At 39.2% G+C, this 72,089-nt stretch overlaps 1 protein-coding gene across 1 annotated transcript; it reads left to right on the top strand.

The window, feature by feature from the left end:
• The first annotated feature begins 30,338 nt into the window (after positions 1-30,338).
• Positions 30,339-70,937, top strand: LOC119660604 (bumetanide-sensitive sodium-(potassium)-chloride cotransporter). The gene is made up of 13 exons (XM_038069290.1): positions 30,339-30,967; positions 44,013-44,112; positions 59,707-60,091; positions 62,908-63,141; positions 63,206-63,519; positions 64,869-65,255; positions 65,315-65,450; positions 65,512-65,723; positions 65,801-66,042; positions 66,093-66,595; positions 66,654-66,768; positions 69,886-70,159; positions 70,224-70,937. Exons 1-13 carry the CDS (start codon positions 30,795-30,797, stop codon positions 70,338-70,340), a joined length of 3,192 nt encoding a protein of 1,063 aa, XP_037925218.1. The 5' UTR covers positions 30,339-30,794; the 3' UTR covers positions 70,341-70,937.
• Positions 70,938-72,089: the final 1,152 nt, after the last annotated feature.

Below are 72,089 nucleotides of genomic sequence, written 5' to 3'. Positions count from 1 at the left end.
GTACAGAGATGGAGCTGCCAAGCAGCTAGCCGATACCTTGTCCCAATATAGGGCTGATGTAACGGAATTGCAGGAGATGCATTGGGCAGGGATCGGTTTCCTGGATAAGAGTCGCTACACTAGATATTATAGTAGCCCTCCAGTAAACCATGTGCTTGGAGTAGATTTCTTAGTCAGCTGCTGTTATCGCCTTTGAAAACATAAGCGGACGGCTATGCACCCTGCTCTTGCAAGGCAAATTCAGAAACGTAAGCCTCATTAACGTTTACGCCCCTACAGAGGAGACTGCAAAGTCGGAGAAGGATACCTTCTACGAGGAAATAGAACGAACCCTCGGAGCCTGTCCCAGATATGATATCAAAATCATACTTGGGGATTTTAACATTCAAGTAGGGAAGGAGCTCGTATTCAGGCGATACGTTGGTTCCCATAGCTTACACCAAAATACAAATGATAACGGACTGCGGATCATTCAATTAGCAGAGTCACACGAAATGGTTGTTGGAAGTACCTGATTTGCGCGGAAAACGGTCCACAAACATACATGATCCTCTCCAGACGGGACCACTTTCAACCAAATTGATCACGCCTTGATGAATGTCAGAACGTATAGGGGGGTCAATATAGACTCGGATCACTATTTCGTTGGCATGGTGCTCCGAGCTCGAATACAACACCACCCAGAATCCCCTCTGACAATCAGGTGAGAGTTAACACTGAAGCCATCCACAACACAGCCTTTCGCAACGCCTATAAGAGCGAAAGAGATGCCACAATAACCGCAGTCAACAGAGATCCTGGAGATGAAGCATCAACAAATGATCTTTACAATCACCTGAAGAACGGTATCATAATTACGGCCACAAACCTACTTGGCTCCATCTGCAAAAAGAGTCGGAACGGCTCCGGCGAGCGGAGAAGCAACTTCACAGACGGAAAAACGAAGCCTGGGAGAATCAGCAGGTCTGTAAACTCGAAAAGTACAGGGAGCAACCGCACCAATCGCGCAAGTTTTACCAACAAGTCAGCACGATGAAGCCTTACACACCTCGTTGTTCATCCCGCCGAGACAAAGAGGGAAATCTGATTTCCTACAGAATGGGCATATTGAAGCGATGGATTAAGTACTTTGGTGAACTACTAAACAACCAGAACTTCGGTGAGTTGGAGGTCCCGCCAACTGAAGACGACGGACAAATACTGATACCACCAAGTATAGAAGAAACAGTCCATGCAATTCATCGGATTAAAAATCATAAGTCGTCAGGAGCCGATGGAATTACAGCCGAATTGGTTAAATATGGAGGCGACCAATTACACCAAGTGGTTCATCAATTTGTGCTTAAGGTGTGGGACAGCGAATCAATGCCTGACGACTGGGAACGAGACATTATCTGTCTTATGGGGATATCACGCAGTGCAGCAATTATAGAGGTATCACGTTGCTGAGTACCATATATAAGATATTCTCCTCTATCTTGCTAGATCGGATAGCCCCATACGCCCGGAACATCATTGGTCCTTACCAAAGAGGCTTCACTCCAATCAAATCAGTAACAGATCACATTATCTCTGTGCGGCAAGCGATGGAAAAACTGTTGGAATATCGACATCAGTTGCACCATCTCTTCATCGACTTTAAGGCCGCCTATGATAGCATAGCCAGGGTAAAACTATACACGGCCATGAGGGAATGCGTTATCCCGACCAAATTGATAAGACTGACTAGGCACACCCTGACAAATGTGCGAGGCCAGAAAAAAGCAGCTGGATCACCCTCGAGACCAGTCGACATTAACAACGGTCTATGACAAGGGGATGCCCTATCATGCGTCCTCTTTAACCCGGCCCTCGAGAAAGTGATCCGTGATGCTGAGGTAAATGCAAGAGGTGCGATCCTCTTTAAGTCCTCCCAACTACTGGCCTATGCTGACGATATCAACATCATGGAAAGAACGACCCGAGATGTACAAACTGCCTTCATCCAGATCGAGCAGGCGGCAATCGGGGCGAGATCTTGGGCTACACATCAATGAAGGCAAGACAAAATATATGGTGGCAATGTCAGCACCAAAAACCAATCAACCAACAACATCAAACCCCACTGGTCAAACGGGAAGAATAAAGATAGGAGACTATAACTTTGAGACCGTTGATAATTTCTTCTATCTAGAGTCGAAAATCACAACCGATAACAGTTACGATGATGAAATCCGCGCACGGTTGTTGTCAGCCAACAGAGCCTATTTCAGCCTATAAAAACTGTTCCGTTCGAAACGTCTCATCATAGGGTCAACGTTCTTATTGTATAAGACAATGATCTTGCCAGTCCTCATGTATTCCTCGGAAACTTGGGTTCTTAGCAAGAAAAATTGCGAATTCTTGGCCACGTTCGAGAGAAGAATCCTCCGAAGAATTTTTGCCCCCCTACGTGAGGATGGACGATTTCGTAGCCTACATAACGACGAAATCTATGAGCGATACCATGACCGTCTGGTTGTGGATAAAATCCGGCTCAATAGGTTACGGTGGGCGGGTCACTTAATCCGTGTGGATGAGGATGATCCAGTCCGGAAAGTCTATAAGGGACATATCTATGGTAGAAAAAGAAGACGACGCAGACCTTGCTTGAGATGGAGCGATGACGTAGGTCAGGACGCTAGACAACCTTTAGGGATATCGAATCGGTGAACCTCGGCGCAAAAGCGGGATGTCTGGAGTTCCTTAGTAAGCCTAGACCGGATATCAGTTGTAGCGCTGTTGATGATGATGATTCTCTACAGAACTTAAGATGTATGAAATACCATAGGCATTTAATTTTTACATTGCATTTGCAAAATATCAACTACCAAGTATCTGCTCGGTATCAGACTGATAAAATCTGCAAAAAAACCCTACTGAATAAGTTGGCATGCTTGTCTTTAAAAACGAAGAACGATGGCTTAAAAATAAATGAAGACAAAACAGGGATCATAACTTAAAAAACAAAAGAAGCCACCAGAGCCAACATTTGAAAACTAACTGCAATTACTTTGAGAAGAAGATAGTTTGGTTTACTTTGAAATGAATGTCATAAGTGAGAACAACAACATAATGTTAATTAGTAAGATTGATACCGCTAATAATGAAAAAATCTTCAAACCACCAGCACCATTCGAATCTGTTCCGACAGTCGGGCGGCATTATCAGCACTAAATGGCAACGATATTTCAAGCCAGTTGGTGTGGAGCTGTCATCAGGTGCTGCTGAAATTTGGCCGACTGAACGAAACATTCCTGATGTGGGTGCCGGGGCACTCTAACATCGCCTGTAATGAGGAGGCTGACAGACTGGCTCGCCGAGGGTCAGGATCCACAACGGTGGGGCCAGAACCAGCTCTTGGAATCCGACCATTTACTATCAAGTCTACTCTGAAGGATGAAATTGCATGGATTTACGCAACCGAGTGGAGAAATTTGGACTCTTGCCGGCAAGCGAAAATCCTTGTGAAGGAGCCTAGGGCCACTAAAGCGGCATTTTTCTTGTCCCTTAAGAAGTGGGAGATGAAAACCCTAGTAAGGCTTTTGATGGGACACTGCTCCTTAAACTACCATATGAAAAAGATTGGGGTAGTGGTTTCGGCTATGTGCGGCCAATGTGAGGAGGAGGAGGAGACGGCCCTGCACTTTTTATGCAGCTGCCCGGCATCCTCAGATCTCAGACGAAAAGACCTTGGCAAGGTTTTCTTAAATGAAGAATCTGCACACTCTCTGCCTCTGGAGAATGTTTGCAGATTCGCTAAAGCATGCGAGCACCTTAGGCGGGAAACCATTGAATGGGCAATTTACGGGGATAGTACAATGGGCCTAACAATGGCCTGAGTGATTGAAGCTGCGGCTCGCCCCAGTAAACTAAACTATACTAACTATAATACATATAATTTTCATGCTTCAAAAAGCCTTCCACGCTAATACCTGTTCAAATATAGACCATGATAGTAAATAATAGCATATTACTCTATTTGGAAAATTGCCTGGAAACCTTCTTTAAGTTAATCTTAGAATTATTAAATATTTCAGTAACATATACCATAATCTGGAGCACGATACTAAAAGCTTATTGACTTCCTACTTTTAACAAAGTCAAAAATGTCGGTTTCCTAAAAATTTACAGTAAACCAAGCCATGAAATAACAATATGCTTAATGCATATGCATTAGGAGCTCCGTACAAACGATCGTGCATCTAAATCTCCTTTCATAAAAAATACACAAAACCCCTCATACGTAAATCGACAAGCTTCCTGTTTTCGAATTGTTTGCTGTGTGATTCACTATATGTACACATTAACATTGGAAGAATATTTCCAAAATAACCGGTATGGAACAGAAACTAAGTTACTTTTTAACATACTAAGAGCCATGCAGTTACATCAAGAGTAGATAGATAGTGCCAAAACTATGGTAGGCGATTTCGATCTTTCTTTCTCTATCCATTTTAGACGTTTTTTTGTGGCCAAATACCACTTGATTCAATTAAAGCGGGGTATAAGCAAAAACCAAACACAATCAATTCCGAAAAAGATTATTTAAATAAAAATATATATAATAAGCATATAATTCCATATTCAGCGGATTAAACCTGCTTATTCAAAGTATTTTTATTTGAAGAAGGATTTCCATGCAGACCAATGTAATCAGTAGTTGAAAAGCCCAATTTTCAGTTTACCGATACACACATTGTATGTGGGTCTTGAAGTGGGTTAGAGCACCTTTTTTCGAGACCATGATGGTATGCTAGGAGATATATGATCGGGCATTGCGCTCGTTTGAGATTATCTTTCAAATTTTTGTGATTAAAAAGAACACATAGAAAAAGTTCCGAATCATCTAGTCACCAAGCTATTTTCAATCTTTGAGTTCAACTTATATATACTTAATATATGTGTGATTCAATACTCTCAAACTTCTTTAAACCTTTGTCATTCATAGAAAAATTAGCACTTTAAGATCGATGAACTAAAATCAGGAATTGTTACTTCTGCAATGTGTTTTTTCATCAATTTTTGTTTAGGGATTGAGGAGTCCTAAGTCCGCAACCACTTGATGTTGGACCGTACCAAATGGAGAGCAGCTAGCTCCCGCTCTTTATAGTCCACGGACTCCTCTTTTTGGGTTTAACACGCAAAGATCAAAAATTAAAAGGGAGACGAAAACGGCTACGCTAACAAAAGCGGCTCTCAGGTGTTATACGCTCCCTTCCCCTCCCAAGGGAGCGTCTGCCCTATTACGAAACCTTAGCCGTATTCGTCCCTCTTTTAAAACTCAGCAACTATTCCTGATTTTTTTCCTCGATGATAAGGAACATATATATACATAAAAATCCATATCCAGAAGATAAAACACTGAAGAAGGGGACAGTTGGTCCCCGAAATTCCTATTTGTATATATTACCAACTACTTTTAGCCAATAAAAAGGAAAAATATTTTCAAAGGGAATCTTTCATTTTAAAACTTCGGCTAACAAACTGCCTCCTAATTCAAAACATACATATCGTCACCAGATGGCACCTCAAAGCCCATTAGCGCCCTTACTATCCCTGTATACATATGTACATACCTTTATTTATCTATATAATGTTTATAAAGTTTTTCAACAATGATTTCAGAATCGTTGACAGTTTGAGTCTGGGAACCTAATACATGCTGATATTGTATTAAGTTACATTTTAGTGCGCTCAAAAGTCGTTAACAAGCAATAACTCACCGAAGTCTATATTTATTTACGCGGCTTTGCATAAATGAAACTTAGTATATATTGCGAATTATATAACCTGAATTATGGTGACTCTTCTGTGTAGTAATCTAGAACCATAATCTCTGCCAATAACCAAACTAAACAAATAAATAAAATCCCATTGTTTGAACCCCTAATTGTTGATTGCTGAGACCATATTCGGGAATTCTCTCCAGAATCAGGTATTTTGCAATACTAATTTTTAGCTTTCGGGCCTGTGTTATATTTTTACTGTGCTATTTATGAATAGCGGAAAGTATAATCAATCAATTAGTTTATAAATTTTATGATACATTAGGTTCAAAGGGGCTTACTTAACTTATTAAGTATAGATGAGTGAGTTTTTAAGGTTTTGTGTGAAACAAAACCTTATTAGAATCGATTCGATGTCTGTCTGTCCGTCTGTCTGTCTGTCTGTCTGTCTGTCTGTCTTTTTTTTTTTTGTTTTTGAGGAGGTGGAAATCTTCAAAAGACACTGGTCTGGACACACCAGCGTGTGGGATTTTTACCCACTAAAACCACCCCCGACTCCCTCCCTGCCCCGCGGCACCACCATAAGGTATTACATCACGGGGCGGAGTCAGCTCACTCTAGCTTAATCCCATTTCTTCTATACGCGGCGCACGTGACCGCGCTTTTCTGCTTTCCTCTGCCTTTCGCAACTTATCTTGAATCGATGCGATCATGGAGTTGACCGCATCCCAATTCTCTTGATGTGCTAGCATTTTTGGCACCAGATTTTCTGGTACCAGCACCTCTCCTAGAGTCTCCTCTAGGTTCCTCCTTTCTTCCACAAATCTCGGACAGTGGAAGAATACATGCTCTGGGTCCTCTGGGACTCCATCGCAATTTGGACAGTCGGGTGAGGTCTCCAATTTAAACCTGTGAAGGTATTGGAGATATCCTCCATGTCCCGTGAGAAACTGGGTGAGATTATAATTAACCTCACCGTGTCGTCTCTCCAACCACTCCCTGATGGCAGGAATGAGCCTGTGAGTCCACCGACCCTTTCCCGAGCATTCCCACCGCTCTTGCCATCTATTTATGGATCTCTCCCTCTCAGCCTTCTTCGTCTGCAATAAGGGAGAGATTGGCTTCGCATGGTATATATTCGCCATCTCATCTGCCAAGATGTCAATGGGCATCATTCCAGAGATGACGAATGCTGCATCATCTGAGACAGTCCTGAAGGCAGAGCATACCCTCAGGGCTGTCCTCCTGTAGACTGCATTCAGTTTGCTAGTGTTAACTGACATTCGCAACGCCTCGCTCCAAACTGGGGTCGCATAGAGCATAATTGAGGTCACCACCCTGGCTATAAGCAACCTAGAGGTATGCCGTGGCCCTCCCACGTTCGGCATCATCCTGGCCAGGGCCATACTGGCAGTGGATGATTTATCACAAACATACTGTACGTGTTGCTTATAGCTGAGCTTCCTGTCTATCACCACCCCCAAGTATTTGATGGCCGGCTTGGAAGTGATGATATGATTCCCGACTCTAACACAGGCGTAATTTCTCTTCCGGCGCTTCGTGATGAGGACCGCTTCCGTTTTTTCCTCCGCAAGCGTCAGACCAGAGCTCTCTAACCAGCATTTGACAGCACTGATTGCCTCGCTTGAGTATAACTCAGCATCTTCGAGATGCTTTGCGACAACAACCAGTGCAATGTCGTCAGCGTAACCCACCACTGTGGGTTCCTCCGGAAGGGGAAGATTAAGTACATCGTTGTACATGATGTTCCACAGTAGTGGGCCCAATACGGAGCCCTGCGGGACACCCGCGGAAACGACGTACTCCTGCGGTCCGTCATCAGTGTCGTACCAGAGCCTCCTTTCAGTTAAATAACTATCGACAATTGCGGCGAGGTAGGCGGGAATACCAACCTTCGCTAGGGATTTCCGGATTAGATTCCAATTGGCCGAATTGAATGCATTTTTCACGTCCAGGGTTACTACCACGCAATATTTGCTGGTACTACCCTTTCCGTGGATTGCATCTTCGGCCAAGCCAGTAACCAATTTGATGGCATCAATGGTTGATCTGGCTTTACGGAATCCATACTGCCGATGTGAAAGGCCGCCTTGGCTCTCAACTACTGGGAGTAATCTATTATACATTACCCGCTCTAGCATTTTCCCCACCGTGTCCAAAAGACATATGGGTCGGTATGAGGATGGTTCACCTGGTGGTTTACCAGGCTTAGGCAGAAGCACCAACTTCTGCCGCTTCCATACCGCTGGAAATATTCCCTCGGACATGCACGCTTCGAACAACTCAGCGAACATGTCCGGCCTGGATTTCACGGCAAGCTTAAGGGCCTTATTCGGTACTCCGTCCAGACCCGGTGCTTTATTGTCTCCTATTCTGCCGCAGATCTCGAGGAGCTCGTCTCTGGTGACTGGCGGGATTGCCGTCACATTCAGAGGTGGTTGGAATGTGTCGGTGTTCTCCTCTTGCTGGGGGAATAACCCCTGGATGATTTTCAACAAGAGGGCGGGGCACGTGATCTGCGGAGACGAACGGCCTCTAAATCGTCCCATCACGATTCCATAAGCTCTTCCCCACGGATTTACGTCCGCTTCTGAGCAGAGCTCCCTAAAGCATTTCCTCTTGCTTCGCTGGATGGCGAGCTTGAGGGTTTTGCGGGCTGCCTTGTAGGCGCACTCTTTCTGCCCTTGATCTACTCTACCTACCGCCCTCTGAGCCGCTCTTCTCGCTCGGTGGCAGGCTGATCGAAGGCCGGTCAGTTCATCATTCCACCAGTAGTTTGGTCTTCTACGGGGGAATGCGCACCTCCTAGGCATGGACGCATCACATGCTTTGGCGATGCATTGAGCCAGATGGACAGCTCTTTCCGTAGAGGCGCCTGCTATATCAGGTTGATCCAACCACACCTCTAAGAAGCTCTGCTCATCCAAAGATTTTGCAGACCAGCCTGAAATCTTTTTCGGTTTCGGGCATGATAGCTCTTTGCCCTGAGGTTCGACACATGTCTCAAAGAAAACTGCCTGGTGATCGCTGTGGGTGTAGCGTTCACTGACGCACCAGGACATACCACGCGCCAGCGAAGGGCTGACAAAGGTCAGGTCTACAACCGAGCCTGATCCCCCTTTCTGGAAGGTGTTTACAGCACCTTCGTTAGCCAAAACTATGTCCATCTGCGCAAAAGCTTCTAATAAACTGCGCCCCCTCTGTCTGTCTGTCTGTCCGTCTGTCTGTCTGTCTGTCTGTCTGTCTGTCACAGCCGATTTATTCGGAAACGGCTGGACCAATCGTCACGAAAATTGGTAGGAGTATGTAATCTACCGTTCCCTTTACATGCTCTCATGGGCTTCTCATACATGTGAAAGGAGGGTGCCAAATTTTTTTTTTCACAGAATGTAGCCATGTGGGGTATCAAATGAAAGGTTTCAATTAGTACTTTTCGAAACTGGTTCAATATTTGATGTTGGCTGAAACATAGGGGAGTGAGGGCCCAAAATATGACCCCCAAAAAGTGTAACAGGTCTCGTTCTCAGAACCTATCCAACCGAAAAATCTGAAAAAAATCGCAGTAGTGCATCTCTACGAAATCTAGGCCTCAAAATATATCCGGTTCCGATATCTGCACAAATAAAGTTAATAATAGTATATTTCCACATTTTAGAAATTTACCCGGCACCCCCCTTATCTTCATCCCAGAAGTACAAAATTTGGCATGCGTATAAAGAAGAACATAATGCACAATTTGGTGAAGTTTGAAGAAAATCAAACTATTATTAACAAAGTTATAGGGGGTAAAACTTTACAATTTTTTGTGAATTTCGTGCACTCTACAACCTGCATGACGTCATCATCATATATCAATTCGTCAATACCACCACGAATGAATTGGGTGGAAAAGGAATATTTTGTTTTAGATTTTAAGTCATTTGTATGTGAATATCAATTATTCCAACGGGACGTGTGTGTATGTAGGTATATAATATATGCGTGCTAATGGACTTCGCGGGTAGTGCCTAATTCAGATAGATATAAGAAGTAAATCGGAAATATGGGTACGATCAATTTATATACGTGCCTATATGTGTACAGTATTCGAAAATAGACAGTTTGTTTGTTTAGGGTGAACGTAACATCTACGGCTGTAATATGTACGTATGTCTCGTAGTTTTGTAGCTCTATACGGATAGAAAAATGTTAGTTGAAATTTCTTAGATAAGATGAACACAAAACCTTTATATCCGAAGCGCGAGCTTCCGGTATTCCGACTTGTTATACTATTCAATTAGCCATTCACAATTAAGTTTAGTTATGAAGGCCCTAAGCTGAATAAAATAATTAAGAACAAACAGAAACTGACGAAACTCTATTTTACTATTATTATGGGAGGAATTAATCAAAAAGTTTTGAAGACAATGAGTGTTGGAAGGAACATACTTTGCACTACAGGTATCCTCAGTAATATAAAAGCAAAATGCTGAGATCAGGGAAAGAGATAAATAAAGTATAGTTGGAATTACTCCACAATACTAATGACTTTTGATGACAGCTCCTGCGACAAGCCGACCAAGAAAACGCATTCAATGTCTTTGAAAAAAATGATTGTGTTGAAAAAAGTTGCGGCATCTCGGTCGACGCGGTAAGACTCGACAGTGCGAAGCCAAGAGTTGCGATATAGAACGTGTTCACGGTAAAGGTGGTTATAAACTTTCCTATTTTGATAGCTCACACACGCAATAAAGTGTCGACGTTGCCATCTTTGAGGCATTCCGCGGCGCCACTAAAAAAGTGGAACGATTTGATGACCGACTGATGAAGCTCACTATTATATCAACTGATCGCACGATTCATTTCTTCACCGTATATGCCGATGCCCAGAAAAATACCGTCTCGTAAGTTCTTAACACAAATATTGTAACCTGCTCACCGCACATTAAATAGTGGCGATTTCGTGATAAAGGACAGGAAATAATCCCACTTAGTGATTGCCGGCCATTATGAATGGTGGAATTAAGTTAAAAACGCGATCCACAAAGCGGTCCATGTAATTTTCGGGGTTACCAAGCCTGGTTTTAGAATGACAATATTCAAATGAAAGTCCATGGGAAGAAATGCCATGGTTTTCATCGATAAGACCCTGGCCAAATGACAAATTTACAAGAATACTACCTAGGAAGTAAAAAAAGCCATCGCTGTTACCTGAACGGTTCATTACAAAGATCTTTATGATAAACTGGACAGTCGGGACGGCAAGTAGAATCTGTATCGACTTGCCAAAAGCCAACACCGACGTACACAGAATATCGAACAATTTTGTATCCGTTGCGTTAATGACAAGAACAGAACTTTCCCTACCTGAAAGACAATCAGAATTTTTCGAGCAAATTTCAACGGAAGAATTTTCTCATCCTCTGATTCCACAAGCACTGCCGATAGTTATAGGAATCCCGACTGTCAGCGCGGCTGAATTCCAGGAAGCAAGAAAACGAATGAAATCGGGGCAAGCAACAGGACCTCACGACATTGCGGCTAAGTTCTGGAAAGCAAAGAACTGGAAACCAACACTGTGGCTTAGTGAGTTCTTCAATTGGGTTATTGAGGAGGATAGAACACCATCTGACTGGCAAAACGCAGTGCAAATTACCGTGCCATCCCATTTCTATCTCATACCATGAAGATTTTTGAACGCATTTTTCACACTGTGGGAAGCATCACTCTCCCTACATTTATTGAAATAGAGAAGGTGTTTGACCGTGGTATGCTCTGCGACAACATCTAATGCCAGAGGGAGAAATTGCTCTACCATGATCCGAAAAGAAAAGTTTGAAGTGTGGTGACTATATGAAAACCGCTCCGTGTCTCTGTCAGTGTTCATTAAGGAAGCGCCTTTTCACCACTCCTTTTCAAGGTTTTGTGTCAAACTAAGCCTTATTAAAATTGGTTTATTGTCTGTCTGTTATACACCTTTTTCTCCGAAACAGTAGCAGCGATTGACGCCAAATTTGGTGGGAAGGTGGAAACTGTGAACCCTTACACATTCAGTGAATTACATCATTCTAGATGGAACTCAAGGGAGAAGGGGGGGGGGGAGTTGGTCTTCATATATGCCCATTTTTTTTCACCAAATATAGTCATGTTAGTCATGTGGAGGAATCAAATGAAAGGTCTTTTGATATCTTTTAGAAAGTTAGCGAGTGCGGGGGCCGAAAATAATATTATGAATATTACTATAATTTTTAATAATTGGCTGCAAAAACCCCCACAAGTTAGAAAAAAAATCTCCACTCAAATATTTTTATTTATGAGATACGCAAAACCTTTCATACCTGAAGCGTCTAACTTCCGGTTTCTCCGCTTTCCCGACTTGTTCCCTATTATGGACACTATCACATAGCACATCCAACGTCCAGCACCCTATACACTGCTCTATGCAGATGATGTTTTCTTAGCGGCTCATAAGAAAGCTGATCTCGAGCTACTTGTCTAAAAGTGGAATGATCGCCTTATTTAACATAGTCTATGATTGGATCTGAATTAAACCGAATTTTCGACGACCGACACAAATGAAAGAACACTAGAACTGTCAATGACAACGACCTGCAGAGAACTGACCGATTTAAATACCTCGTATTAATGCTAACTGCAACTAGTAAACGGGAGGATTCCCATGTAAACAAACAGGGGGGGGGGGGGAGGGAGTTCTTTTCTTCGAATAAACCCGTGTGGGAGATCAGATGATTAGTACTTCAAGAAACACGTATCAGATGCAAGGCAGGGGAGTGGGAGGTCAAAACGTAAAAGTTTGAAGAGCAGCAGGGCTTATTCTCAGAAACTACTCAACCCACAATAATGTTATTATTAACCAAGCTATACAAGGTAAAAGTTGTCTATTTTGTGTGAATGCTAGTACCAAGTACCAAGTATCTATCTAACTAATTAAAAGAGATGAGCCAGGAGAAGAGGCATTTACATGGTTAGGAACCTTGCTAGTGTAAGGGATGTTAAATAAGTTTGAGTTTATAGTGATACTACGGTAGATAACCTAGATGGGGGAAGTGTGGACAGGTCAAAAGAGGAGCAAGTCAAATGTTGTGGGGGCAAGAAATGCCATTGCGCCATAGATAAGTGGCCCGTGGCCCTTGTGTATTGGCGTGTCGACGGCACCTAGATGCTTTTCTTTTCTGTTTTTCCTTATGCGTGCAATTCATCTCGTGCACGTACCGAAGCCCGTTGAAGATGGGGAATGATTTTCCTGTGTTTTGCCTTCTTGATTACACGGCTCATTAATACAAAGAAGCACTTCAAGAGATATCGCCTAATATAAGAAAAATCCAAGACTGAGGCTATTTTGCAATAGATGTTCCCCACACTAAAGAGCGAAATTAATGTTTACAGACAGTGATGTCGACGGCGATTGTGTTTTTTAATAAAATATCAAATCTATGTTCCTCCTCCGTGAAGCTATTGCACTTGTGATAGTCGTGTCGCGGCACTTCGGAGGCGCAAACCTAGGCGCCAATATGAATTCGCCTCCGCCGTTTCATTCAATAGCCGCAGCAAGAGCTGACGGACTGACATGAGGCTGGGGTGATTAATGTGCCGCCCCAATCAAATTGATAACTTGTTTTACGCAATTGGGACTTTAGTCCTTGATCCTCGAGCACTCACCTATCCGAAAATTCTTAATGTCAGAAAGGGAAACTCGCGTTTCGCATATTTTTGGGTTTCCGTTCCTGAATGCATCATTATGAGAATGAAATATAAATCATAAGTTGAAAAAAATTTCATGCTCTGAAAATACACATTAATTGAATTTTTCACTTAAAAAGTGAATATAAAAATTCTCTTTCCAGAAGAATCTGAATAATAGAATATTGTTATTCCTATTTCGTGGTCTTATTATTTTTTCCTTAAACAAAAACCTCCATTTTCAAATAGTGTGATTAGCATGAATTAATCCATTGGCAATATCTAGGCTATACCGCACCCACTTCGAAAAGATTTGTTGAGTAAGTATGACTTTTTCAAAGCTTCATTAGCACTAATGTAATGCACGTCCGTTGATGAAGATGTTTTTCACTGAACTGCATATAATCAGTTTGCGTTAGATATAGTGGGTTTGAAATGGTATAGTAATGGCAGTAAATGGCTCTATTTACCTTTTACATTCTCAATTATCAAACTACCTTAAGTGCATTTATATACTATACTGTTACTCAATAATATTTTCACAATATTTTCATGAACAATTGAGTTATATAATATGTAATCTTCTTCATTTTAGAAGGACTACTTAGAAATATCTGAACTAAACTATAGGGTGGTAGCTTCTTTCTTCCATGGCAAAATGTATTTGGGAGAATACATATATTACAAAACCAAATAGTGTTAGGGATATATCAGCTTGTTCTCCTAAAGTCCACTGATTATTGGACCGGGAGTAAATTGCAAAAATTCCAAAAGATTGGAATTTTACTTCCTTTTCTGAAATAGTTGGTGAGACCTCAAAGAATGATTAATTATATTAATTATATTATATTATATTATGGCGTACCAGGTTTATCCTCACCTGAGTTGCAAACGCAGAGCTGCATGCGACTAGACGCGTGTCATGGGTTGCGGATAATGACATGACCCACCGAGTCAGCTACGAATATCGCAAGTTAATCTTGTAAATAAGTAGCCGCGGACAAGCAGAACGTTTCCCTTTGTGTTCGTCTTTCCTTACCGATTCTTGTTCAGGGGGAGTAAACCTCCTTAACAAATGCGTAATCCGGGGTGAAGGGATCGACGCGCCTATCGGATGAATTGCAGTGACGTTACACTGTATTTCAGCGGCTCCCCTCCAAATACCTTCCCTACCTTTGGAGGTAACCATGGGGCATTGCAACATTGGGGCTCTGTTGCAGGGTTGACTGCCTCCCCACCACTCGTGGGAACAAAATTGGAGAAAACATTTCAAATTCTTTTAATGGGACCCCAGGGACACGAAGACAGTACCCAACACGGTTAAGGGTCGTTCAACAACACCAGAGCGGCTCTTCGCCCTTGGATGTTTTGGCGGTTATGCTGCCAACCACTAGGGACGGGAGACCTAGGCGTCGTATGGTTTGGACGAACCAACTTAACGAATTTATCGTCCGCGCTTATTACCGTGTCACGGATTTGGAACGGAATCCATCAGGGTACAGACATCGACTCCATGACGCGTTCATAACCCGCTTCCCGGAACTAAGTCATGTTCCGGAGCAGAACGTTGTCAATCAATACCGGGTGATAGTAAATAACAACCGAGTTGCCTTACCAACTAGGCAACAAATCTTCAAACAGATTTCACTTGAGCTCGGGGTGGAGTCATCAAATTACCGGATTAGTCAAAGGAGTAACACAACTACTCCACCTATAAGGCACTCCATGAATCCAGTAGTCAGGAGAAGCTTAGTAACTAGGGATGTCGACCCAATTTATAATGAGGCTTTGACCGCATTCCAGGTCGCATTCACAGAGTATGCTGAGATTCTCCCAGACGCTAGGCAAAAGATCCCAAAACTGAAGTTTACTTCGGCAACTACTAACATCATTGCTGCCGTTGACAGAATTTTGGCTGATCGTTTGGCTAGCGAGATTACTGCTACAGAGGTTCACAGCCTGATCTATGTTGCAGCTGCCACGGTTATTCGTCTCCATAATCAACATCTTAGAGCGAATAGCAGAGGTATGCGCAGAAGGACTTTACCGTTCTGGGTGTTTCGACTCAACAAAAGAGTCGAAAAGTTGAGAAAGGAGATTGGTCGTGTGACGCAAGCACTCCTTGGAAATCCCTCACCAAGAGTGCACAGATGCGTTGTCCAATGATATGCCAATCGAAGAAATCCTCGAGGTGCTGAAGCAGAAACTTGCGGTATGCTCCAATCGCATCCGTAGGTATCAGAAAAGCTTTCAGCGTAGGACAGACAACACCTTGTTCTTCCAGAACCAACGGGCATTCTACAAAAATCTCACCAACTCAGATAGGGAAAGTAACCTCGATCTGGATCAGGCAGAAAACTTCTGGAGAAGTGTTTGGAGCGAATCCAGCCGTTGCAATTTAGAAGCAGCGTGGCTCCCACACCTTATGCGTTCATGCGAGGCTCTCCCCGAAATGACCATGCCTGACGTAACTGAAGTCGACGTTGAAGCAGCCCTTGACAAGGCAGGTAACTGGAAGGCGCCAGGAGTTGACAAGATTCACAACTTCTGGCTGAAGCGGTTCAAGAGCGCTCACAGGATATTGGCAAATCAATTTAATCAAATGATTGCCGATCCTGATTTAGTTCCACCATTTTTCACTAAGGGGATAACTTTCCTCATCCCCAAGGAACAGGGTGTCTCTTGCCCTTCAAAATGTCGACCAATTACTTGTCTTCCTACCATCTACAAGGTCTTCACTTCAGTTCTGTGCGCGAACATCTCAAAACATCTTGATGTTCATAAATTGATAGCTGAAGAGGAAAAAGGATGCGCAAAAGGCTCCCGAGGCTGCAAAGAACAGCTGATAATCGATACGGTAGCTGTAAAGCAGGCTGTCCATCAGAAACGAAATATCTCGACAGCCTACATCGATTATAAATCAGTCTTTGACTCCATATCACATTCGTGGTTACTACAAGTGTTACGCTTGTATAAAATCAACCCGAATGTCGTTCTTCTTCTGAGAACAGTAATGAAGAATTGGAGCACGAAGCTATCGGTATCCTCACAAACATCACGAGAGATACCAATCAGGCGTGGCATTTTCCAAGGCGACTCTCTAAGCACACTGTGGTTTTGTTTGGCTTTGAATCCGCTATCCCATCTTTTGCATGAAAGCAAATACGGGTTCCAAGTCAAGCATGGCATATTGTCGAAATGTACATTAAGCCATTTAATGTACATTGACGACATCAAATTGTATGCCAAAGACGAGAACCAACTTCGCTCCTTGCTGGACATCACTATCCAGTTCAGTAGGGATATCGGCATACAGTTGGGTTTGGAAAAATGTCGCATAAAAACAATTGTTCGAGGAAAACACACCGACAACGAAGGATGCAGCCAAAATAACATCCGAATTGAGGGTATGGATTCGGACGACGTGTATAAATACCTCGGCATATTGCAAGCAACAACACCTGCTGTGGCAATAATTAAATCTAAGTTGCTGGGGGAATTTGAACGGCGTCTGGATCTTGTCCTTAAAGCTGAGCTGTACGGGAAAAATAAGATCATGGCAATCAACACCTTCGCCATTCCCGTCCTTCTATACACTTTCGGTGTGATACAGTGGAGTAATACTGATTTAGAATCTGTCAATAGACGGGTAAGGGCAGTTCTTGCAAACAACAATATGCACAATAGAGCTGCCGAAAAATTGAGGATCATTATCCCACGTCATCAGGGAGGAAGGGGGGTACTTGATTTAAAAACGTTGCACTACAATCAAGTACATTCTCTTCGTGAGTTTTTCTATGAGAAACAATCCTCTAGCCAAATACATCAGGCTACCGTGATGGCAGATAATAAATATATCTCCTTTGAACTTGAGAAGCAGAGAATGGGATCCCATGTCGAACGTTACTTCAGTCCGACAGAAGATCGACATGTGGAAAGAGAAACTCATTCACGGAGGTCATATAAAAAATTTGTTGTTGTCAGGCATTGACATCGAAGCCTCCAACAAATGGTTGACAAATGGTGTACTTTTCTATGAGACCGAAGCATTCCTAACTTCAATTCAGGATGCTTCGCTCCCAACAAAAAATTATAAACGGTACATTCTTCACGACTCCTCAATCACCAACTCCAGTTGTAGGTTATGCAACTGTGAAGAGGAGACCATCCAGCACATAACATCTGCGTGCAGGATGTTGAGCAGTACCGAGTACACCAATCGTCATAACTCCGTCTGCAAGATTCTCCATCAAAACCTTGCGTTGAAGTATAACTTAGTGGCAACCTACCATCCTTACTATAAGTATACTCCGCAGAGAATCTTAGAAAATGATCGGGTCAAACTACTGTGGGATCACACTATTGCCACTGACCACAGTGTTAATCATAACAGACCCGATCTAGTTCTGCTTCTGAAGGAAGAACGAGCGTGCTTTATAATCGATGTAGCCGTACCGTTGGACCGGAACACTGTTGAAAAACAGCACGAAAAAATCCGGAACTACGGCCCTTGGCAGACGATATGAAGCACACTTGGAGACTACAAAAGATCGAAGTAGTCCCAGTAGTAATTTCAGCGACGGGATTAGTCCCGCAGAACTTACATAAAGCGCTGAAAATGCTCGATCTTAGGGCTGGACTATACATGGAGATGCAAAAAGCGGTTATCCTTGCAACCTGTGCTATAGTCCGAAGAGTCCTGTCCGGTAATAATCTGACCTAATGGGTTTCAGTCTTGATCCGCACTGTCTTCGATATAAGATCCATGTCTCTGTAGTGTAGGACCTCCGCGTCATTGGCTGAAGTGTTTGCGACAATCGGGATGTACTAATACATTTTCGCATGGTCGCACACACTTTGCGTTAAAACGCATCATCGCTGTGATGCGGGCCTTTGGATGTTGCCTTCAGCCCATCCTTAGGTTGGTCGCCCCTCGGTCCGGTTGGGCGGGAAGAGGCTCCGTGGGCTTTTTGAACTATATATATATATAAATTCACGTCTTGATAATCTCTGTTAAACATGACGCGATTTTTCGAAAGTTTCGATATTTCGGGAACCACTTGTTCGCTTCATCAGTGCTAACAAGCTTGCTCATCTGTAAGCAATAAGGTTGTATTTATACTAGTCTAAATCTATACTATATACTGTGATATTATAATTATGGCTAATTTAAAAAAACCTATATCTAGGTCCAAAAAAAAAAAAAATATTTAATTACATGAAATAACACAAGTTAGCACTGATGAAGGGAACAAGTGGTTCCCGAAATATCGGTATTTGCAAGAATAAACATTCACACCAACGTAAAAGAAACAACAAGTTTTTATCATTTCAAATAATTAATCGTTGGAAACACCGTATAATTTTACTCAGACACCTTTTTTAAACAATGGAGAATAGCAATTACCCAGATCTGAATTCAACCTAGTGTCAACCGGTTGTTTGCTAATGAACAAGCTTTCATAGACATCCAGCTGGTTAATTTTTCTTACCTGCTTTAGAACCTTCAAATGCTCGGCGCTTATTTTATGGCCGCATTCCAGCATATGTTTAGCCACCATAGATTTAGTAGGTTTTCGGGAGTAGTTGACAGCCAACTCTGCTTCCTTCATGTGCTCCCTCAATCTGGTAGTTACCAGTCTTTTCGTTTGCCCGATATACACCTTCGGACAATCTGAGCAACTACCAGATTTAGGGAGTACATAAAGGAGGCAGAGTTGGCTGTCAAGAAATTTCGAAATATCGGTATTTGCAAGAATAAAAATACACACCAACGAAAAAGAAACAACAAGTTTTTTATTATTTCAGACTGGAAAAGGTGTGTCTTTAATTTATGAACTTTGTGTGCTTCCTTTTCACTCCTTTTATAGAAGAAATACACAAATCCTTTTATACCTGAAGTTTCCCGTTTTCCGACTAACAATGAAATTGGCTTTAAATAAATTTGGTTAGCAAAACTCAATTGAGCCGCTTCCTGTAGTCCTGTGATCTGTAAAAATCTGCGATTACATTCGTCCTTTAATGTGAATTTGAAATATATCATAAAGTGTAGAGATGCTTAGATATCACGGGCAACTTCCTTTTTATTGAATCCTAAACGTAGTATGAATTATACCTAGCGATATCAAGTTGACTTATAATAGATATGATAATTATTTCTGGTTCAAAATTGAGTTGGTTTTAAATTCAAAATGAGAGAAGAGTACTTCCGAGAGTCCCATCATGCCACTTTGCTTAGACATAAAATGTCTAGCTTATATCGTTGGAATTCTCATTTGAGTTGGAGGAAGAGAGCATTCTAGGGACCCTCGACACTGTTACCGAGGAGCGTGCTCACATTGCAGAAACCAATCATAATTCGTTTTCGATAACCAAGCATAGTAGTCGTGAGATCATATCCTATCCGAGACGTTGTTGACGTGTCAAGTTTCAAAATTTGAAAGTTGTTAGTCTACAAATTTCTATCCCTTTTACGATAAGCAGGGAATCCTTTGAATATACTTTTATGATAAATCCAACCGAATGGGCATGAATTGGCTGCCGAAAGGGTGAAAACCTGGGATGCCTAGATTCTAGGCGTTTGTTTGCCACGGCGAAGCTCATCGATGCAGGTTTAGCGCAACCGAGTATGTGAGGGCATTGAGATCAGACGCGGTTTGTATGACGAGATCTGGTCAACTTGGGGTGGAATTGCTCGTTTTTAAGTGTTACACAAATTTAGCGAAGTTACGGCACTTGCGGTAGTTGGCGAGGTTTCCGTTTTCCTCGTAGTATGCCCATTGAGCGTCCGATGAGTTGAGACATTCACTTGGCTCGCGAATGCCATCTCGTTTGAAGCAACTTGCCGTTCTTATACTATAAAATTTAGAGCGGCTTTTATTATGTTTATGGGAGCATTCTATTGATTTAACACTGGATATGCGTTGAACCTTAAATTTCTCAGCAGACTCTCACATAGAGTTAGTATGATCAACATTATGAATAAACAACGAATTGCTCTTAGCCGCGGAACATCACCTCGTTCTTCACGTGAAGGTTCTTCGTTGCAATCCTCTTTGTTTTTCAGAAGGGTTTGACGGCTGATGTTCCCTGATCTTTTGAATAGGAAAGTCTTGATCACGGGATTCGAGGTGGTGCTTTGTGTGGCCCTGAAATTTTCCTAGGCTCAGCTACAACGATTAGAGTTTTTTTGTGTGTGTTTTCTCCAAAATTCCTAATGCGGTTGTTGTTCTTTGGCTGCCATTGTTTTCTGGTACTCGGCTTCATTTTAGGGGTGGAGCAAGGTACAGTGTCCGAATTCGTTGACGCGGAGTTGTACTTTTGGCTTTATACACAACTAATAAAATGACAGTGAAAATGAACTAGCACTTCAAACAGTAAATTCTCCTAATTGGTAAGACGATGGTATCGTCGTAAGCGAAACATCAACACAGCTGGAATCTAACCAGAATATATTGAGGAACCACAATTCCTTCTTCCACAAAGAAATCATTTCGGTTGGGCCATGGGAAACCGTAAACACCATTCAGTTCATCATACGGAAATGTTTGGTGGAACCAAATTTGACCATGACAATTTGTTTTGATTAGTATATATCGCAATTGGATGCGTTTTAAGGCCTAGTTTTCATACCGGAGCATCATGATGAATTTTGTTAGATTTTTCAGTTGAGCGCTTTCTAAATCTTTCTTGTAAAAACTTACATATACATACGTATGCATAGAATAAATGGCATATGATGTCAAAGCTTCAAATTATGATCAGAGATATATAATGAAAAACATTTTCTTTTTTGACTTAGTTACTTCTAAATCAAACGATTCCATAAATTGCAGATATGGTTGCCATCTACCCCTACATAGAGGATAGCACATCAACCACGCTTACGCGCTATCGTTGTCTGTTTGCTCCTGCAACTCTCTCCAAAACTTTCTAAGAAAATTGAACTCCTTCTCCACTGTGTTTCTCGAGCGACCCAGTTGTCAGCCATCCAGCGATAATGAATTCTATTGTAAGGGAACACGAGTAATGGAGTTGTTCTGTTGGAGTTTTGGAGATATCACTTTATTCGCATTTGGTTTGGAAAAAATACCTTCACATGCTTTTATGTCAGAGAATCAGATATTTTGCAAACTCCGGGTAGTAAAAGCACTACATCCTTGTGAAAAATGGAAAGTGTTGGCTTTTACTGCTAACCCAACGCTCTTGCAGCAAAGAATTACATCTGAGAGTTAGTCTGTTATAAAAGATATAACCTCTGTTGCATTAAGTAACGCCATTTTAATAATCGTTTCTTCTTTGGCTTCGGATCATCGAAGCCTGTAAATTTCCGAAAGGATTGCTGCATTCGTCACAACTAACAACCTTATCATTATAACTTCCAAACTTTGAACAATTTTCTTAGAACAGTTTACCGAAGTGGTACGTTGGAAAATTTATCATTCAATCATTCTCTTTAGCATTTTATGTTTTGATCCACTCTCTCATCTTGGTGTTTCAGAAATGCGAAGATGGGGCAAACTTTATAGCCCCACGTTCAACCACGAAAACTCCAACAAACAAGTCGAAATAGCGGAAGTTGGTGCACATATTTTTCCATTCGTATATGGCTAAAAACTCAAAATATTCCTTCATATTTTTTTCAAAGCTACAAGATACACTTACATATTATAGACGTAGATATTATGGCGGAACGAGCAACTTGCGTGTCGGATGCACGCGAATACCCATCATCGTGGCCATAACCGGGGTCACCAATTATAGTAAAAATTATACTAATTGTATTAAAACATTTTACTATATTTTATATTTATTTACTCATTTGATATTAATTTGGAATTGCAAATGAAATTGGAATAAATTACAAGGAGAGAGTCCTACTTCTCCTCGCTTCTTTCTGTCGCGAATTCTACAAAATTTTTTCCGGCTAAATTTCTTAAATATGCTAATATATTATTATTTGTGCGGATAAAGGAATGGGATGTATTTTGAGACTTAGATTTCGTTTAGATACACCGCTGTGATTTTTTTTCAGATTTTTCAGTTGGATAGATTCTTAGAACGGGTCCTGTTACACTTTTTGGTGATCATATTTTGAGCCATCACTCCCCTACATTTTAGCCCGTATCAAAAATATCATCAGTTTCAAAAAGTACTAATTTAGCCCCAGACGTCGAATCGATCCTAGTAAGCTTTTGTTTCCCACAAAAGCTTAAAAAGGGTTCACCTGATAGCAGCAAAGCGCTGGGGAGAAGTAACTACTTCATATATGGGTCTTCAATATTTCACTTGAATGTCAATTATTCTCGTTAATTATGACAGCATCCTATTTGCATGGCTTCAGATGTAGTAAATTCGCCCGAAATTGACAAGTTTGAACTGCTATAACTTTGGCACTAATTGGCGAATTTTCGTGGAACTTGGCATACGACTGCAAGACAGTGGTACTCATAGCTTGAACTTAAGAGGGATTGTTCCGTCAATTTTTAAAAGTTGGTAATAAACGATTAGTAAGTTTATTTGAGCAGATATCGAAATGGGACATATAAGCGCACCATCCTTTTCGAAATTTTGGGTTGGATAATTTCTGAAAATGACTCCCGTCTCATTTTAAGTATGCACATTTTGACTCTTTACTCGCGCACTTTACAATTCTCGTCAAAACTGATATCATATTCGGAAAGTACTAACCAAGAATTTTCATTTAATACCCCACATGACTATATTCGACGAAAAAACTTTTAACATCCCTCCTTTGCATGTATGGGCAACCCTTCTTTAAAGTCCACGTAAATTTATGTTACTCACTGAATGCGTGGGATTTCACAGCCTCCATATATCCATCAAACTTCGTTCGGATCGATTTAACCGTTTTAGGGAAATGTGCATGTGACAGATAGACAGACAAGCAGACAGTGAATCGATTTTAATGAGGTTTTTTTTACACAAAACCTTAAAAACGCACATTCTCGGTATTTCGAAAGCATTGAAAACTCCCTCGAGCGGCGCGAATTCAAACTCTTCTCGTCAAAGTTTCGCAATTCCCGCTCCCCAAATACCTCCCCCTAAGCTAATATAAAATTTGCTGATCATACTTTTTATTCTCCTAATTCAGCCTGTGAGCTTCTTCGGGATTATTTTCCCACAGTTTTCCATTCATCTCACTATTTTTCGACACGGCCGATTTTTTTGTAACTAGTATAACTTCCATTCCTCGTCTGATGTCACTTCAATGTTGATTTCCTTCTCGGAACTACACGCAACAACTGTTGCGGTCCCGATTGCTTCCCGAATTTTTTCCCAAAAAATGTTCCTGCCCTTTACTTTCAATGATAACAAGAATTTGGGTGGCGTTATTTTTCTGCACATGTTTTATGAAGCTCATATTATCCCCTTACATATAACAGATGACATTACATAGGCTGGAAATTACCACCCTATATCCATCCTGTCCTTCTACTACAAAAGTTTTGAGAGGGACTTAACGGTCTCGCTACGGCCACCACATTGTGAAGCAAGCATAAAGAAGCAGCATCTAATTTAATTTTATATTTTAATAATGGCTTTCGTGTGGCTTACATGTGCCCGGATAGCTCAAATGGTTAGAGCGCTAGGCTGTCATAGCGAAAAGTCGCGGTTCAAATCTCGCTGGGGGCAGGGGAATTTGTTATCGTGACTGGATGTCGGACATCAGTCGACTCAGCTGTGAATGAGTACCTGAGTCAAATCAGGGTAATAATCTCTGGCGAGCGCAATGCTGACCACATTACCTCCCACAGTGTACTGTGGTGTACCATCACTTCAAGGCCAACGCAACGTATAATCCTTTCTTTCTGATAAGAGAGTAAATTTTAATGTGGCCCACAGATGACTCAACAAAAATTATGGTCCGATCTGCTTTTGTATTTTTCATGGATGCTTCAAGGCCTTCCTCTTTAAGGGTTTCCAGAAATGAGGGAATATTACGGGAACTTTCACTTTTTATTAGTTGCAAGTTTGATAGAATTAGAAGTGATACGTTTGCTTTCTGGAGGAGTGCTTGCAATTTTAGTATTAACATTGTTTTTTAATTTTATTCATCAGGAAACATACTGTGGTTTCCTTCCTCGCCTATTTCAATGCGAAATTCATGTTGATGTTCGCGTTGGAGTCTTTAGATTTATAAAGATTGGATGAAGTAAAGATTGTTGCAGTGCAGGTAGTTGGCTGCAAGTAGAAGGTATCGATACCTCAAGTTCCGTTACTAGGGATTCCTGGAAAAGCTGTTTGTGAAAACAGAAACAGAAAAGTGAAAACAACCTTTCGGGACGATTACTCATACGGGGTCGACTTTCTTCCCAATAAACGGAATTCAAGTAAATTTTTATTAGTACCCAAGACGACCTTTTAGGTTGATTGTTGTAAGCAGAATGAGCGGCAGGGACTCTCACGTGGTCGTGTTTGAATTCACCAACTTCATTCCGAAAGGTGTCCATACCATATACTGACTTATCCAGAGCGACCACTTCGTGCTTCTTACTAACCTCCGAACGTATTGATTTCCAGCAACTGGCTGAGATTATCATCATCAACAGACGGTTGTGGTATCTATCTATAATAAATTTCGTCGTTATGAAGCCTACAGAATCGTCCATCCTTTTGTAGTGGGCCAAAAATTCTTCTCGCGAGCACGGCCAAAAGTTCACAATTTTTCTTGCTAAGGACCCAGGTCTCCTCCTAGAAATATATAAGAACTGGCAAGATCATTGTCTTGTACAGTAAGAGCTTTGACCCTATAGTGAGATGTTTCGAGCTGTAAGCTGAAGTGGGCTCTCTCTCAACAACTGTATGCGGATTTCATTGTCGCAGCTGTTATCGGTTGTGATTTGCGCACATTGGTCAAGGTCAGATTTGTCAGTCTTATTAATTTCGTCGAGATACCAAATTCTTTCATAGCCGTGTACGGTTTCACCTAGGCTATGCTATCATAGGCGGTCTTGAAGTCGATGAAAAGGTGTTGCAACTGATGTCGATATTCCAACAGTTTATCCATCGCTTGATTGTTCTGGGCGCATAGGACTACCCGACCTAGCAAGATAGAGGAGAATATCTTATAGATGGTACTCAACAACGTGATACCTCTATAATTACTGCACTGTTTTTCTATATGGGACAGATAATGGCTCGTTGCCAGTCGTCAGGCATTGATTCGCTGTCCCACACCTTGAGCAATAGTTGATGTACCGCTCGGTGTAGTTGGTCGCCTCCATATTTAACCAATTCGGCTGTAATTCCATCGACTCCTGGCAACTTACTATTTTTAAGCCGATGAATTGAACGGACTGTTTCTTCCACGCTTGGTGGTGACAGCATTTAATCGTCGTCTTTAGTTGGCGGGACCCCCAAGGTCGCCGATATTTTGGCTGTAGGGCAGTTCATCAAAATACTCAACCCATCGCTCCAATATGTCCATTCTGTTGGAAATCAAATTGCCCTCTTTGTCTCGACAGGATGAGCATCGAGGTGTGTAAGATTTCATCCTGATGACTTATTTTTAAACCTTGCGCGCCTGGTGCGGTTGCTCCCTGTTCTTTTCGAATTCAGCGACCTGTTGGTTCTCCTAGGCTTCCTTTTCCGTCTGTGAAGCTACTTCTCCGCTCGACGGAGTTCATGATAAGCCTCCCCACGTGCCCGCGTTCTCTGAGAATGCAGCATTACTCAGTATACAACATTCTTCCGTTCCGTTGCTAGTTTACATTCATCGTCGAACCAGCCGTTTCGACTTTTTTTGCGGCTGGTGCCAAGTATGTTTCTGACCGTATCAAGATCTTACTTAAATGATAGGGTAAATCATGTGTCTTTTGGCGTTTTTGTTGTTGTCCATTTTTCGCCATATTTTCCTTGCTTATTTACCTGTCCTGGTCTTTTATATACAGATGAAATTATCTTCTATTTTTGATTCGCTTATTTGTCAGAGTAATACTTTAGGCATTATATCAGTGATGCGTTCTGAAAAAGAATGCTATTCATTATGTGATTCACTAAAAACCTGTATCCTGACACCCGTTTACTATCGTCAGCATCTAAAGGTGGTTGATTGTTACAAATCTTTCCGTGTACCATTTTACAACAAACTACCATTTAATCTTATGTCGACATACTCAACCAAGGTGCAAGAATGTCTGACTTTTTGCTTCATTCCTCCCATTAATTCATGGATATCCATTCCTCGGGCATTCTTTATAATACCTTCCGCAAAACCAATTTTGACGATCTGGGCTGAGCTTTAGCCTCTTTCAACTGGGTACATATATTAAGCAACTCATCATGTGATCAAGCTCTAAACACCTTTTACAATATTTTGTCCAATCTCCTTTCCTGTTATGTCCCTTCTTCCCCTACGTTCGTACTCACCTTGATTCACAACGGAAATTCTTATTAACATTCACCTGAAACATACACTGCGGAAGAAGTTTCGGGCTTCTAAGAATGACCCCGACTTTGCTTACTTTAAGGCTATACGCTCTACTATTGAGCGGCGAAACCCTTTTGGTCTCACGCGCGCAACTCTCACTCAATCTCTCTCTTCTTCTATCAGTTTTGCTGACTTCACTGCCAACTCCCCACAACAATCCTGCGACCTTCTCTGCACCTACTTCTCTTTAATGTTTTCCCACCCTCTACACCTCTCATAACTGCAGACTGCTCCGAATCTCTGGCCATTCCTCTCCTTACCCCTTCCTTTGCTGAGTTCCTCATTAGTAATCTTGACCAGAATGTCGAACTCGGCCCTGATGCGCTTTCTCTAATCTCTTCCTCCTTAACTGTAGAAAACACGTTTCCCTCCCCCTAAGTATAATCTACAACAAAGGTCTAGAAGAATGCTACTTTCCCCATCTCTGGAAAGAGGCCTTATCATCCCTATCCTCAAAAGCGGAGACCCTTCTCTTGCTGTCAACTACCGCCCCACTTCTCTTCTCTCCTCTTGCTCCAAAATCCTGGAAAGATACGTCAACGACTGGTTGACCTGGCACTTCCGTCACCTCATTGTAAACGAGTAGCATGGTTTCGTAAAAGATAGACCTATGGCTTCAAACCTTCTGGTCTTCACCAACTTTGTTGTAGCTTTAGTTCACGACAGGAGGTACATGCTATTTATATCGATTTCTCCAGAGCCTTTGATTATTATTATCCTGTTAAGGGAAAGTCGCACCGCGTTCTTAAAGAACTATTGTGCCCTTGTTACTGGGTAAAGTGTAGCTATTAATCATTGTATCTCAAGTAAGCCTATAACCGTCAAAAACTTTAGTATGTTCCCTACTTCCAGATCTTTCAACTATGTATCTGGTATTAAGTGTTCTCCCAAATGCCTTGACCTACTTGGCACAAGTGCCGGACACTGTCCCAGGACGTGTATACAGAGGTTTCGTCACACTCCTCACTCCTCCTTGCAGGCAGTGTCCGTAGATATCCCTAGCTTCTAGTTCGTCCGCCGCCTCGTTGCCTGCATGGCCTGGAACCCAAACTATCCACACCTTGTTGGACGAGCCGAGTGTATTCAGTCTCTCAAGGCATTCCCATACCAGTTTAGAGTTAACCTGATTGGACCTAAGTGCCTTGATCGCTGCTTGGCTATCCTTTAGAATAGCAATGTTCTCCCCCTGTAGTTGCTTTAGGAATTAAAGGAGGCTCTGTCTATAGCGTATATTCCTGCCTGGAATATGCTAGTGTACCTGCCCATTGGCAAATACACCAATGACACCGGCACCCGCTCCCTCTGCCGTGAGGAATCCATCAGTGCACGAAGTAATCAGTTGCTGGTTTAAGCCATATGCCACGCTCTCCCAGTTTGCCTTGGTACTCCAATGTGTTTTAAAATTCTTATCAAAGTGAAACCTCGTTGTCATGTTACCCCTTAGTATCAGTAGTTCGGGATACCGCCCAGAAAGAATATCAATCTTCCCCCGCTTCCCGCCTCACTGATACTGCCGGTCATCCTGAATATTGCCCTCCTTGCCTGCAGTTCGGTTCTTTCTGTACAGATTTCCGCTCCATAGGTACTCATTGGCCTTACTATTGCAGTATATACTCAAAATAGTATCTTCTGTCTGCAATCCCATTTTTTCCTGCTATGGACCTACAAGTCATCAGAGCCTTTGATTTATGGGTAACCTTTTTCACTACTGACCTTCAAAGGCTTGGGTGTAATATTCGATGACAAACTTCGTTTCAATTCCCACGTCGTTGACATCATCAATAGAGTTTCCAAAATGTCAGTCTTTATCCTACGTTCCTCCTCCAACTTTATCTCAATTCAGCCCTCCTTAACACTCTTGTGTTCCCCCGTCAGAAACATCCTCCGATGAATATTGCCGTGTAGTCTGGTCACCTTCCATATTTGTGACTGCCGCGTTCTTGAATTTATACAACGTAAAATCATCCGGACCCTCTTTTACAAAAAAGAACTTCCACGAGTTGATTATCCGTCATGACTGCGCACCCTCAATCTCCCCTCCTTGCAACAACGCCGTATCTTCCTTGATATGTGTACTCTTTTCAAACTCTGCAATTGTCTGATGGACTGCTCCGCCAATTCGGATATTACTTTTTGTATCACCTCGTCTCATAACACAAGTAGTACGGACATTTTTGATGTGCCCTTCGCTAAGCTCGAGATTTATATCCAATTTCCGATCCCGGGCCGTGCCGGTCCTACAACGCCCTACAGGTTGGGTTCTTTGACTATATTTCCTTCTCCAGTTTTAGGCGCAAAATAAGCCATTCACTTGCTCCTTCCTCTGAAGACAATATGTAATAAGGAATTTGTTTTCTGTGTATTGTCCTCATTAAATAAATAAGTAAATAAACTTCAACTCCCTCTTGCCCAGAATGTTACATGTATAAGGTTGCAGGTCCTCTGGTTTCATCCATAGCTACTCACAAAGCTAGTTATTATCCTTCTTTTATACGTATATTCAATGAGTAATTGGAGTATCCCCACTTTATTTTAGAATAAATGAATAAATAAATTAATTATCAGGAGGATCTTTTGTAAATTAAATTCCTACAAGCAGCTATGCCAGCATAACAAAAGAAGTTTTGAAAGTTTGTTTCAAAAGAAAGTAAATGAGAAATTTCCACTTTGTCAGACTATGCCTAATGCCCCGGGGTTGTCCTTTCTTATCAACAAGACGTGTTGAAATAATAGACTTTATTACTTCCAGCGAAACAGAGCCGTAAACAAAAGCAGATATTTAAAAAGAAATTATTGTTCTATTGCAAATTAAAGAAAAAAAAACTGAAATGTTAGTAATAACACCAAAAAATCCATAAAATCAAATTGGATTGTAATCCAGGGAAATCTAGATAGAGGCAGTGTTAACTTGCAATATCTTAGTTTTCATATTTTGATCTTTCCGAATGAATCTATGACTAATTAGAAATTCTCAGACTACAGTGTCGCTGCTTAGCGGTCAGTAATTTTGGTCGGCGCTCTCTACAAACTGATGTAAACTATCTTTCCAGATCAGATCCCCACGAATCTAATAAATATTCTCTGTGTATTTATATGTTCTAGAATTTACACACATAGTTCTAGCCCGAGATATAGGTACAGAAAAGGTGATGCTGATCAGCCGTCGATAAGCACCTCATATGCGCCTCCCGAAGTGTCGCGATATTAATTTTGCTAAGTGGATTGTGAGGAAAACCAGTGAGCACTTATCTTGTTATCTTTATGTGGGGCTACCAATACCCTCGCCCAGATAGCGTCGATGTTAATTGATTGCGACGATTCGAGTTTAGTATATTCCTGACGTCACTCAAGTATCTCCCTTGGGCTATTGTTTTCTTCTTTATCGATTCTAAATTTTTGACGAGCCAAAACCAGTGGCGTCCGTGCGAAAATAAAAGGTATAAAAGCTTGTTTGCGAAGCTTAGTCCATCTGAAGTCGTCGCGATCGGTTGACGAAGAATTTTGCTCGCTGCAGGAGTCACAAAGTAATTTCGCCCCGTGGAGAATAGTGGCTGGATCACCACCAACGGTGCGGATTTTTTACTATCGAATTGCATTTGAACGAACGAATAGAGATTCTCCTGTTTAAAATAGCCCAAACTAAAATGTAAACTCTAAGTGCGGAGTGTTTTAGTGTTCCAAAACATGTAATTTTCTCGGCCATTAAAACAGTTTAACGGTAGTGTTGAAACGTTGATTGTTTCCTAGTGCCGTCATAACAATCGTAAATAAAGTGTAAATAGAGAGTGGGCTGGAGTGCCAGGTAGAGTGCGGGATTACACCGACCTTAATATCGTGCCTTTGTACCACGTTCCTGATTAACTGCTATATTAGTAACAGGACAGAACGCCGTAATGGAACCGACTCGGTTTAAAGTCTCACAGCCTGATACAAACTCGATCAATGATGATTCCCCCCGTCATTCGGGGATTACCCTTCGGGCATACAACCTGATGCGGAAAACCTCAAGAAAGATCAGTGCCAATGAAACGGACCAGAGGAAATTCAGCTTCGCGCACCTCACACGGTACTTCTTTTAACATCTTGCATCTTTAAGCCAAATGTGTGTCTCCACCTTACAGCATCCAAACCTAAGATCAGCACATGTGGTCGTTACAGTGTTAATCCCAATGCTGTGCTTCCACACCTGCCGCGGTACTAGTAACTATCGAACGATAGAACATGAATTTTTCTTGAGGGTAGCGGTTTCTACTAGTTTGAATTTTGTTTTATCCGGTTTGATTCCAACTGCTTTTATCAACGTCTTTCTCACCTCATCGTCTTGTCGAAGAAAGAATGATTAAGTAATAATATCACATTTTCATTAAGTTTGTTTGAGGAACGCTTTTACAACATGAAATTATTTTTATTTTGTTGCCGTTGTAATTAATTTTTATCTAAAAATTACTAGCTACATTGAGTGGGAAAAAGGCATTAGTAACCATCTTCATGCTGTCATTGTTGCTGGGAGAATGGCCTGTGACTATAGATTACTAAGTTTAAGTGCAAAAACCTTGTCGAACTTATCAAATCTTAGTGAACTATTTTTAGCTATTTTGTTTGTTGGGAAAAGTTATCTCTCATAGTTAAAAACCAAAAAACTTCCATTCCGCACCATACTTTAATATTTTTTTGAAGTGAGATGAAATGAAGCGTTAATTGGTATTTAATTAAATTTTCGCCAATATTGGGAACATTTTTGTTTCATGCACTACATGTCACTGTCGCAATGTATTTCTCCATCTAACTTTACACTTTCTCAATTTTCCATTTATTCGCAAAATCCTTATATGTAAATTAAATTAATTAATACTCTTTGTAACGAAAATGTGATGTGGCTAATAGAGTCAGAAACCTTTTGTTAAGGACTTGCTTTTAATAGATAAATCATTGTAGTATGGATAGAAGTGAAGCCCGAGAAAATATTACCACTAAGCCTAGTTAACAACTGAAATTGAAATTGTGCTTTTCCTAGAAAATGAAACTAGACTTTGTCATTCACGGGGGCTGAGATCCAAAAAGCCACTCGAACGCAAGTCTCGTGCGATACATAGTACCTTACCACTTTGTAGGCTATTTGAGGCTATGCTCCTGCTACTTAAAAAACAAACAAGTCGGGAAACCGGAAGCTGGGCGCTTCAGGTATGAAAGGTTTTGTTTGCTTCTTCTGTGAGTATATTTGAGTATACAATTACCCAATTTGTACGTAGCCCGTTATGTACATGTATTTAGCAGGTTTAGTACTTCGGGTTGTAAATTTACACGGTAAAGACAACTTTGAGCTACCGTAACTTTGTTACTATTAGTATGATTTTGATCAAACTTGGAAATAATATGCTCCATATTATATTTTATACTGCTACCAACTATAACTCTAGGATAAACTTAAGGGGGGTTTTACTAAATTTAACCAAAAATATGGAAATATACTATTATTAACTTAATTTGAGCAGATATCGATATGGAGAGTATGTTGAGGCTTGGGCACCAGCTTCATGAATTTTTTCAGATTTTTCGGTTGGGTAGTTTCTGAGAATGGGTCTGCTAAAGAAATCATCACTTTGCACCCCTCCCACTCCCCGCCTTTCTAACAAATCTCAACACTAAGACCGGCTTCGAAAAGTACTAATCGAAACCTTTCATTGGATACCCCACAAGATTATTATATTTGGTGAAAAAAAATGTACAGCCCCCTTTTACATGTATGGGGACCCCTCCCCCCCCCCTCTTAATCTCAACGTAGAAGGATATCATTCACTGCATGTTGTGTGGGCGTTCACAGTTCCCACCTTCTCACCAAATTTCGTGTTAATCGGTACAACCGTTTCTGAGAAAATTGCGTGTGACAGACAGACAGACAAACATTGAACCGATTTTAATGTTTTGCAAACAAAACCTTAAAAGACTAATTTTTCCAATAATACCGAAAACTTTTTTATTCTTCATATATGGATTTTCCTCAGTGAATTTTAGTCTAGCTTGTGCTTCGAATAGCTCAGTCTAAATTGGTTAATTATTTCATTAATTGCTATTACCTGTTAATTCAAATAGCCAACTGTTCTGGATGTTCTATACTCAACATATAAAAATAATGTGCCAGATAAAAATTCGTCGCCGCGTAATTATATAGTTGCCATGCATGCTCGTTATAATTTAACAAATCTATTCACCGTCAGAATCATCAAAAGCCAAAACCAATCGACAGAGGAGAGACACCGGAGTTTCCTAGAGGGCCGAATAGAAACTTAAACAAAATTAGATGCTGTGACAGGTCAAATCAGTCCTTGGCCTTCGGAATACATATCTTCATCTGAGTGTAATTACGCGGTATTTCTAGCGATTAATTATTTGAAATAATAAAACTTGTTTTTCCTAGTCGCTAACAAGTCCTTGTTAGCACTGATGAAGGGAACAAGTGGTTCCCGAAATATCATCACTAGCGAATAGTAAAACCAAGTTTTATTATTTCAAACATCTCCATCACATCTCGGTCCTTCGACCATCATAGCTTCCATGACAACTCAACATTGTATTCTTCAGTCAGTTCCAAACTTTATCGTTCCAAGCATTAGTATAATAGAATTGTGCAATATTTTTATTCCGCGCTCGATGTTCTTTATTATTAATTATTATAATAATTGCCATTGAATTTCCGTCATCTTTTCGTTACAATCCTTCCCTACGGTTATCCGTAATTCAACAAAGTTGTCCACATTTTCCCCTCCCCCTTGGTTGTCTTTTTGTTTTGACATATGCGGAAAGGGGGAGTAAAATTTACTTTCACATAATATGATCATGTGGGTTATTAAACGAATGGGTTCAATTAGTACTTTTCGAAAATGCCCCAAAAAGTTAAACAGGTCTCGTTCTCAGAACCTATCCAACCGAACGTTCTGAAAAAAGTGATGTATCTACACAAAATCTAGACCTCGAAATTCATCCCATTCCGATGTCTGCTCAAATAGAGTTAATAATAGCATATTACTATATTTCAAAGATTTACCCGAAAATCCCTCTTGGGTTCATTCTAGAAGCAATTTGGCATCATTATAAGTGATAATATAAGACACCATTCTGAAAACCTTGAACGCATTTCAACTACCACTAACAAGGTTATAGATGGTCAAAGTCGTGTATTCCACGTGAATCAATTGTACTTCGACATGTGCGACGTCATCATCATATAAACCAATCTCACATCACTCGTCAGCTTGTTGAGATATTTAGAAAAAAGTGATTTTTTCATTTAAGAATACAATAAATCACACTTTTTTCTGAAACTACAAACCAAATTTTGGTATCCCGACGAAATTGATAAGACTGACTAGGCTGACTCTGACCAATGTGCGAGGCTAGAAAAAAGCAGCAGGATCACTCTCAAGACCATTCGACATCAACAACGGTCTATAACAAGGGGATGCCCTATCATGCGTCCTCTTTAATCTGGCCCTGGAGAAAGTGATCCGTGATGCTGAGGTAAATGCAAGAGGTACGATCCTCTTTAAGTCCACCCAACTAGTGGCCTATGCTGACGATATCGACATCATGGAAAGAACGACCCGACACGTACAGACTGCCTTCATCCAGATCGAGCAGGCGGCAATGGGCGCGAGATCTTGTGCTGCACATCAATGAAGTCAAGACAAAGTATATGGTTTCAATGTCAGCACCAAAAACCAACCAACCAACAACATCAAACCGCACTGGTCAAACGGGAAGAATAAGGATAGGAGACTACAACTTTGAGACCGTTGATAATTTCTCCTATATAGGGTCGAAAATCACAACCGATAACAGCTACGTCGATGAAATCCGCGCACAGTTGTTGGCAGTAAACAGAGCGTATTTTAGCTTATAAAAACTGTTTCGCTCGAAACGTCTCACCATAGGGTCAAAGCTCTTACTGTACAAGACAATGAGCATGTCAGTCCTCATGTATTCCTCAAAGATTTGGGTTTTTAGCAAGAAAAATCACGAACCCCTGGCCGCGTTCGAGAGAAGAATCCTCCGAAGAATGTTTGGATTCCTACATCAGGCTGGACGAGTATGTAGTCTACATAACGACGAAAATTATAAGCGATACCACGACCGTCTGGTTGTGGATAAAATCCGGTTCAATAGGTTGCTGTGGGCGGGTCACTTAATCCATATGGATGAGGATGATCCAACCCGGAAAGTCTATAAGGGCAATATCTATGGTAGAAAAAGAAGACGAGGCAAATCCTGCCTGAGATGGAACGATGGTGTAGGTCAAGACGCTAGACAGCTTTGAGGGATATCGAATTGGTGGATCTCGGCGCAAAACCGGTATGTCTGGAGTTCCTTATTAAGGCAGGCCTAGATGATGATGATGAAATTTCCAGAATTTGTTGGGAGGGCTTGGCGCATATCGGCACTGTATAACTTTTGTTTCTAATGCCAACCTGTACCCTCGCCCCAGATTTCATATGAATCGGTTTTGACTGAAAGAATTCGCTCACACCCGAGATGCAGCTTTATGACTGGACTAATAATATCTACAAAAAGAGAAACGCGCATAGAAAGTTCCTCACATAACTTTTATACCTGCAGCGCCCAGCTTCTCTGGCATCGAAATTTCATCCTTAAAAATAGATAGTCAGAATCACAGATGATTTCAGGAACTTATAGCCGTAATGCTAGTTGGAACTTTTTTCGATTGGGGCATGGTAAATTTGATTAAATGTGCGCCCATCCCGCATTGTCTACGTCCTTTTGTAGAAGTCGCAATGTGCTAAGGAAATTCTTAAAACAACTTTGTTTGAGTGTGAAGTTAATCCCACTTTTTATTATTCGTTGCACAAATTAAATTGAAATTTACTTAATTATTTGTACATTTACTTTGTACCGAAGGCGTATTATTTTTTTATGACTGACTGATGGCAGAATCAGCTGCCCGTTTCTCTGATTCTGTACTGATATCGAAAAAAAATTTACGCTGTCAAAAATGGTTTTTCGATGTCATTCAAGATTCACAGTTCCGTGCGTCCGACATGCAAGTTGCTCGCTCCGCCATAACACTCCACTCCCAGCTGAAACCAGGGGGGTTTCAGTGAAAAACCAGACGCACGGCTCCCTCAACTCGGCTGCCGCAAGTAAAAACGGACGCGTGGCGACCCCCTCCACCTGGCTGCACTTCCTTGCTCCACGAAATGCTTCAGTCAAGCCAGCGAGGCCCCCCGACGTTGAGGCTATAATGGTGCTGGCCCCACTCAAGGAAAATCCCAAAATAGGCTTATTTACTTGGATGCTACAGTGGCTTAGGACCTTAAAATATATATATCGGCAATTTTGCACTTGTAGTATGAACTCGAGGGGGTTGCCGGCTAAATTTCTAAAATATGCCAATATACTATTATCATCTTTATTTGTACAGATATCGAAACGGATTTTTTTCAGATTTTTCGGTTGGATAGCTTCTGAGAACGAGACATGTTACACTTTTTGAGGGTCATATTTTGACCCCTCCTTTAATGTGTCAGCCGGTAGCATTGAATGCAAACTAACAGCAGTTATGAGAAATGATTGAAATATTACATATTTCCTTTAGTGCAAAGAAAGTTTGGAAACACTTGTGTAAACAAAACTAACAAAACATTTCAACGATTACACTAATTATACTCACTATGGGCTTTATGAATACAAATTGTTTTAGTCTGTGATTAGCTTAAATACACGATGGAAGTACCTAAAGCGACCCGTGAATTGTTTCCTTGCGAAATGAAGATAAATCTGTCAGGGAAATTGGGAGGATTATCAATAAAAATCCAGGCACAGTTTCCAAAATCTTAAAAAGGTACGACAAATTGGGTTGTGCATCCTGCAGACCACGTAGTGGGCGTCCAATCAAAATAAATAAGCTTCTCAAACGAGGAATTCTAAAAACTGTCCATGACAAGCTGTGCACAAGCGCTTAGACCATCGCTACGAACTTGTCACGTGGCTGTGGAGTAACCGTTAATTTTCAGCCGAATTCCTAGGAAGAAGCCATATATTAGCAAATTAAGCGTCTTTTGGAATTTGCAAAAAGGTATGTACAAAAGCCACAACCGTTCAGTGAATATGTTATTTTCCCAGATGAAAGCCGGTGTAGCCTATTCGGATCAAGTGGTCGACAAAAGTATGGCGAAAAGCGAAAGAAGGGATGAAACTAAAAAATTTGAGACCCAAATTCAAACATGGAGGAGGTGGTGTTATGATTTGAAGCTGTATGAGTGGAAAACGAGTTGGTGCCTTGCATGTTATAAATAGAATTATGGACCAACATAACTATCATACATTAATATTCTCAAAAATAATTTGCGACAAAGTGCCAATAAATTAGACCCTGGTAGTTCTTTCACCTTCCAGCAAGATAACGACCCGAAGTATACTGCTATGAAAACAAAGGAGTGACTGTTGTATAATGCACCCCGTCAGCCTAAAGTACCTCCTCGTTCCCCAGATCTTAATCCTATCGAACATTTATGGATTGAAAATAACAGACAAGTAAGGGCAACAAGAGTAACAAATAAAGATGAACTGAAAACGCCTTGACTGGAAGAATGGGAGAAGATTCCAACAAAAATTACAGACAATCTGGTTAAATCAAAGAACAAGTGATTATTATAAGTAATTAGGAATAAAGGAGGTCCCACAAGCTTCTAAAAGCTGTATTTAATTTATATAACTTTATGTACTATGTACATAAGTTACCACGGTTTCCAGAGTTTTCCTTATATATTTTTGTTTCTTACGTTTGTTATTGATGGCTGTTGCCATTCTTCATTGTTGGATTTTGTTTAAATAAAAGTTTATTGTTTGTCTAAGACTATTTTTATAATGGGAAATATCTTATTTCAGTTAGGCTGAGCATTACGTGTAAAAGATAGGAAATGTTTCCAGACTTTTTTTGTTTAGTGTACATATGCGTTTCAGTTCCACTTGGCTTACAATTGTACATAGATATTGTGAATATTAGAAGGAAAAAGTTAATCGCATCATGGTCAAGAACATATCTACCTTGATCTTTGAAACGCGTTCACGAGAATTGACACATTTGGCAATGACTGTTTTCTTCCAGTTTCTACTACAATTCATTTTCAATGAGCTCAACGATGACTTCTTGAGTATTATCCACTATTCAGCTATGAATTTCCTTAGAGAATAGTGCATTTCACAGAAATTGAGAAAAGAACAGAAATCTCTCTATGTTACTTATCAAAATAGCGATAATGCAAATATTTTATTTAAACAATTACGGTTTCGAGAAATTTTCCATGATGCAGCATGTTATTAGTAAAATTATAGAATAGCAGTGCAAACTGAGCAGGGATGAGTTTTGCCTGTGAATATAACTAAGCACTAAAATATTCAAGATAGAAACTAAGGAAACCAATTTTTGCACTCATTATATTCGTAGTATATTGATACGGCTGTTAGCTCTTTATTTGAAATTGTTCCAAAACCGCTAGTTTAACTTAATTTTTTCAATCCTGAAGCCCCAATATTTTTAGTGAAAGAAAGAAGAAGAATCTGTTAGCGGTAAGACAAATTCAAACTAGTAACACCGATAATTTCCAATTAATATTTTCAATTTGCAATCTTAGTTAAAATAGTTATAACCACTGATTTAAGTTAGCATCATGCTTCGCCTTTTCAACAAGATCACCTGAATTACCTGTTGCAGGAAGGGAAGTGGAAAGCGATCACTTCTTCCATGGACCCAACCGAAAAATCTGAAAAAATCACAAGGCACAAGTTCAAGCTGTATTTAAGCTACCTATTTAAATAAAGCTTTTTATTACTAGTATATTTTTGAGAAATTGTCTGGACACCATTCTTAAGTTTAGCATAGAATCATTAGCCAGTAATATAGTCTATACTATAAAATAATGACACTGTTTATTGGAAATTGCATCATTACTAACAAAGTTATAATAGGTCAAATTGATCGCCTTTGTGCAAAATTTACTGCAATTTAAGACGGAATGTCAGAGGGAGAGGGAAAGATTCAATAATTTGACAAACTAAATCCATGAACATTACGAACTAAGTACAAATGGGACAAATGCTCACTTAAATATTCTTATATTAGAAATACACAAAACCATCCATACTTAAACTCGTTCAGCTTCCGGCTTTCCGACTTGTTAATTTTGTCAACACTTGGAATTACTAATTATTAGGGTATAAGCCAGCGGATTGTTAGTACTTAATCAAATTCAATGAAGTTATGTCTATACAACCAGGCCTGGCAAAGACAGATGAAAGATGATTATTCTCCGCGTCATTATAGGTACACAGATTTTCTCCCAACAACTCTGATACAACTGATCTGATCCTTCATCGTTTAGAATGAAGCGCGTTTATTTACCAATCCTTAAATGTAAATTAGTACAAGAAGTTTTCTTCTTTGACTTAAAATTAAATTACAGGATGAATGTTCATGATAAATGCCCAAAAAAAGTACAAAATTTTGACGATTTGAAATGGGTGTTTTTGTCGATTCCCTTGTATTTCGATCCAAATAAAAACATAGGTACCTGACAAAGGCGGCTAAGTACAAGCGGGTCAAGTGGCCGGATATATTTCTTGTTGTGGTTTGTTTACGAAATATACGATGCAACAACAATATCCATTGCGAGTCGTCAATATTTTTTATCTCAAATTGAACTTACTTATTAAAGCTAAAATAGGTTAGTCATTAAATGCTAAAGTAGACTGATTACAACATTATCTACCGAAAAATTTAACAGGAAATAGATAGCCATGGAACGAATATATCATACATTGGAAAAAAAATGCAGATAAAAATCAACAAATCTAATTGAAATTTCCTCCTCGTAAAAAATACTTGAGAATTCGATAAATAAAAATTGATGATAATATTCTTTCTAGCAGCTTTTTGTGAACTGTTAAAAATGTCCCGGTCGCCATGTTATGGAATCCTTGCCGCAACTGGTTGATCCCGATTTACGGGTTAGAGCAGCGTGAGGCGCTGTAGCTCTAGCCAGGTGCGGTGATAAACACGGGATCAGGGGCGAGCAGCTAAATAGCTTTAACTCGGCTTCCAGTGCAGCGTGGGCGCTTTAGTACTGGCCTGACCCGTGGGGAAGGTGGAGAAGCTGGGAAGCTATCCTCCTTATTCCAATCTAGGAGAAGCTGAAAAGCTATACTCCTTTTGAGTAGCAAGAAAATTGCTGGAGCTCAGTTAGATATGGAATAGAATTTATTTCAAATTCTTACAGGACTAATTTCTTACCTGCCTAAATTATTATTCCTAGTTTACAAAATATTGGGTCGGTGTCATAAGTTGCAAGTGCACGGATCATTGTGCATTGCTATAGTACATTTTATTTGTACAATTGTACTGTGAATTCATATTTTGTTAATAAGTTTATGGTTATGTAAATTATTATTATTATGTACCATGACAATTGCTCGTGTAGATATGGTTAAATATTAATCCACCAAAATATCATTACTAAATATTATAAAAAGTGGTATTGAAAATAAATTTTCACATTTCATCAATTGAAGTCATAACCGCTACTGTTGTGAAGTAACCTCTCTCATCTCGTACGAGAAGAAGAAGATCAACACCTCAATCTCAATATTGTTGCTTGCGTTTATCCCGGGTCTATAGGGTTACACTGAAGTATAGTCTTATTTAAAAAGAAATAGAGGAAAATAATAATAAGACAACAGTACTATGCTCCACAAAGGAGTGAACAGGATGCATCTCTTGTTTATTATGGTTTGTCTTTACATCTGTTTTATATACCAGTAATATCTATATCATTTGCAAGACCAACTATTCGTGAGATTTGATTAACGTTTAAACATATCAAATTATATAATTTGTTAATTAAATTAACAAATAAAATTGACGTCTTAACAAATTAACTCTTAAACAAATGAATTTAACGCTTCAATAAATGAAATTTAGCCTTTAGCAAATAAAATTAATGCTTTACAAAATGAAAATAACTATGTTCCAGAACAAATTAACCGTTTTTTGCAAGTCAAATTCATAGTCTGTCGAATGTCAATATAACAATAATGTTTTTTTCAAATTCAACAACTGTATTTCATCTTTAAATTTTTAAAAATTTCAACTAAATCTTAGTGTAATTCGTTTTCAGCCATCGCATTCAGTAGTTGCATATATGAACAACCTAATGGCTATACATTTTGAATTCCTAAACGAAATAGGTGATCAATTCCTTTTGAAACATAATTATCTTCATATGTTAAAATGTTAATTTTGTTTGTTGAAAAGTTAATTCTATTTGTTAAAGCGTTAAATTCATTTGTTAAAAGTTGATTCCGTTTGTTAAAGCGTTAATTTCATCCGTTGAAGGGTTGACTATTGAAGCATTAATTTTATTTGCAAAAGCCTTAGTTGCAAATGGTATATATTGTGAATAGGGCACAAACTATGCCAAAGAGATGGTTTTATTGCGTATTTTTTCCCATTCCATGCGTCACATACACCACCAAAACGCTGCGCAGAACTCTTCACTCACAAGCGATTGAAGGACGTCGAACACAAATTCGAGCAATGCGCCGGGACACGAATCTCTCTTGGAAATAGGGAACATAATAAAGTTTCTGTCGGTTATAGGTTTGAACGACATAGTGGAGTTAGTAGGTATACCCTAAAAAGTAAGTAAGGCACAGCAGTTTTGCGTAGATGCAGTGCGACTTCCCTTGGCAGTATTATTATTCCAGTAACAATGGCACCCACTTTCAATGTGCTGCCCTCATATACTAGCACAAAGAAACATTAGTGCGGAACAACTTCAATTTCAATTGTTTAGGAATAGGAATAAGTTTAGGAAGAAAAGGATCACACAGGGATGAGTTTTCCTACTTGCTCAAATGGATTAGTCAAAGTGGATTACAAATTGCTCCTGTAGATGGTTTCATTTTAAGGGAAATAGTTTTTGTTCAGTCTTTTAAGATAAGAGGATATCCAGAATGCAACTAGTGCCACTCAAATTTTTATAAACCTTGCGTGACATTCAAAATAATCTCTTAAGAGAGCGTCTAAGTTGCCAATGTGGTTTATTTTAAATGGATTGACGATTACCCCTGCAACATAGCCAAAACAATCCTATTTTATAAGTGTTCCCTGTGTTGACGGGCCCCGAAAGTTCAAACCATTTAGTAAATATAATAAACTTCCCAGCGTCGCTTTCCACAATTTATCATTAAAACAGAAAATTATGGATAACACCAACATTATTATTTCGGTTAACAGGTATATGGTAAATGATAAACGGTCTTGTTATTTTTCCTATGCGGCATACTATTATACTTTTGGATAATGATTGGTATATTCCAAAATTTGAAGGCCCTCCACTTTAAAAAAAAACTATGTCATTTGGTATGATAGTATTCAAAAAGGTGAAAGGGCAAAGGTAGGGCCCATACTTGATTCTAACTTTGGACTCCATGCTAGATTATCTTAGAAAAAGTAGGTCAGGTTTCAGGTTCTATAGGTCTATTTTCTATATGTACATATATGAGCCCAGTTTGAGAAGACCTTAAATAAAGGTACACGTCCTGACTCATGATTCGAGTTTTTATGGACAAAAGACCAATTTAATAAACTATCATAAACCAAACACCATTCACAGTGCTTTTTAGCTTGCCTTGAATCTCGAGTTACATCTAATGTTTTTAGTGTACTTTGTCCTGTCACTTATCAATTCACCTAAATATCTAAAAACATGCTACTACTATGTGTACTACAACTTAGAGTTTCATGAGAACGTTCGGTCAATACACGGCACTAACGCAAGGCCTTATATGCGAAATTTTTCTCGTGCATTTACCGTCGATAGTGGAACGTGCGCAATGATTTTTCTCCACTATAAAAATTCAAATAATGCGCTATGACCTGAATCTCCTCTATACAATCTTCTTGGTTCATACTATTTACTTACCTGTGTTGCATCAATGCATAAGAAGCCAAAAACACGATCCCCTATATTATCGATTTATCAATTATTACACTTGACACATCATAGAAATATTTTGAACTACTAAATTTTTTAAAAAAAATATGTCGTAATACCGGTCTGATTTGAAATGAAGAGAATGTAGGTGGTATCAGTTGCATCACTGTGATTTTTTTCAAAATTAATGGGTTGGAAATGTTCTGAAAACGAGACCTGTTTCACTTTTTGGGGCACCCCCCTGCATGTATGGGGAGCCCCCTTCAAACTCAACAAAAAATGGAACTATTCGCTGTATGGAAAGAGACACGCAGACCACATGCTCTCACTAAATTTCGTAACAATACCTCCCCCCTCCCCCCTTTGCATGTATGAGGAGCCCCATTTCAAACTCAACACAAAATGGCACCTCTTGCTGATCTTCAATTTATCTGTTAAAGTATCATAAAAGTTCCATTACTTTTAGGTTTTCATCTCAGAGCTATGATCAGAAAAGAATGTTGAATTTTGCAGCAACCAGTATAAACTGTAATTGTTTTCATGACTAAGCTTCTATAAGTAAAAGGACGGCGTTCCAACTGTGCAGAAGGAAATACATCTCACGCCAATAGACTGTCCAGTTTTAATCTTCTAGTTTCTCACCTTTCTCATCTTTTCTGATCCTAAACCAAAACTAAAAAAAAGATTCTTTTCTCTTCTCTAGGCAATGTAGATGCTCCTGACCATTATTTACTAAGCTATCACTAATTTCCGGAAGGAAAAATATTATTACTTTCTAATTGGACTACTGGCATATCGGTGAATTGTAATGGGGTACGGAACAAATGATATGAGGGGGTAGTAATATATGGGAATGCAGCAAAATCCAGCTTCGCACATTGAAGAGTTTATCTTGTTTTCATTCCCAGACCTACAAAAATTTTATCACATTTTCCTGTTATCTGCATTACTATACTAAGAGCTTTAGTTTTTGCAAATATTGAATGCGAGGTAGAACACGTAGCACTCATCCATATAATGCGTGAATCATTCAATATTTTGTGATATCCTCTACGTAAACAACTTGGAATAAACATCTAAACTCAAAATTCAATTTTTTTCTCATAGAGAGGCATTACCACGATTGGACAACTACCGGTTATCAAAACGGGCGCTAAAGCGACCATCACTTGGTGCACTTCATGGCGAAATAATCGAAACTCCACAGGTAGGTGTAATTACTTTAGTGCGTAGCTGAGGTTACAACTCAATTTATTTCTCATATTGTATGATTTTGTGAAAGTGCAATATCGGCGATTGTATAGATTGTATAGACTTAAGATCGATCCTTGGGAATATTCCAAAACAACCGTAAACAATTTGTGTGTATTTTCGATGCTTCTTGTTTCTTCTTTATTGTGCATATACCAGTACCCAGGGCAGAGGTGAAGCAGCGTCTGACGATTAGCCTCTGCTCTGGTAAGAAACCGTCGCCGTCATCGCCTAATTTTTGGAAATTTTAGGTGCTAAGCCCTAAACGAGGGGCCGGTGGACCAAAAAAAAGAGGGAGTAAGTTGCTCCCCATTTGGCCCGGTCCGGCATTAAGTTGATGCGGACTTAGGACCCTACAATTCTCAAAAAAAAATACAATCCAGAAAGTTTTTAGGTTTTCCCGGGTTACCAAGGCTATTTTGCCTTCCAATATTGGCCATACGTACTCAATCGGAGATGACCAATTAAGATTTTTAATTGACTGCTTAGCAAGTCGGGATATAAGGGGGATCTTGTTAAATAATAAATGACTGCACTGCAGATTTATTTCCTCCAAGTTTTGTAGAGATAAACTGTCATCAAAACGGTTTACTACCATCAATTTATTTAAAAATCAATAAACGATTGCTAACGGATTGGGTCAGCATATAGTTACTGCGATATTTGATTGACAGAAGCTGAGTCCGTTTGGAGTTCACTACGCTTGCGAGCCTCGCGAAGCGTACCGTTTTAGATTTGCGTGAAACCGCGAGCATGATTCGTAAACGTCAGTTTTTGACTTTACTTTCCCCGCGCCCGTCGTCCGTGCACTCCGCGAGGCTCGCGGTTGCCATAAGGAACGCAGCTAGTGTAACGCTTCTATGACTTCATCCAAAGTCCATGTTATTATATTTTACTTTTCCCACAACCTTTTCATCTTCAGTCTCTTAATACTTAATACTAAAGGTAACGATTATCTTGAATATGTAGTTTCTATTAAATATAATTGAAAAATTGATAGTTCCTACAAAATCCACTTTACTTTAATCCAAAGTCTACTAGAAAAATTATCTGACAATCTATTTTTATTTATATTGAACAAATCAAAAAACAAAGCGAATTTTTCCGTTTTTCTACGTCCAAGATAGTGACAAACAATTGATTATCAGAACAAACTAATATATCAAAATCATAATCAATTTCTTTAAACAAATTGTTTTCAAAATAGCCACTTAAATGGAAATTACACCTGATATCAAATATTTTAGTATAAACAGAATTACATAAAGATATGTGATAATTCATGAGTACATACATCGAAGTCAATATTATGTTAATCAACAGGCAGTAAGTTAACGCACTGCAGTATTGATTGACAAGATAAGGGAGGGCATCCAAGAATCACAGCTCATATTCAGATAACAGCCAAACAAGCACTATATCCAAGTGTGCCACACAGTTATACTTACTGCCATACTAGAGATATCAGCGTGGAAAATTTAATACTAACTTTATTGGTGTGATATCTCACCATTGTTCTGATATGTCTATAGATGATATTTTTGAATGAGTCGACTACGGACATATGAGGGGACTTATCAAAGTAAAATTTTGGAGGTTGACATTAATTTAATCGTCAATTTTCGTTTTGTTGGTTTTTTCATATTTTAACAATTGCTTTTAAAACAACTCAGTGCTTGATTCACTCATGTGATAAATACTTTAAATTCCGCAATCGTTTCGTCTGTCTCACTGCAACCTTTAGCTAAGTAGTTCATTTTATTAATGAAAAAGTCATACTTGGAGGTGAAGGTTTACACAAAGCTTTCGAAGTAGATCCGAAAAATTGACTTCAAAAAACATATATAAAAACATATAACACCAAATATAATCATTTTATTTGTCCAAACATGGCACAATTGTAGAAAATATATTCAACAATGAAATTGCTCAATGTAACCGCCTAGAGCGTCGACGACCTAGTCATGTCTGAACCTGAATCGATTTATGTAATCATCATTCATGTTGATGGGAAATGGTAGCCTTCGAACCTTCCTTGCAACGATTCACATCACTTATTGGCATATTGCTAGCTTGTTTGCAATCGCTACATATGTATATGCTTTGTTGTTTATACGCTTGCGGGCAACCTTTCTAAAAACTTCAAACGCGTTCTTCTCGAAACCATATTTTTCATCATAGCTTCAAACAGTTCTTGATTAATTGATTCGAAGGACCGTAGAGAGGAAATCTGGGCCCAGGGTCAGAATTATGCGAAAAAATCGGGCCCGAGGTGAAAATTATATGAATCTGGGGTAAAAATTATCCCTTTTTTCATTGAAATTTGTATTGCGAGCCCCCGATAAAAGTTCAGGCCCGAGAGGAATCCCTGCTTTTCCACCACGCTTTTAGATTTGTTCACTTCAAGAATTCCAGATTGGTTGTAATGCGGTGGCTTCATGTGCTTTGGGAAGGAATAGATTTTTCGAAACGGAATAGATGTAAAAATGAAAGTAGCGGAAGGTTGCGGTTCAAAACTCTCGCTGATGGCAGAGGGATTTGTATCGTGACTGGATGTCGGATACCAGTCGGTTCAGCTGTAGAGATGGGTAGGTGATGTATGTAATATTACAAAAGTGGTATCACCTTAAATTGTACACCTAACATCAGCGCATTACCTTCCATTATCACCTCAAAACGGGACAAATTGTACCAACTGAACCTCCACGTTGGGGGGTTGGGTAGGGCTGACGTCCTTACACGGAAAACCAACGTCACGAAGCTACAGAAGGAGCCTTGGACAAGATGAACTTTACAACGAATACCCCGGCAACGACAACGAAATAACGATTTTCTCATGTAACATCCGCTCCCTGTACAGAGATGGAGCTGCCAAGCAGCTAGCCGATACCCTGTCCCAATATAAGGCTGATGTAACAACTTTGCTGGAAATGCTTTGGACAGGGATCGATTTTCTGGAGAAGAACCACTACACCATACATTATAGCGGCCATCCAATAAACCATGTGCTCGGAGTAGGTTTCTTAGTCATCCAAAAAATTGAACCTACTGTTATCGGCTTTGAAAACATAAGCGAAAGGCTCTGCACACTGCGCTTTCCAGGCAAATTTAGAAATATAGCCTATTTCAGCTTACAAAAACTGTTTCGCTCGAAACGTCTCACCATAGGGTCAAAGTTCTTACTGTACAAGACTTTTATTCCTCGGAGAATGGGGTTCTTAGCAAAAAAACTGCGAACTCTTGGCCGCGTTCGAGAGAAGAATCCTTCGAAGAATTTTTGGCCCCCTACATGAGGATGGATGATTCTATAGCCTACATAACGACGAAATCTATGAGCGATACCACGACCGTCTGGTTCTGGATAAAATCCGGCTTAACAATTTACGGTGGGCGGATCACTTAATCCTTATGGATGAGGACGATCCAACCCGGAAAGTCTATAAGGGCAATATCTATGGTAGAAAAAGAAGACGAGGCAGACCCTGCCTGAGATGGAGAGATAGCGTAGGTCAGGACACCAGACAGCTTTTAGGAATATTTTAGGAATATCGAATTGGTGGACCTCGGCGGAAAACCGGGATGTCTGAAGTTGCTTATTAAGGCAGGCCTAGACCGGATACCAGTTGTTGCGCCGTTGATGATGATGATTATAATGTCAAATTACAAAGCATCACCGCTCTTCGTAACAAGTGGCGGCGGTAGTTCTCGAGTGCCGAGCTAATGCGGACGCCGCGCTGATGTCAACGCGAAGCATCGCTTGTGAATCTATTTTTGTTATGGCTTGTTCTCTTGGCTGCTTTGGGCTGACATTAGGTTGGCTTTTCGCTGGCTTTGGACTGTTAATCGGCTAGAAGAATTATTTCAGGTGCAAGTGAATACGCGGATGCAGATTCTTTGCTTTAAGTAAAAATTGGTCCGTAATGTTATCGTTTGGCTACTGATTGATGTGTGTATGTTGTTGGTGCTAGACCAAATATAAGGTTAAGCAAGGCAACCGAGATCAATACAATGTTTGTCTTTTATGATATGTGTTTCTCAAAGGCTGTGCCGTTTTTTATCTAAGGTGCAATCCTTGTTTATGGTGCATATGCATACCCTATCTGTGATTTGTATTACCTTATCCGTAATTTGAATTAGTTTTTTCCATTTCTATTGGCATTTGCGTAATATGGGATGTAATGGTAGAAATAATAATAAGAAAGTGGATTTTATTGCATCTTAAAAATTTTTACTTTAGTTTCACTATTCAATCTGTCGACTATAGTGCGCGTATCCTTTTACTTTTGCTTTTCGAATTTGTTTAACGGTAAAATATTAATTTTGTGAGTGATTTCATCCCATACAGTAGTATGTACAAATAGTCATTTGATTATTAATTACGCCAATCTTAACGATATACAATTTACAATCGCAACAAGCGATTGCTTATCCTTTACTCAATAACCAAAGGCTCACCCTTACAATATTCATAATCAATGGCCGTTCTATCTACATAATAAAAGGTAATGTCGTCTGGTTTTTCGTAATAAAAGGTGATATGATGTCATATTACCTACTGAGATGATATTTCGGTATCTCTGCTCAGCTGTAAATAAGCATCTGAGTCAAGTCAGGATAATAATGACGAGCGAGCGCTGTGCTGACCACATTGCCTCCCACAAGGTACTGTAGCATACCATTACGGTCTTAAATGAAGCGCTTTAATGCTCAGATCCAATTAGATTGTCGCGCAAACGATTATTATTAAGGTATAAAACCTTTAAATTTATAAATTGGTATTCAGAATAAAAAAGTTTTCCCAACCAGGGAAGATGCTCCCGAAACTTGAAACTCAATGCTTCATTAATGCTTTTCTTTATCTCTACTTCGTTATATGTATATATTCGTATCGTCTTTTCCTGATTCTATAAAAAGGAGTGGGCATTATCCAGAAGCAAAATATATTGTCCTAGTCGTATTATATGGTTCTTAAAATGGAATTAATAGATTATTACAACTTAATGACTCAGTTCTGAAGACTCTCTCAGAATCTTGAACCGATTTCCTATATCGGGCTGTATTCGATTCACGAATCATGTCGAATGTGGAATCTTCATCATTATTCATAGTCTTCAATATTTTTATCACTAATGTAGATATGTAACTATAATAAAAAAAAGTGATTTGACTTTTAAAATTGAGTACCACGTTAGACCATTTCTATGTTCAATTTGGTTCTTCTCTTTGCTTTTTTAAATCACAAGAGAGGCTTCCAAAAAAGGCAGAATGGAATATGTCATCTGTATATTTAACTATAATTTTTGTATAACCAGCTTGTAATAATATAAACTCAATATTTCCACTAGTTTTAACGCAAAGTAGTGGTAATACTTCAGTAGGTGAAATACATTCTAAATTGTAAATTCTATTGAAAAAAGCAATTCACACTTTAAAGGATAATCAAACTTCCGAGTAATATGATTTGAGTAAGAACTGATGTTTTTCGAATAATGTGCTAATTGCCAACAATAGATGCTAATTGATCATAAGAATGCGTGAGAATTAAGACGTTGCTCTAACTTTTTGCGAATTCTTTCAGTTAGGAGTAAAACGTAAAAAATATAATACTTAGGTGAATGAAATTTTCCATAGATGTCTGGAATCGAGCTAAATTGGACGACTTCATTGATTGATAGGAATCTTAATTGTCGTTTAGATTATCAATGGCGCAACCACTTCCTTTTGAATTCATTGCTACATAACTGTGTGTGTTTTAGTATGGAAGGCGAACAGTCCAAAACCAGGTTCCTTGGGTCATGGCGGGAGTTACTTCAGAGTTATATTGAAAGGAAGACTAATTTGACTTCTCTAGTTTTATCTCGAAACGATAAAAACTTTAAGTAACTTTTTCTAATTAAATAAAAAAACAAGCTATGGTATTTGGCTTTAAAGATAATGAATCACTCGGAAACGTTTCTCCATATCTTTGGGATTATCATTGAATCAAAAAAAAATATTTACGAAACTTATAGATAAACCGATTTCTACAAAAAAGTTCCCATAGAAACTGAAGATTACCGAGATATAGCCAAAAAGGTAAGTAGTCAAGCTCCTGGTTTGCCCACTTGGTTTGTTATTGCATAGATCGATAACTTAACTATTCCAGAATACGCGGCAAACCTGTAACTATGTATATAACTATAGTTTGTTTAACTTTGTTTTTGTAAGTAAGTCTTCATATCTGAAAGGCGACTCCTCAAACGCACTTTTCTCAAAAAGTCTCTTGTTCACATTTGCGAGAATTCTAAGTCAAAAAGTAATGAACCGAGCATTATGAAATTTGGAAGTAAGAACCAATCTTTCGAATGATATCATATTTTTAACGGTATTTTTTTAGTGATAAATAAATGGTGAAAATTAAGATATTTTTTTTCAATGGCTACAAAATTTTTGATTTTGAATATTTCCACGTGGATTAATGTTCATATTCTTAGAAAATAAATTGGTAATGTAAAGTTAAAACCTTTTTGGTTTCAGATAAAAATTGGAGTTCCTACATGTCCCGAAATTGGAGAACCTTAGTTATGACCTTCAGCGGACTAATATTTTTTGGATTAAATTATTCAAATTCCCAAAAGTTGATCGAAATATGACTAGTATAATGCCCAAATTTCATTTAATTCAAATTGATTCTTCCCACTAAAAAAATATCAAAAAAATAGATCACCTTTCCGAATATCCTTCTATTTATCACTCATCAAAACTCGACTGATCATATTCATATTAAATTAATTGAGCCCTGCTTACTAGATAACTCAAATACGAAACTCACCGTTGCAAAAATTATCTTAAATTAGCATTTGTTAATGAATACAGATTTTGAATATATTTCTCGTTATTGAAATGGTTCATTTATGCCGTCAGCTTGGCATGTTTATAATTCTTAGCCTTGCGTACGAAAAGTCCCCCGAACTCTAGCGTCATTTATACAGTTGGATGACGACAATCATTTACTACATAAGTAAGAGAAATGAATCTTTCCAAAATCGTAAAAATTTAATTCAAGATGTTTGGTGGGCATATTCTAGTACATGTGTAGACATATATGCAAACTACCATGGAAACTTGACTAAAGCGGATTAATCCTGGTTAAACTAACCCATTGGTTCTCATGTGTACAAACTGGTAACGCAGACAACTCAACCATTGAGAATGTAAACCTTAAGATACATATGGATCTATAGTACGAGTCTGCAGGTGAGAACCCGCTTCATTCGTATAATAATAATAAAGATGCTTGAAAAATTGGCCATAGTGATTGCTGTCCTATTCCACTGGCTACTAACCTCCTCAATATGATTTGAAGAAATCAAATACATATATAACTAGTTTAGTTGTAATACAAATCTATTGTAGCTCCGCTCCACTGCCCAAAATTCTTCTAAAATCATGAACAGTAAATCAATAAATGCCATCTTCTGAAAAAATTGATTATTACCATTATTATATTAATAAATAAAAGCAAAACCCACATTTTAGTTTGGTTTTGAATCTATAAATCATCCGCTTTTTTCGCTTCTGGTGCTTCTGTAGTGGTAGTACATATGGTTAGTCGAAATTCATAGTTAGACCAAAAAATACCTCATACCAATCTACCTAGAGCGTTATATCTGGATCTTCCAGTTCTTTAAATGACTGTCTAGTTCTAGATTGTTACCGGTGTTCCACGGTAGTATAACGTTTGTAAGTTAGAAATGTTATTGTTATAACTTCACCTTGAAATAGATACACATGGGAGTGTTAAAAGTGTTTTTGCTGGGGGTAGCAATTACCTACCTCAATTTAAAGAAAAAAATAAAGGTCATTGTGTGTTTACAATTAATAGGAAGTTATGAAAAATTAACATGTTCAATAGGAAACCAATGTTTTTTGCTGTGGTAGGTGTTGTGATTTGATAAAACTGCCTAAAGAGTTGTTCATACGAGATGAGTTATGTGACGAGTATGAATTATTCATATTCATAAATCAGATTTATATGTTTTTTAGTAACCGTCACTATTTTAGTGTCTATCAATGCAAATATAGCAGACTTGTGTTCAGACTAGTAGAGATCTAGAAAGTACTTGCGTTGAGGAATTCTCACCTTCATACCTTTTCACACCTTCATATATACATACCATTTATCATGACGAAATATACATGTTATATGAAATTTGTAAAATTATTTGGGAAGAATGTAAGCCTTAGTTGTTGCTGGACGATTATATATCACAGAACAGGTATTTTGAAGATGACTCGACATAGTTTTTGAAATTTTCCATTTCCCAACTTAACTAACTTATATACATATATCTATATTATGCAGAGTATATATATAAAATATACCTACTTATTCTCGGGCTCTAATAAATTTATTTGTATCAGGAACCCTTATTTGGTACTTTTTTCATATTTTTCGCTAGTTAACAAGGGGTAGACCAGGGGTAAAACACTATATTTTTTCGGCATTTTAAAATGGATTTTTTTTTAAATCACGATGCATTTAATAGCATTTATATGGGATTGGTAGGTACGGCATCGTCTTCGTATTTTGGAGACTAGTGCATGCAGACACAATTGAGTCGTGAGGGATAGTCCACACGGGGCATGTTCTTTTTGAAAAAGCGGTTGCGAGTGATTTTACGTTGTACAGCTTCAATAACGCGACGGTCACGGTTGCGGAAGGGGGACCAGACTACACAGCAATATTCAAGGATATGTCTGATAAGAGAGTTGGAAAGCGTTAAAGGAGGCTGGATTGAGGTAAAGTAAGATAAAACCACACATTTGTTATCCACCAAAAGAATAGGAAAAGGTGTAGGGGAGAATTTAAGCGAATAGCACATCCAGTGGCGGTATAAATAGTATGTACCTCCTGTCGTGAATTAAGGCATTTAGGAACCAAATTGGCAAAGACTGGAAGGTTTGAAGCAGTTGATCGATGTTTCACGAAACGATGCTGTTCCTTCACAATGACCGAAGTGCGCGGTCTGGAAGTCTAAAAATTTTCAGAGGGAAACTGGCAATGCTTTTCTTTTAATTTTTTTTTTTTGTGAACTCAGGTCAGGAAACTTTATACAAATGACTACTAACAAGAAGACCCAAAATGAATTCCGAATAGTCGCAAACATCTTCTGAAACTTTGAACGCGTTTATCTCAAAAACATATTTTTTAAAATTTCTCCTCATTTTTCTCAGGAACTGCTAAATTGATTTCAATAATTTGTTTACAAAATTATCGCAATACTCGTCATTATGGTCCGAACTAGGATTTCTAAGATGCGTTGACATTAAATCCCATTCTAAGGTTTTGTTTGTAAAACAACACTTTATCAATATCTGTCTGTCCATTTGTCTATCTGTCACACGCACTTTTTCCAGAAACGGCTATATCGATTGACACGAAATTTGATGAGAAGATGGAAGCTATGCACGCCCATATATGCAATAAGTTACATCCTTCTATATTGAGTTTAAGGGAGGTCCTCATACATGCACAAGAGAGGTGTACAATTTTGTTCACCGAATATAGTCATGTTGTGTAACAAATGGAAGGTTTCGATTAGCAATCTCCAAAGCCGGTCTCAGTTTCGATATTTGCTGGAAAGACGGGGAGTGCGGTGGGTCGAAGGTGATGATTTCTTTAACGGACCCATTCTCAGAAACTAGCCATCCGAAAAATCTGAAAAAATCATGAAGCTGCCTCTGTATAGTTTGCAGGCCTAAAAATGCTCTCCATGTCGATATCTACACAAATTAAGTTAACAAGAGCATATTACTATGTTTTTTTTTGGAAATATGTTTCGTTTTTCAACCGCTGTTAATAGTTGGATAAACTTGGGTAAACACTAACTAGGCTCTTTCATTTCATACCCCACATGGCCACATCCTAAAAAAAATAACCATCCTCTTTCTGGCTGACACGCTTGTCAGGTGGTCTGCCTGTGAACCCATTGTAATAATGTTTTGTTTTACCGAAGCATCTACTTTATATATGGGTCCATGAATTACAAAGTAAGCATCACATTTCTATGGTTTAAGTAGCAGTAAATTCAAACCCTACACGGAAAACAACTTGTTACGAAGCCACAAAAGGAGCCTCGGACTAGCGATGCATTGAGTACTTTGATGAGCTACTGAACAACCAGAACATCGACGAGTTGGGGGTCCCGCCAACTGAAGACAACGGACAAATACTACCACCACCAAGTATTAGAGAAACAGTCGCCAGGAGCCGATGGAATTACAGCCGAATTGGTTAAATATGGAGGCGACCAGATACACCAAATGGTTCATCAACTCGTGCTTAAGGTATGGGAGACCGAATCAATGCCTGACGATTGGAAATGAGGGATTATCTGTCTCATACATAAAAAGGGAGATATCACACAGTGCAGCAATTATAGAGGTATCATGCTGCTGAGTACCATCTATATGATATTCTCCGCTATCTTGCTAGGCTGGATACCCCCATACGCCCAGCACATCATTGGCCCATTGAAAAGAGGCTTCACTCCAGGCAAATCAGCAACAGATCAGATTTTCTCTCTGCGGCAGGCGATGGAAAAACTGTTGGAATATGGACACCACTTGCATCATCTATTCATCGACTTTAAAATCGCCTATGATAGCATAGCCAGGGTAAAACTGTACACGGCCATGAGAGAATTCGGTACGACGAAATTGATAAAACTGACTAGGCTGACCCTGACCAATGTGCGAGGCCAGATAAAAGCAGTAGGATCACTCTCAAGACCATTCGACATCAACAACGGTCTACGACAAGGGGATGCCCTATCATGCGTTCTCTTTAACCTGGCCCTCAAGAAAGTGATCCGTGATGCTGAGGTAAATGCAAGGGGTACGATCCTCTTTAAGTCCACCCAACTACTGGCCTATGCCGACGATATCGACATCATGAGAAGAACCACCTGAGACGTACAAACTGCCTTCATCCAGATCAAGCAGGCGGCAATGGGCGCGAGATCTTGGGCTGCACATCAATGAAGGTAAGACAAAATATATGGTGGTAACATTAGCACCCAAAAACCAACCAACAAGATCGAACTGTACTGGTCAAACGGGAAGAAGATAGGAGAATACAACTTTGAGACCATTAATAGTTTGGCCGCGTTCGAGAGAAGAATCCTTCGGAGAATTTTTGGCCCCCTGGACGGATGGACGATTCCGTAGCCTACATAACGACGGAGTCTATGAGCGATACCATGACCGTCCGGTTGTGGATAAAATCCGGCTCAATAGGTTACGGTGGGCGGGTCACTTAATCCGTATGGATGAGGATAATCCAGCCTGGAAAGTCTATAAGGCCAATATCTATGGTAGAAAAAGAAGACGAGGCAGACCCTGACTAAAATGGAGCGATGGCGTCAGTCAGGACGCCAGACAGCTTTTAGGGATATCGAATTGGTGGACCTCGGCGCAAAACCGTTGTCTGGAGCTCCTTATTAAGGCAGGTCTAGACCGGTTACCGGTTGTTGCGCCGTTGATGATGATGAAATTCAAACGATATTGATAACTTTGGCTTGCTATAACTTTGTTACTAATAGCAAGATCTGAGTCAGTATTATACTGTTGCAGGGTAAACTTAAGGAGGGTTTTCCGATTAATTTCAAAACTTTGGTAATATGCTTTTATTAATTAACAAAACCTATAGCATTGCACTTAAATAAATTGATGGTAATTGAAATAAAAATTCGAAGTTTTTTCGTTTTTGCTTTACTAAAGATTTATTTTTCAGGGAATTGTTGGTTGAAAATGAGTTCTGCCTTTAGGCTTGTAGTGTTTGACAACTAACCCCAATTTCGTAGTCGATATTGAAATTATGCTGCGCTTATGAAAGCAATAATTGAAACGTTTAATTTGATACATGACGCCACACAAACTAATGCTATTCCTATATACCTAGAATTTCTCAGTTCACATACATATGTCCACAAAGACGAGGCAAATGCATGCGACAGAAAGAGAGACAGTAAGTCGGGTAACAAGTGCTGATGCCGACTAGCGCTTGGAAATCTGTTAGTGTTATGGTTCCCTGTTCTTTGAGATGGTTTTGCCGTGGAAAAACGATTTTTAATTATTTATATCATAAAGTAATTCTCGTCTACAGAATTTATGACCTGTTATTTGTCTGTAAAAACATCCTACTGATTTGAGAAATTTTTAATCCGTTTTCTTGTCTTGCGTAAAAAATGTTCATCATTCGTTACCCGACGTTGCCGCACATTTTACACTACAAATATAATAAATGCAGCGCATTAACGCGATGTTACTAGATAATTGGATGTCCCGAAGACGACAGTCTTTTTTTCCAGTTCCAAACGTGAGCTTAAAGAAAAAATATTTATTCTTCCAGAACAATCCTATGTTGGAAGACTGAATATTTTTCTTAAACACTTTTTGTTTTATGGTCTAACCTCAGTTATGAGACCAATTTTCATTCAGAAAATATTCCATAAAACGTCAGGGTCGAAAAGTTATCCTCGAAAAAACGAATTTTATCTCTGGTTTTTGCGTTGTCACATTGAGCAATACAACTTTTTAAACGGACCCTTTGAAGGGACGATTCAAGAAACCAACTCCTATAATTTTCACATTCCATGCAGGAGAACCTTCGCAACTCATGTACAGACTTATATCCACATAGATTCAGCTGCAATATTGGGGCATGTGTGATTGGGCGTACTTTTCGACCCTAATGGTAGGGTATAGTTGAGTTTTTTTTTTCAAAATGACGTTCGATTGCTACTTCGGAATAAAATATGATATTTTGTCTCAGTATGATAGTGCTCCACCTTATTATTCATCTCATGGGAGACATTAAGTAAATTAACCTATCCCTGTCGGAAGAGCTAAAAATAAGGATTATTAAGCCAAGCAACAGGCTAGAAAAGATGCTATTCAATAGAGTAACAATGGCTGCCATGAGAAAAAAGGCTAGAGCTGGCGTTATAAATAGTACTTTCCGAAGTGCAGAATGTGAACATTTGTTCCCAAACTATAATATGTAAATATTGAGTCAATTCAGAGATCTGGTTTACGGTTTTCTTTAAAAATGTAAGGGAACAGGCCTAACTGTTGAAAACAAAAAAAAATCTGAAGAAATTCAGGAGAGCCACTCAATGAAACAATATCTAAGTGGAAGCCTCTGGGGACAAGGTTGATTAAACTAACTTTCTCATACTCAATGTAGATGATCAGGAAGTGAACTGTCCTGGATTGCAGTCTCTTTTTACGGGGCCCAGTCTGGTGAAAGCTATCTTGTCAGATGCGGCAAGCAATGGCAAAACCAGCAAAAATCTCAGTGAAATGCATATTTCTCATAATTATGAGATTCAGAAGCTCCAAGACGGAAGTGCAGTTCCTTTCATCACTCATCTAATTTATTTTAACAAATTTCGTCATAAACCATTCCCTAAATATTCTTGCAGTTCCATCAGCTACACACTTCATATCCTTCTTGTTATTTGTATCATAATATATGTAGTTCTATACCAGAGAATAATAATACGAGCCTCAGAAAGTAGGTGGGTTTATCTTATATGTACATTATGTAATTCCGACTGAATTAAAGTCGTTTTTATTCATTAACGGTAATGACGCCGTAATATCTCCTGCCACTTCTGGGCTCCTTCGTTAACGTTTCTGGTAAGGTCTATGGTTGATATTTTGTGTCGGCCGCCTGCGTTCTCACAATTAGAGGCAGTCTATTAGTAGTCTTCCCGCTGTGCTCGGTAAGCGTATTGATCCATATGACGGCGGTTCAGTCGGTGTTTATCTCTCTTAGGGGCCATTCTCCCCTTTTCAGGCAGATAGAGTGAACGCGCTCGTCCTTTCTTTTCGATCATAAATTTCATTATTTTGCTTGAGATTCCATGATTACTTCTTCTTTATTCATCATTATGCGTAAAAAAACTAGCTTTTATTTAACCACCGACTGCGCCACCGGATTCTATGTAGTCACGCAATAATTGAAATACTTCTCACTTACCTCTTTACAGAGGACGCAAACCAAGCCTTTTTCGAAGCGAAATGGTCTAAACTGGTCGCTTTTGCAAGCCAGCTGCCACACTTAAGACATCTAAAACACCTAGTCTGCGTTAACTTTTACCGAAGTCTGCAGACGACGCATCCAACTTTCAACTTGCTAACTTGGAGAATTTCATTTGTCCATTCCGCCCGCAAACTGATTGTGCATTCCTCTGATTGCACTTCGCTCTTTTCGCTGCCATGTCGGGTATCAATTAAAAGGCTTAATTAATTAGTTGGAAATAATCTCAAAAACTTCAATGCCGGCATGGTTCCTAAAATAGCTTTTATGAGGTCCTGCTCATGTACGTAAGTGGGAGGTTGCTGCCAGTTAGAAACAGAACAATTAATAATCGTTCTTGGAAGGTTATTCCCAACTCGCTAATGGAAAAATTGATTATCTTTCTCAAATAAGAAGGAAACCCTTGAATTAACATGGTAAGACTACGTACTACGAAAAGGAGGTTTTCCTTTATATCATATGAATAGTGCAAGATTAATTTTTAGCCACTCTTATCAGTCAAGAAACGGTCCCTCCACTCCATATTTCTCTAATGAAAAAAGTAAGCAAAGACTAAGTATAAATGCGGTTGCCTTTTGATTATAACAACTCAAGTTGCAAGATTTGAGCTCGACAAAGGGTTCCAAAGTAACACGTTATGGAGATTTTTGCACACACGGCCCAGTTACTACGACAGGTAATACAGAGTATCTAGTCTATTCAAATGAAAAAATCCAACATTTGTAAACTTTAAACACTATTTATCTTGTAAAGGGCCATTACAGTTATCGCTTTCTATTTTTTATTTATTTTATCAATTCTAACGTCAGAGATGCTCACGTAATCGATCAACTGTCGTATAAATTTGGATGGACAACAATACAACCTAAATGTTGAAAAAATGATTATGTTGCTTATGAAGTTTAATGTCAATTCCGAATCAGTAAAGATAAAGTCAAGTGACGAAAGTGGTGTTCCAATGATAATCAGAAAATTTGCAGTGAGGAAAATATATTTTTTCATCGATCCTGACTGGGATAATTCTCGAAAGATCCTCCCAAAAATCTAAAATAGGCGTATCTTCAAAAGTATTAAAAGATAAATTTTCTATTGGGGCGTGTTCTTTTGGGGAAAAATTACAGGCGCGAAAATAGACTCAGAGAATAATAAATCCACCAACACTATTACTGCATTTGAGCAATTTAATTTTTTTGTGAAAAAAATGGTGCTAAACCAAAATTACGATAAAGTGTCAGCTTTCGAATCGTAGTTGATTTGTACCCAAAGTTTGAGATAACATTATAAAGAAATAAAATTTCTTCACTCATATAACGCTGTCACAATTCGATTTTGATCCTTGTGTATAATCGTATACATTTGGATATCTAAAGGTTTTTCTAAGAATCTACTGATACAATAATGTGTTAGCTTTCAACTTTTGATATTTTTTCTAATAGCGTTCTTTCTACATTTCTTTTTCAGTCATCGTCACAAGATCCAGAAGCTCCAACCGCCCCTCATACACAAATCAAGCTAGGATGGATCAATGGCGTAGTCATCCCAGTATTACTCAATATTTGGGGAGTAATGCTGTTCTTGCGTCTGAGCTGGGTAGTAGCACAATCTGGAATTATACAAACCCTTGTGATAATCGCTATATCTGCAGTGGTTTGTGTTATAACAACGCTTTCACTGTCAGCAATCAGCACGAACGGGGAGGTGAAAAGTGGTGGAGTTTATTTCATAATATCCCGATCATTGGGTCCTGAATTTGGAGCGTCAGTTGGCATTGTTTTTGCATTTGCAAATGCTGTAGCAGCATCTATGAACACAATAGGTTTTTGCAGTTCACTGAATGACTTGTTAGGTAAGTGTAAATTCAATACTTTCTCAAGACCAATATACAGTCAACCAATTAAAAAGTTGGACAGTTACTGCAGTCTATTTTGAAGCCAAATAACTCCGAAACCATATGGTATTTTTAAATGAATTATGAAAGAAACAACAATAACCATTTATAGGTATTTTCTACCGTTATTATTATTTTATTAATTTTATGTTACACAGAAATATTACACAAAAATAAAAAAAAAAAATTGGCGTACATCGCAGCCAAAAACAAACTTGGACACTTTAAGTTATTCTATATCGCAACACGTAATGCGATTGCTGCTGAAAAGGAGGTACTGTTATGTTTCTTGTTACATTTATAACTTCTGGCTTCCCTGGGGTATACGATATGCAAGTATCCCACGTCAAAGAACCGAAAATGAACAATGAGCAACCGTCCTGCGACTCCAATGAACTGATCATTAACTATTATAAAAGCATTAGGAAAATAGCTCAAAAACACAAATACCATCCCCCCCCCCCAAACGGGTTCATCACAACAAGTCGGAATACCGGAGGCTCTAGTTTCGGATATAAAGGTTTTGTTTTCATCTTATGTAAGAAACTTCAACGCACATTTTTTTTTACGTACATAGCTACAAATCCAGCATAATCCTTCATATTTCTCCAAACTACAAGTCATACGTACATATTACAGCCAGATATTATCCTCACCCTAAACAAACAAACTGCCTATTTCCGAATATTATATATAGATATGCACGTATATAAATTGATCGTACCCATGTTTCCGATTTACTTCGTGCACAAGAGCATACGTATGTATATATATACTACCGATATTAAATACGGCCGGTTTAATGTACAAATATATATATCTGAATTAGACACTACCCGCAAACTTCATTAGCACGCATATACTATATACCTACATACACACATGTCTGTTTGGAGTAATTGATATTCATATACAAATGACTAAAAAACTAAAAGAAATAATTCTTTGCGACTCCATTCATATGAACTTACCTCCTTGGGGTATTGACGAAATATATGGGATAATGACGTCATACACGTCGTAGAATGTACGAAATTCACGAAAAATGGCAAAGTTTCACCCACTTTGTTAATAGTAGTTGAATTTTCTTGAAACTGGACCAAATTGTGTACTATGTTATCCCTTACACCCAAGCCAATTTTTGTACTTCTGGATGGACATAAGGGGGTTGCCGAGTAAATTTCTAAAATGTGGAAATATGCTGCTGTTTTTGAGACCTAGATTTCGTAGAGATGCACCATTGTGATTTTTTCAGATTTTTCGATTGGATAAGTTTTGAAAACGAGACCTGTTACACTTTTTGACGGTCATATTTTGAGCCCTCACTCCCCTATGTTTCGTCCGATATCAAATATGGAACCAATTTCGAGAAATACCGATTGATCCCTTTGGTTTGATACCCCACATTACCACATTTTATGAAAAAAAAATGTGCACTCTCCATTCACATGCACGGATGATCCAGCCCGGAAAGTCTATAAGGGCAATATCTATGGTAGAAAAAGAGGACGAAGTATACCCTGCCTGAGGTGGAGCAATGGCGTAGGTCAGGACGCTGGACAGCCTTTATCGATATAGAATTGGTGGACCTCAACGCAAAACCGGGGTGTCTGGAGTTTCATATTAAGACAGGTCTAGACCGGCGGTTGTTGCGCAACATAAGAAACAAGTCTAAGAGGGTTGCAGTATCTATTGTAGGAATTTTGGCACAAAGAGGGATTAAGGGCCTATACTCCAAAAAAGAAGCCATCGCTTTCCCCAAAATCCAAGTTAAATATGCTCAAGAGGTCGTTAATAGGACAGAAGAGCTTTTGAAAACAGTTATTTTCTATGACGACTCTAAATTCAACATGTTCGGTTCCAATTGGTGTGGTAAAGGGTGGTCACTGTCTTAGAAGCTCGTAATATTGAACCAACAGCTAAACACGGCAGTGATAGCATCATGATGTCATGGGCTGCGGCGTCTAAACGGCCATGATTGCTGCATATAAGCCAAAAAACGTCACTAAAATAGATTAATTTGACATACCAAGCCAGGATATACTAGCTACGGTTGCTATATTGGGCTTGTCATCTGATATAATGTTGGATCATTACAATGATTCAAAACCACATAACCAGGGTCGTTAAGGAATGGATTCCCTATAATGTCAAAAGGACTCTTGCTCAGTTACCTCGGAGCTTGGATTTAAATCTGATAGAAATCGTGTGGCCACACGTCAAAAAGGAGCTACAGAAAAGAGAGATAAAAGGCAAAAAGGACTTGAGGAATCACAAAAAGACTATCTGGTCCATTCCTGCAGAAGTTAACGAAAAAATTGCAGGATCAATGAAAAGAAGACCTTTCGCAATTTTAAAAGTTAATGGTCACCACATAATATAATAATATAAATCTACTCAATTGTTGACATACATTTGTTCTCTTTGTATTAAATTTGAAGTGTCCAAGTTTTTTTTTGTAGGCTGCGCCAAACGCTCATTTGTTTGTTTAATCCTTGTTTTTCTTTTTAAAATAAGACTAATCAAATAATAATAACGTTAGAAAATGCACATGAAGATGTATTGTTTTTTCTCCAATGGGTCATCCAAAAGTATAAACTGACTTCTGAGATATTTGACTTCAAAGTGTATTGCAGTAACTGTCCAACTTTTTAATTGATTTACTGTATGTATATCTAAACAACTCTTGAATTCGAAGATGTTAAGTTCTAACTTTTGTCCCCTTTTGCCTCCTCTTAAATATTGAGACAATTCCGTTTATTTGTTCTTTTCAGCCAGCTTCGATTTGAAAATTATCGACGGAGGTAACAATGACATACGCATCGTGGGAGTTGTCACAATCCTCGTATTGATCCTTATATGCTGTGTAGGCATGGAATGGGAATCGAAAGCTCAAAACTTTCTTATCGTCACAATCGTTCTAGCAATATTCAACTTCTTGATCGGAGTAGCTATAGGTCCAGGAGATGATAAAGAAAGGATAGCAAAAGGATTCGTTGGTTTCAGAAGTACGTATACCATCCAAATTATTTCAAATAAGGAGTTTTCTGATCCACAACTCACTTATTGCAGCTGACACAATGTTGACAAATATGGGACCAGATTATAGATTCAGTGAAGGTTTAAATCAGGATTTCTTCAGTGTGTTTGCTATATTCTTTCCGAGTGTAACTGGAATTCAGGCAGGCGCTAATATATCAGGGGATCTTAAAGATCCAGCCAGTGCTATTCCAAAAGGGACACTACTTGCTCTCTTTATTTCTATGTTGTCTTACGCTACATTTGTATTGTTTGCTGGAGGAGCGGCTCTACGTGATGCTTCAGGGAATATTGCTGATGTTGTTAATGGCACACTAAGCCCACATTTGGAATGTACTTATACTAATGTAAGTATTTGGTTTTAACGATGCCAATAGTTTATGATTTTCAAATTTACAATATTTCTCGCATTTTTGTTAATTTAGATGATAGTTTTGAAAAGGTAGTGGGGGAGAGTCATGATTTTGTGTGAAGTTTAAAATCTCCGTAAAACGGAAGAAGAATATACATTCTTCTCTCTTCTCACAAAGCCATGTAGAATATCAAGTGAAAAGTTCTGGTCGGCGCTTTACGAAGTCATTTGGTCAAAATTATGGTTTTTTGTGTTAATTTCCTACTCCTTGAAATAAAAAGTCAACTATAAAAGCTTTCTGACTAGTTGTAAACTACCGGATAATCACTGTATAACATCGCTGAAATTAGCAAACTAAATAGATTTTCAAACAGAAAAACTTGTTTCCTCCCCCAAAACTTCATTCATAAAAAAGTGCAAAACTTTTAGTTTTCACTTATTACTCGTCGTGGTGCCTTTGTGCGTCTACTTGCGTTAACTTTCACCATTTCTTCTAAACTTTCGTTTCAAAATGACAGATACTCTGAAATAAAAAATGTATAAATTATGTACATAGAAAGTTAATAATAATAATAATCGTTGGCGCAACAATCCATATTAGATCCGGGCTTTGAAGTGTGTTAGAGCACTTCATTCAAGGCCGCAACGATACACTACAAGATTACAGTGCCCTGCAGGAAGCAATGTGATCAGCATTGCGCTCGCCCGTCACGATAACTAATTCCTCTGCCACCAGTGAGATTTGAACCGCGACCTTCCGCTGCAACAGCCCAGAGCTCTAGCCACTTGAGCCATCCGGATACTAACTTAGACAATTACCGAATATTACTATCCTACGAACTACAAAGTGTGACAAGGTTTATTTGGTGACAAAGCCCACTGGGTGGAGCAGCGCACGTTACATCACTCCTGCAAAGACAGTTGGTTATCATTTTTAACTACTCTACTTCATATACATTGTTTTAGAGCGACTTAGTTGCCTAGCTTTGTAGGAAAATAATTTCCATTCGCACAACGTAAACAGTCTTCCACTCCTTGCATACATCAATTCATTTGTCTATCTTCACAATCATTCAAATTTCATAGCAATCTTCTGATTATCTGAAGAATTCCACAAATTTTTGGTGTCCCTGGAAGTGAAAGAATTCTTCGTCAATTACTATATCATTAGACCAGTTTGGACTGACTTTGAACTGTTCAAGTTTGCCCTTACCTCTGCGAGCCTACGTGAAGATCCTTCTCTTAAAAGCTTATTTATGTACGTTTCCAAAAGCTCACCCAGCCATCAAACAAAATATTTTCGCGATTACAATTTCTCTGATGAATTTATTTTGCTCCTTTCAGTCTTGCCCGTATGGCTTACAAAATTCATATTCTGTGATGCAGCTGATGTCGCTCTGGGGACCACTTATTTACGCAGGATGTTTTGCAGCAACTTTAAGCACTGCGCTAACTAATTTGCTATCCGTGCCTCGTTTAATCCAAGCACTTGGAATTGACAAGATTTATCCTGGTCTAATTTTCTTCTCTAAACCATATGGAAAGCATGGTGAACCATATAGAGGCTACGTACTAACATTTTTCCTATCTGCTGCCTTCGTTTTAATTGCCGAACTCAACGTTATTGCTCCATTGATATCCAATTTCTATCTTGCATCTTATGCTCTTATCAACTTCTGTACATTCCATGCAGCATTCGTCAAACCATTGGGTTGGAGGCCAACATTTAAGGTAATATAAATATAGAAAAATGTAAAATACGACTTGAATTTTACACTGTCTTCCCACAGTATTACAATGTATGGCTGAGTCTCGTCGGCTTTGTCATGTGCGTTATCATAATGTTCTTAATTGAATGGATATCATCATTGATTACTTTCGTTGTAATATTCGCTTTATATTTAATAGTGGTTTATCGCAAACCAGGTGAGTTATTATAGAAGTAAGGGAACTTAATTTCAATTTCTAAGCCTGAATTCATTTGTAGATGTTAACTGGGGATCTTCGACTCAGGCTCAAACCTACAATACAGCCCTTAGCTCAGCACAAAAACTACAGACGATTTCCGATCATGTTAAAAATTATCGGCCTCAAGTCTTGGTGCTAATTGGCGATCCGAAGACCCGCCCACCTCTACTAGATCTCGGCCATCTAATCACCAAACGGACATCATTGATGATTGCTGGTAGAGTTATATCGGTAGGTGAAACTTTTAATATCTTGAAAAATTTCTCGAACAGCTAAAAACGTAATTTATCCATGGGAATATTTCATAGGAGCGCATCAACTACAAAACTCGAATGAACCTTTTGAAAGAAGGACAAAATTATATGCGTGCGAAAAAAATGAAAGCCTTCTACACAATAGTTGATGGACTTTCATTGGAAAATGGTGTAAACGCATTGATAAAAGCCTCTGGATTTGGAAAAATGGTTCCAAATATGGTTCTGATGGGTTACAAACACGACTGGCGAACATGTCGGAAAGAAGATCTAACTGCTTACTTCAACATTCTACAGTAAGCTTTTCTTCAATCTTCTATTACTCAAAACTAATATATTCTTTTAGTCTGTCGTTTGCAAGTCGAATGGCAGTCGCTATACTTCATCTTCCAGATGGATTAGATTTCTCAAACGTGAATCAAGACTTCAAACTGGCTTCAAGTGATAGTTTTGACAATTTGGAGGCCGCAGCCCATGCCCACCGTCATGCCGGTGTCTGTGACAATCCTGGCTTACAAATACCAAAAACTTCAGAAATATTTCATATCGACTCAAATCTTAATTTGGCGGGAATGGTGCATTCGCCTTCGTCGGATGTGCTAACGGATCCTAAACCTGAAGCTACTATGTCAAATGGATCGAACGCTTCACCTTTGGGAAGGAATAAAAGTCATGATGATTCAACCACGACTCAATCGAATTTGTCAGCATCGAATTCCGAAGCTGATATAGTGTATTCAACCAAGGGAGGATCAGAAGTACCAAAGTCAGTACTGAATGCATTGACTTACTTCACACGGAAACAACCGAAAGCAACAGTTGATATCTGGTGGTTATATGATGATGGAGGTAACTTCAAAAAGGAGTTTATAAAAAGAAATAATTGACTGATTGTATTACTTAACAGGTCTAACTATGCTGCTACCATATATAATTTCAACCCGCTCGACTTGGGCCAATTGCAAATTGCGAGTTTTCGCATTGACTAACCCAAGACAAGAGTTAGAACTGGAGGAAAGAAAGTAAGTATATAAAATTCAGTATATTTGTTTCTCTAACTGATAAGGAGACTAACGTCGAATTATTGTGGATAATATCAGAAAAAAAGCGATCTACACTAATTTTAACTTATTAAACATTAACAAGTCTCTGACCCGATACTTGCAAGAGAAATATATGCAAGTTTCCCCCTTTAAACCTCCAAGAAGAGAAATAGTAGTTATGGTGTGTTTAGTCAGAAAACATAATGATTGGTGCCAAGAATCGTCGTCAAAATTTAGGCGTCTCTATTTACCTCTCTTTTCAAATTCAGAACCATTTGGACAAGGCCCGTGACTCGGTGAAAGAGCAGTTACGTATCTGTGAATTAACGTGTCTGTCTCGGGGATCTAATCCCATGGTCTTTTTAAGACACGGTTTGATTTTGTGACCACAATCCGCTGCTACAACGGTACCAGTCTATACCGAGTGCATGGCTCAGCATTCATACTGGTGGATGCAAGACTTACCTAAATCTCTACCGAACTATGGAGTACGGCACCCGTGTTGAAACACAACACCACGTTTGAGGCCCGAAGGGGTCTGTTCGCTTGAACACAACCACAACCCCCATAAAATTCCCACTAGGGGGCCAACCGCAACAAACGAGCTGAACGCACACACAAAGGGAATTCTCCCGAAGTATGTGAATTCAGGGGCTATCCCGTTTCCTATGGTATCAGTATACCCCTGGTAAGGTTTCGCGACGTACTGCCATTTCAGATGAGTCCCCATGCAGACTCGGGTCTGATCGCCCTAATTAGGCTTTTGGAGCATTCGCCTACTGCAGCACGGCCGGCAAACCAATGTGATACAGCATCTCCCGGTACCAGCACTATGGAGGTTCTCTTCGGCCACTTGGTTTTGATTCGGCCGACAGGGTTGCCGCCCCATCCTCCTCACCGCCACTTCTGGGCACCTCGGTGAAAGCAAAAAAATATCATCAGCGTAGTCGAGGTGTTTGAGAAAAGATGTCATAGTCCGTTGACGTCTTCCGGACAAAGCAGTACGAAGAGCGCCACCGATAGTAATATCGGTAACCAGATGCAACCCTAGCGGACTCTATTTTCGGCTTCAAATTCTCTAAGATTTTACCTCGATGCAGTGATATTTTATGTCGCTCTGATAATAGCTGTTAGTTTCTCGGAAATGCTCTTCGTGTGTAGAGCACGCCAGATATGGTCCCTATGAAACGAAGATGTAAACTCCGCGCCCTGTAACAAAAAGATCCGTAGGTTGTTGATGTGGTGAATGCGGAAGGATCCGGATCGAAAGCCAACCTGTTCTCTGCCAATCAACCTTTCCTTGATGCATTCCAAAAATATTTTAGCCATTATGTTGTGACGGCAGGTAGCAATATTAAAAGTCGAATTTGATCAGTTTTTTTAATTATTTAAACTATTTATTTTTAATAAATGTAATCACGCCTACTATCTGTCGACACACTTTTGCCATCTTTTGCCATTTGACGTAAAAGCCTGGTTTATGGAAGTCGATGAACTGTTGAAAGGTCCTTTTAATTTGAATTGATTTTTTAATTGGTGGAAGTCGTGTGACAGATAGTTTCCATCTTCAACTCCTGTGGTTTTTCCACGGTTTCTTTGACGAAATGTGGTCGAGCTCTGTCATGCATGAGAATAGGAGCTAATTGATTTGTCAATATCGGTTGTTTAACTGCAAGATTTGTCATCATTTCCTCTAGATCCTTGTAGTAGATATGCACCGTGATCGATGTGTTAGCTTCATGAAGTTTCAGCCGATGGCACCTGGGTCAGCCCACCAAGAAAACACCTTCAACGTAAATGTCGGAGCATCGGTGATAACCCATGCGCACTTTGGCCGGGATCTGCTTCCACGATGGCCTTCATTGCAATTTTATCGACTTAAGTCTCAGGTCGGCCCCGTAGCTCTCCATTGAGCTGAAATCGCCAGCAACAAACTTTTTAAACTAACGCCTTACCGTGAGTTAAGAAATGCCTTAACGCACCCGCAGGCGTCTCTACCCAGTCCTCGTACTTTTTTGTGATGCATGGCTAACACTACCTCCTCTTTCCCTTTGTAGATGTATTCATTCCAGATTTTTCTGTTCTCTGTAACGTGCTTCTCATCGATTAATGGTTTGACGAGGCCCTTTGTTTGCTACTTTATGCTCCTCAGATATAAGGAGTTTCTTGCTTTGGGCTATTGGACACAGTGCGCTCTGACGATTCCTGTGCAATTTTATCTGACATTAAGTATGCTGGACTCTTTCTGTGATAAACCGGCTTCGACTTTGTTATAGCTAGGTTTCCGCAGCTGTATCAACTAGGCATTTTCTTATTCTGCATAACACTTCGGCTTTTGCTTCGCTTCCTTTTCCTTATTTATGTTCTATCTTCGACAAGTGCTCACCAAGTTCTTATATGTAATCTAGAGTATGTTGACTAATTTAACGATCTTGTAGTTTTAGAGATACTTGCAACTCTACTGGAATTAATATCAGGTTGGAGGCAATTATTGTATCTGCCTGAAAACTTCTTTTAAGAGATATTATCCTATATTAATATACTAAGGTCACCTGAAGCTGAGTGCCCGAAAAATAAATACCCATCAGTTAGGAGTATGAAATAACAATTTGCATCATACATTCAGCGGAAAAAAATACAAACAGCGGGGTCGGCTCGTTGTGATCGGTTTCGCCATTTGGCTCTATCAAATCCCTGATCTGGATGCAACCTCGAGGCTTTTAAATCCCCATCCCGCGTATATTCGGCCTGCCTTTTGGTCGTTTACCATTAGCTTCGATGTTCAGACCAATCTTGGCAAGTTAATTCTTGTTAGCACGAATTGCAGAAGACGCCTCTTTCGTAATTTTTCCACGATCGGTGCAATCCCATAACCATCACGGATATCCTGATTTCGGATGTGATCAAAACGTGTCACGCCACTAGTCCAACGCAACATCTTCGTCTCCATTACCGCAAGAAGCCATTCATTGTCTTTTATAGTCACAATACTGTTTTAGAGTTAGGATTTACCGTTGAATGATTGGCATGTAATATAGAAGTGAATTAAGCTGATTGCACCGAAAACCATTAATAAATCAATGTTTCTATTTCCAGTGTTGCAAACCTCTTAAATAAACTACGAATCGAATTCTCATCACTAGTCATGTTACAAGGAATTAACGAAAGACCAAAACAAGCAACAATTAATGCCCACCAACAGCTTTTATCTCAATTCCAAGAAGGAGTGAATAATCAAATTTTCGTTTCTGATGTTGAAATCCTCACATTACAAGAAAAAACGAATCGACAGCTACGACTCCACGAAATGCTACAAGAACATTCCAAGGATGCATCTTTAATTTTTATGTCTCTACCAATGCCCAGACAGGTAAAACTGTGATTAACACGCCTTATTTCACGTTTGTAATATATTTTTTTCTTTTAATTTACAGGAGGCAGTATCTGCTCCTCTCTATATGTCGTGGCTGGAAATGCTAACAAAAGACATATCATGTCCTTTCATCCTCGTAAGGGGGAACCACACGCCAGTTTTAACATTTTATTCTTAGTTTTTAACTTATCGATCTTGGTTTAAAGTTTAGAGGATTTGTTGAATCGACTACAGTACATGACCCCCACAAATATAATAGACATAGCTGCGAAAGTATTATTACTGATACAGTCTTACAATACTATTGTTAGGTCAGCATTCAAATTATGTACCAAGCAGTATTTATTTCAAACTAGAATCTTCGCGTCAAAAATTGGAGTGTGAATGAGGTTATAATTTACAAAAATACAACTCCGTCCAAAAGAGTTCTTGAACTAAATTTAGTTTCACATTCTTTTCAAAAATTGTTCTTCCGTGTTTTCATTTTTTAAATTCTCGACCGCACTTTTTTTGAAATTTTAAATGATTGTCCATTCTGAAAAGCTCAACCTATGCGTCGCAACATATGTAGTTCATGATATTTCGTGAAGGTTACTCGCCAGATGTTAGTTAAAAGTGTATATGTGATAAGTAGTTTACGTGAAAAACTTTCAATACTTTTTGTAAGAATTTGTTGTATATGAATGTAGTTTATTTTTAAATTACGAATAATTGCTAATGCACGTATTTTTTAAAATTATTGAAATAAAAATGTGAAATTTTAGTGATTCTTCAATTCTAAATTGCTATCGAGCCGTCGTTCTACTGTATTTCCTTCGTTTCCACTCTGAGATTCTTATTGCTTATTGCCATATTCATGATGTGAGTCATTAAACTTGGTTCTATCGCTCACGCTAAGCCGAATACCCCTAGCGAAACTGAAAAATACGTTGTTTTCTCATTTATTTGCACACGCATACCGTCTCAAATGGACTGCTTGGAATCCAATCTCGTTCCGCCACAGCGCTCCGCCCCCAACTGAATCCAAAGGGTTTCGGCGATGTTTAGTTTGTCCCCAATTTGTGCCTCGTGCTTTCCACTCCTGAGGACCTTATAGGGTCCATCGTATGATACCTGCAAGTGTCCCCGAGTAACATCAGCCCACACCAAGGCATGGATGCAGACTTCGAGCTCGCTAAGAGTGTTGACACCACTGGCTACGCGTGACGAGATGATGGAGTCGGCTTCAATTTGGCAATGGCTACGGCGCACGTAGGAGTAGTTGAGTCAAAAACTGGGATAAGAGTCAAATCAAACAGTTTGGTACATCGAGAGATAACAATAAAAACGGCACACTGCCACCCCTCCCTTCTAACGGTCAGTCTTAACTTAGAGATTGCCTAAATCGTACGTGCTAGTTCTAGGCGCTTTAGATTTTCATCTTGTTGTTTTTTAAATCGTTGTGTGGATAACGAAAAAGTTTTTAAAATGGAAATGGGAAGTATGTAGTTTACTTTTATATAGTTTTTGATTAAATACGAGTCAGATAAGATTTACTAGAGACGTTCAAAGGAAACCCCCAAAAACGCATTTTCTGAGTTTCAAATTTTTAAAAAACAACTCGGGAAACCGGAAACTAGACACTTTAGTTGTAAAAGGTTTTGTGTTTTCTTATGTGAGGAATGATGAGTGCATGACAGTTCCGTGTGTACATAGTTAAAAATTCAATTGCCCTCTACTTTTTAAAAAGCCATTTACGTAAATAATTTGATTTGAATAACACGAAAGTTAGACGCTTCAGGTATGAAAGGTTTTGTGTATTTCTTTTATAAAAACATTTCAGTGGGCATTTGTCCCATTAGTATCTAGCACGTAATAAATGCACATATTATGTGAGAATATCCATTTTCGCGTGATACTGACATTCAAAGTCTTGAATTTGCACAGA

Source organism: Hermetia illucens, chromosome 6, assembly GCF_905115235.1.
Source record: "Hermetia illucens chromosome 6, iHerIll2.2.curated.20191125, whole genome shotgun sequence".
NCBI lineage: Eukaryota > Metazoa > Arthropoda > Insecta > Diptera > Stratiomyidae > Hermetia > Hermetia illucens.
The sequence above is the reverse complement of the archived record's forward strand: the minus strand, read 5'-3'. Positions and strand labels throughout refer to the sequence as shown.

Coding starts and splice junctions, on each gene's coding strand:
- LOC119660604 (XM_038069290.1), top strand. CDS start 30,795: ATGGAACCGACTCGGTTTAAAGTCTCACAGCCTGATACAAACTCGATC. Junction 65,451..65,511: donor AGTGGTTTATCGCAAACCAG/GTGAGTTATTAT, acceptor ATTCATTTGTAG/ATGTTAACTGGGGATCTTCG. Junction 66,043..66,092: donor GCTTACTTCAACATTCTACA/GTAAGCTTTTCT, acceptor ATATTCTTTTAG/TCTGTCGTTTGCAAGTCGAA.